The 71485-nt window shown below is 43.4% G+C and overlaps 4 protein-coding genes and 1 long non-coding RNA gene across 6 annotated transcripts; 3 read left to right on the top strand and 2 right to left on the bottom strand.

The window, feature by feature from the left end:
* Positions 1-6229: 6229 nt before the first annotated feature.
* LOC106581478 (extracellular calcium-sensing receptor) lies at positions 6230-10649 on the bottom strand. Its single transcript, XM_014163550.2, has 8 exons — positions 10575-10649; positions 10091-10406; positions 9835-10007; positions 9449-9679; positions 7563-7686; positions 7275-7468; positions 6879-7157; positions 6230-6743 (listed from the first exon to the last, which is right to left on the bottom strand). The coding sequence occupies exons 2-8, from the start codon at positions 10398-10400 to the stop codon at positions 6315-6317; spliced, it is 1740 nt and encodes a 579-aa protein (XP_014019025.2). The 5' UTR covers positions 10401-10406; positions 10575-10649; the 3' UTR covers positions 6230-6314.
* Positions 10650-22300: 11651 nt separating this feature from the next.
* LOC106581468 (extracellular calcium-sensing receptor) lies at positions 22301-39615 on the bottom strand. Its single transcript, XM_014163537.2, has 12 exons — positions 39570-39615; positions 39048-39197; positions 34753-34832; positions 26255-26421; positions 25871-26159; positions 25429-25515; positions 25197-25304; positions 24450-25091; positions 24006-24236; positions 23467-23590; positions 22899-23371; positions 22301-22809 (listed from the first exon to the last, which is right to left on the bottom strand). The coding sequence occupies exons 1-12, from the start codon at positions 39613-39615 to the stop codon at positions 22366-22368; spliced, it is 2841 nt and encodes a 946-aa protein (XP_014019012.2). The 3' UTR covers positions 22301-22365.
* Positions 39616-47021: 7406 nt separating this feature from the next.
* On the top strand, positions 47022-51629 carry LOC106581482 (extracellular calcium-sensing receptor). The gene is made up of 6 exons (XM_014163556.2): positions 47022-47336; positions 47599-47887; positions 47970-48794; positions 49218-49445; positions 49689-49812; positions 50254-51629. The coding sequence occupies exons 1-6, from the start codon at positions 47125-47127 to the stop codon at positions 51162-51164; spliced, it is 2589 nt and encodes an 862-aa protein (XP_014019031.2). The 5' UTR covers positions 47022-47124; the 3' UTR covers positions 51165-51629.
* Positions 51630-54332: 2703 nt separating this feature from the next.
* LOC106581483 (extracellular calcium-sensing receptor) lies at positions 54333-63782 on the top strand. Of its 2 annotated transcripts, XM_045704045.1 has the most exons (8): positions 54333-54916; positions 55133-55421; positions 55504-56328; positions 56876-57103; positions 57329-57452; positions 57906-58194; position 58461; positions 63021-63782. In XM_045704045.1, exons 1-8 carry the CDS (start codon positions 54705-54707, stop codon positions 63591-63593), a joined length of 2541 nt encoding a protein of 846 aa, XP_045560001.1. In that variant the 5' UTR covers positions 54333-54704; the 3' UTR covers positions 63594-63782. The 2 variants fall into 2 exon arrangements, with proteins under 2 accessions (XP_045560001.1, XP_014019032.2); XM_014163557.2 differs by lacking the exon at positions 63021-63782 and having other exon boundaries at positions 57906-59558.
* LOC123729298 (uncharacterized) lies at positions 59754-61036 on the top strand. Its single transcript, XR_006761042.1, has 3 exons — positions 59754-60244; positions 60421-60807; positions 60965-61036. It is a non-coding gene; the product is annotated as an uncharacterized lncRNA (long non-coding RNA).
* Positions 63783-71485: the final 7703 nt, after the last annotated feature.

Genomic DNA, 71485 nt, shown 5'->3' with positions numbered 1-71485 from the left:
GCTCTGCACCCCCCACAACATCTTGCCCAAGCCTCCCCCATTTCTCCTTCATCCAAATCCAGATAGCTGATGTTCTGAAAAAGCAGCAAAATCTGGACCCCTACAAATCAGCAGGGCTAGACAATCTGGACCCTCTGCAACCCCTATTACTAACATGTTCAACCTATCTTTTGTATCGTCTGAAATCCCCAAAGATTGGAAAGCTGCCGCGGTCATCCCCCTCTTCAAAGGGGAGACACTCTAGACCCAAACGTTTCAGACCTATATATATCCTACCCTGCCTTTCTAAGGTCTTCGAAAGCCAAGTTAACAAACAGATCACAGACCATTTCGAATCTCACCGTACCTTCTCCGCTATGAAATCTGGTTTCCGAGCTGATCATGGGTGCACCTCAGCCACGCTCAAGGTCCTAAACGATATCATAACCGCCATCGATAAGAGACAATACTGTGCAGCCATATTCATCGACCTGGCCAAGGCTTTCGACTCTGTCAATCACCACGTTCTTATCGGCAGACTCAACAGCCTTGGTTTCTCAAATGACTGCCTCGCCTGGTTCACCAACTACTTCTCAGACAGAGTTCAGTGTGTCCGGACCTCTGGCAGTCTCTATGGGGGTGCCACAGGGTTCAATTCTGGGGCCGACTCTTTTCTCTGTGTATATCAATGATATTGCTCTTGCTGCTGGTGATTCTCTGATCCACCTCCACGCAGACGACACCATTCTGTATTCTTCTGGCCCATCTTTGGACACTGTATTAACTAACCTCCAGACAAGCTTCAATGACATACAACTCTCCTTCCGTGGCCTCCAACTGCTCTTAAATGCAAGTAAAACTAAATGCATGCTCTTCAACCGATCGCTGCCCGCACCTGCCCGCCCATCCAGCATCACTACTCTGGACGGTTCTGACTTAGAATATGTGGACAACTACAAGTAACTAGGTGTCTGGTTAGACAGTAAACTCTCTTCCAGACTCACATTAAGCATCTCCTATCCAAAATTAAATCTAGAACCGGCTTCCTATTTCGCAACAAAGCATCCTTCACTCATTCTGCCAAACATACCCTCGTAAAACGGACTATCCTACCGATCCTTGACTTCGGCAATGTCATTTACAAAATAGCCTCCAATACCCTACTCAATAAACTGTCAACGGTTTCAGACAAGTCTCCTGGCGCTTGTGGGGGGTCGTAGAGCAAAATGGAGAACACCAACGTGTTCGTGGGAGTCTCCTCTTTCCAAGAAGTTACAGTTTGTAGGTTAAACCGAATGGAAGCTACAGACGTTTACCTGAGAAGACCGATTTTCGGGATGTCTCATGGTCTGACAAAAACCACTCTAGCTCTGCCACCTTTCACCGCAGATGCGGAAGTGTGACAATGGCGGATGTGGTGGACACGCATCCAATGCCACTCCAGCATTGCAACTGTAGATCACCTGGGATGCTTTGTTGAAGACATTGCAAAGAAAAGAATCAATATTCACAGAAAGAAAATGCTTGCAGTTATAGGGCCTGCAGTGCATGAGGTAGTAAGATCGCACCGGAGAGGAAGGCAGACGTTTTACCTGTCCCCGACCTATTGTGTTTTTTTGTTTGTTTATTTGTGTTGTTTGTAACTTAAAAAAAAAACTTATTTTGTATATAATGTTGCCGCTACCGTCTCTTATGACAGAAAATAACATCTAGACATCAGGACTGTGATTACTCACCACGGACTAGCGGAATCCTTTTTTTACTTTCACGACTCTGATGAGCCAAATGCGAAGGTTATGCTGCTTCCTCGGGAACAGGCCCAGATCTCCACGATTTGTGTGAGGAGGAGGCAGAGAAAAATAGGCCAAAGGGCGGACTGACTTCTGAGAATTCGTAGGCGATCGAATAAACAACCACTTCCCTCCATTCTGCTAACAAACGGGCAATCTTTGGAGAACAGCCTTCCCTGTAGCTCAGTTGGTAGAGCATGGTGTTTGCAACGCCAGGGTTGTGGGTTCGATTCCCACGGGGGGCCAGCACAGAAAAAAAAAAAAAAAATGTATGAAATTGTATGAAATGTATGCATTCACTACTGTAAGTCGCTCTGGATAAGAGCGTCTGCTAAATGGCTAAAATGTAAATGTAACAAAATTGACGAGTTACCCGGAAGAATAAACTACCAACGGGACATTAAAAACTGTAACATCCACACACAGAGACGCATACAAAGCTCTCCCTCGCCCTCCATTTGGCAAATCTGACCATAATTCTATCTTCCTAATTCCTGCTTACAAGCAAAAATTAAATCAGGAAGCACCAGTGACTAGATATATAAAAAAGTGATCAGATGAAGCAGATGCTAAGCTACAAGACTGTTTTGCTAGCACAGACTGGAATATGTTCCGGGATTCCTCCTATGGCATTGAGGAGTACACCACATAAGTCATTGACTTCATCAATAAGTACATCGATGACGTCGTCCCTAGAGTGACGGTACATACATACCCCTACCCGAAGACATGGATTACAGGCAGCATCCGCACTGAGCTAAAGGCTAGAGCTCCCGCTTTCAAAGAGCGGGACTCTAACCCGGAAGCTTATAAAAAAAACAGCTATGCCCTCCAACGAACCATCAAACACGCAAAGCTTCAATACAGGACTAAGATCAAATCATACTACACCGGCTCTGATGCTCATTGGATGTGGCAGGGCTTGCAAACCATTACAGACTACAAAGGGAAGCAGAGCCAAGAGCTGCCCAGTGACATGAGCCTATCAGATGAGCTAAACTACTTCTATGCTCGCTTCAAGGCAAATAACACTGACACATGCATCAGAGCACCAGCTGTTCCGGAAGACTGTGTGATCATGCTCTCAGCAGCCGATGTGACTAAGAGCTTTAAACAGGTCAACATTCACAAGGCCGCAGGGCCAGACGGATTACCAGGACGTGTACTGTGAGCATGCGCTGATCAACTGTCAAGTATCTTCACTGACATTTTCAAACTCTCCCTGTCAGAGTCTGTAATACCAACATGTTTTAAGCACACCACCATAGTGCCTGCGCCGTAGAACACTAAGGTAACCTGCCTAAATTACTACCGACCCGTAGCACTCACATCTGCAGCCATGAAGTGCTTTGAAAGGCTGGTCATGGCTCACATCAACACCATTATCTCAGAAACCCTAGACCCACTTAAATTTGTATACTGCCCCAACAGATCCACAGATGGTGCAATCTCTATTGCACTCCACACTGCCCTTTCCCACCAGGACAAAAGGAACACCTGTGTGAGAATGCTATTCATTGACTACAACTCAGCGTTCAACACCATAGTGCCCTCAAAGCTCATCAATAAGCTAAGGACCCTGGGACTAAACACCTCCCTCTGCAACTGGATCCTGGACGTGCTGACGGGCCGCCCCCAGGTGGTAAGGGTAGGTAACAACACATCCGCCACGCTTATCCTCAACACAGGAGCCCCTCAAGGGTGCATGCTCAGTCCCCTCCTGTACTACCTGTTCACTCATGACTGCACGGCCAGGCACGACTCTAACACTATCATGAAATGTGCTGATGACACAACAGTGGTAGGCCTGATCACTGACAACGACGAGACAGCCTATACGGAGGAGGTCAGAGACCTGGCTGTGTGGTGCCAGGACACCGACCTCTCCCTCAACGTGATATAGACAAAGGACATGATTGTGGACTACAGGAAAAAAGGGCCGAGCACGCCCCCATTCTCATTAACGGGGCTGCAGTGGAGCAGGTTGAGAGCTTCAAGGTCCTTGGTGTCCACATCACCAACAAACTAGCATGTTCCATGCACATGAAGACAGCCGTGAGGAGGGCACGACAAAAACTAAACCCCCTCAGGAGACTGAAAAGATTTGGCATGTTCCTCAGATCCTCAAAAAGTTCTACAGCTGCACCATTGAGAGCATCCTGACTGGTTGCATCACTGCCTGGTATGGCAACTGCTCGGCCTCTGACCACAAGGCACTACAGAGGGTAGTGCGAACGCACAGTATATCACTGAGGCGAAGCTTCCTGCCATCCAGGAGCTCTAAACCAGGCGGGGTCAGAGGAAGTCCCTAAAAATTGTCAAAGACTCCAGCCACCCTCTTCACAGACTTGTCTCTCAGCTACCGCACTGCAAGCGGTACCGGAGTGACAAGTCTAGGTTCAAGAGGCTTCTAAACAGCTTCTACCTCCAAGCCATAAGACTCCTGAACATCTAATCAAATGGCTACCCAGACTATTTGCATTGCCCCCCCCCACCCACTCCCCATCTTTACACCACTGCTACTCTCTGTTGTTGTCATCTGTGCATAGTCACTTCAATAACTCTACCTACATGTACTGTACATACTACTTCAACTAACCTGTGCCCGCGCACATTGACTCTGTACCGGTACCCACTGTATATAGTCTCACTATTGTTGTTTTACTGCTGCTCTTTAATTACTTGTTACTTTTATCTCTTATTCTTGTCTGTATTTTTTGGGTTGGGGCCTCGTAAGTAAGCATTCCACTGTAAGGTTGTATTCGACGTATGGGACAATTAAAATTTGATTTGATTTTGTGATTTGATGAGGAACCAATAAAGGACTTTGGGAGTCTTACTTATTGATTACTGATGAAAGTACTGATGTCACGACTGAGAAGCAGGTGGGTGTTCTGATGAAACACCACAGCAATAAACTCTTTCAAATCATAAGCACATTTGGAGGAATAATAATCATTCCAGCTGCTGATTCACTGACCTTTACCAATGCCTTGTTCAAGTTTCTTGATGACAGGAAACTGCATCAGTCTAGCCACAGATGGCTGCACCACAATGTGAGTCAAATACAGCTCCGTCCTGACAAAATTTCAAGAACACAATCCGAATAAGGTCTACATTAAATGTGTTTGTCATTCGCTGCAACTATGTGCCTCCAAAGCAGTTCATGTTCTTCCACAAAAGGCTGAATATATGGTGTCACAAATACATACATGGATTTCCAATGCCATCAGTATCTCTCGAAATATGAGAACATACAGTACATTCGGAAAGTATTCAGACCCCTTGACTTTTTCCACATTTTGTTACGTTCCAGCTTTATTCTAAAAATGACTAAATCATTTTTTCCCCTCGTAAATCTACACACAATACCCCATAATGACAAAGCAAAAATAGGTTTTTAGAAATGTATGCAAATATATTTATAAAAAAAAAAACTGAACAATAAAATGTACATAATTTTCAGACCCTTTACTCAGTACTTTGTTGAAGCAACTTTGGCAGCGATTACAGCCTTGAGTCTTCTTGGGTATGAAGAGGGATTGATGGGGAGTGGAGAGGTTCCCACAGTGGGTAAGCAGACAGTGGAATGTTTCTGTTTTCATTTTGGTATACGATGAGGGACACACACTCATACGCACACACACACACAGACACACACACACACACACACACACACACACACACACACACACACACACACACACACACACACACACACACACACACACACACACACTCACATTGACGCACACACTGACTGGGTGACGAAGGAATCATGTAGGGGGTCTGTAAGTTCTGTCAGACAGACTCAATACTAACTCTTCCAGCATGAGTAGACACTACGTAATCTTTATTGGTATTGTTCATATAGACGTGTTTCATTATGACACATTATAAGAACACATAATAATATTAACAAAGTAATATAGTGAAGGTATAGCAGGAAATGTATGTTTCAAAACAGAATGGACATTCCCCTGTTGAAATGAATATCAACGAACCCTAAATCACGATAGGAGTATGTTTAAGTTATTATTTGTCCATCATGTGTTTCTTGATGGTTTCTAATTGGACATCATGTGTTTCTTGGTGGTTTCTAATTGGACATCATGTGTTTCTTGATGGTTTCTAATTGGACATCATGTGTTTCTTGGTGGTTTCTAATTGGACATCATGTGTTTCTTGATGGTTTCTAATTGGACATCATGTGTTTCTTGGTGGTTTCTAATTGGACATCATGTGTTTCTTGGTGGTTTCTAATTGGACATCATGTGTTTCTTGGTGGTTTCTAATTGGACATCATGTGTTTCTTGGTGGTTTCTAATTGGACATCATGTGTTTCTTGGTGGTTTCTAATTGGACATCATGTGTTTCTTGGTGGTTTCTAATTGGACATCATGTGTTTCTTGGTGGTTTCTAATTGGACATCATGTGTTTCTTGGTGGTTTCTAATTGGACATCATGCGTTTCTTGGTGGTTTCTAATTGGACATCATGTGTTTCTTGGTGGTTTCTAATTGGACATCATGTTTCTTGGTGGTTTCTATTTGGACATCATGTGTTTCTTGGTGTTTCTCTCTGGTCTCAGAAGGATGATGAAACATTTTGGAGCAAACAGACAGAACAGCAGCCCAAAGCTGGAGGCCAGGATGGCAAAGATCTCTACAGCTACTGTGTACTTCCCAGGAGAGCTGACGTAGGCAGGGATGAAGGCCACCCACACAGCACAGAAGATCAGCATGCTGAAGGTGATGAGCTTGGCCTCGTTGAAGTTGTCTGGGAGTTTCCTGGCCAGGAAGGCTAAGAGGAGACAGAGAGAGGCCAGCAGGCCGATGTAGCCCAGCACCAGAGAGAAACCGACCACAGAGCCCACCTCACACTCCAGGACCACCCTCGGCCCCCGACCCTCTCTGTCCCTCCTCTCAGCAGGTCGGGGTGGAGCTAGGGCCAACCACAGTACACAGATCAGCACCTGTGGAAGGGAATTGAGGTGGAAGTAATACGTAAGCACAGTTACCATAATAACGAAGAAAGGAAACAGTGAAGTGAAGGTCAGTGAAGGAAACAATTACATTCCAATAGAATATAGTAAAAACTAGATGTTCACCTGGATGAGTGTGCAGAGTGAGATACCCATCCTCTGCTGGGTGGGGCTGAAGTATCTCATCAGGTTCTCTCCAGGCAGAGTGGCCCTGAAGGCCACCAGCACCACCACAGTCCTGCTGAGCAGACAGGAGATGCAGAACACAAAGCTTATACCAAACAGGGTGTGTCTCAGCATGCACGTCCACAGCTTCGGCCGGCCAATGAAAACCAGCGCACACAGGAAGCAGAGCTTGAGCGACAGCAGTAGCAGGAAGCTGAGCTCAGAGTTGTTGGCTTTCACCTGGAACAAGACATAGAAAGATAAATTACACTGAGGGATGTCAGAAATCACATCCTTAAATGACACAATCTCATCTCTGTCCAGTACCTCTATATATGATCATATGATTCAACTCACCAGGGCCGTGTGACGATGGTAGAGGAAGGTGGCCAAGGCACCTGCTGTGAGTGTTGCCCCGGAAACTGAGATGACAGACAGGATGACACCCATGGTGTCGCTGTAGGAGAGGAAGTCCACCAGCTGGGGGATGCAGGCCGTACGATCAGGGTTGGACCAGAACCGCTCTGGACACCTAATACACTCATCTGACCCTGATAGAGAAGGAAGAAGAATGAGGTGTCCAAATCAGGACCAGTCAGGAGTGAGGAAAAATATGAATTGGAATCAGAACCCTAGATAGACTACCTGTTGTGTTGCTGATCTCTCCCTCAGCACAGGACAGGCAGTCAAAGCAGCACACAGGCCTCCCCTTCTGTACTGCATGCCTGGTACCAGGGGGACAGTCAGCACTGCATACAGACACAGGGACCTACCAGAGGGGGGAGAGGAAGAATTTATCATCATCATTGCTGTTATCATCATTATTACAAAGGCAGACAGGCTCGCTGGGCCCCTCTGGGGACTATGTCAGGAATGTGACCACACAAATATCTCACATTCAGTATAATTTAACCTCTCTAATCTCTCTAATTTAACCTGGCCAACATCCATTAAAATTGCAGAGCGCGAAATTCAAAAATATTAATTTCAAATATTTTACATTCTTGAAAATATATGTGTTATACATCAAAATAAAGCTTAACTTCTCGTTAATCCTGCCGCCATGTCAGATTTCAAAAAGGCTTTGCGATTATCTGATGACAGCGCTCAGCACTCAAAACATTACGTACAGTTACCAGCCAAGTAGATTAGTCACGAAAGTCAGAAATAGCAATAAAATTAATCACTTAACGTTTGATGATCTTCGTATGGTTGCACTCACAAGACTTCATGTTACACAATAAATGTTTGTTTTGTTCGATAAAATCCCTCTTTATATCCAAAAACCTCAATTTTGTTGTCATGTTTTGTTCAGTAATCCAATTGCTCAAATGCGATCACAAGAGGCAGATGAAAATTCCAAGTAGTGTCCGTAAAGTTCATAGAAACATGTCAAACAATGTTTATAATCAATCCTGAGGTTGTTTTTAGCCTAAATAATCGATAATATTTCAACCGGACAAAAGCTTTGTCAACATAAAAGGAAAACAAGAATAGCGTGCTCTCGGTCGTGCGCAGTAACCAGCTCCGAGGACATCCCAGGGTCCACTCACTCAATGTGGTCATTCTCCCTCATTTTTCAGAATAAAAGCCTGAAACAATGTCTAAAGACTGTTCACAACTAGTGGAAGCCATAGGGAACGTAATCTGGGTCCTATCCCTTTAAATGGTGGAAAAGCTTTCATTGGAAAAACAGCCATCTCCAGGTAATGGCACTTCCTGGATGGATTTTCCTCAGGTTTTTGCCTGCCATTTCAGTTCTGTTATACTCACAGACATTATTTTAACAGTTTTAGAAATGTTGGAGTGTTTTCTATCCAAATCTACTAATTATATGCATATCCTAGCTTCTGGGCCTGAGTAGGAGGCAGTTTACTTTGGGAATGCTTTTCATCCGGAGGTGAAAATAGTGCCCCCTACCCTAGTGAGGTTAACTCCATAGTGGCGCTGCGGTCTAAGGCACTGCATATCAGTGTAACTACAGACCCTGGTTCTAATCCAGGCTGTATCACATTCGGCAGTGATTCGGAGTCCCATAGGGCGGTGCACAATTGGCCCAGGTTTGGCCGGGGCAGGCCGTCATTGTAAATAAGATTTGTTCTTAACTGACTTGACCTCAATAAATAAAGGTTCAATTACATTTTTAAATTTTTTCATATAACATGTTGATGGTAAAGTTTTCTGTCTGAGATACCATTTAGTAGCATGTTGATGACAGAGGTTTCTGTCTAAGATAACATTCCCCTGTTATTCATTTGGTCTTCTTTATATCTTTCTCTTTCCTGTATGTCTGCGACAGGGTGATAAACTCAAAAACTCTCTCGCTCACTCACACACACACACACACACACACAACCACATACACACACACAGACACACACACACACACACACACACACACACACACACACACACACACACACACACACACACACACACACACACACACACACACACACACACACACACACACACACACACACACACACACTCCTCTCTGCCTCAGTGAAACTAAACTGAACAGTTCTCACCTCCTCTCCGCTGCCCCCACCCCACACCACTTTATCCATGTCCATGTGAAACTGGTCGTCCGATCCCTCAGAGGACAGAAAATGTCCGACCTGGACAAACTCTGCCGTCCCCTCGGGGGTCACATGCCAGTTGATGATGTCATAAGAGGCAGGCGGATCTCCATTCATGTCGAAGTGGAAAGATTCCCCCACAGGAGTACTGAAGTTCACTCCCCTCAGATAATGAACAATCTCAAAGAGAAAAGGGCATTGGAACAGGATGAAGAGTTAGAACCAGTTGTGGCTTTGGTTCTTTAGAACTCAAACCTTACAAAGTGTTTTCACTGTATCCTGACTGGAAACATTAGTGTTGTTAACTTGAAAACAGATCAACATGTTGTTCTCACCTGGCTGGGCTGAAGCTTCCTGATATCAGGGCACTGTCCACCATTAAAGACTCTGTCCCCTGGTCTACAGGCCACCATATCCTGTATGGCGTAGGCGATGGCGTACACAGCCTTGTACACATTATAGCTGGCTCTCAGCTGAGACACGTCAGCATACTGGCTCTCCCCCTCACCTAGGATTGACACAATATTTAACTGAGATAAAATTGGGAATCTGGACAAAAAAACAGAGATTTAGGTGTAAAGTCTCCCTCACCTATGACCTCTGACCCAGTACACTGTCGCCTGGACGACTGGGTCATGCTGAGGTCAACCCCCAGAGAACACCCAAACATCTCCTCCCACAATTCTCTCAGGAATGGGTCGGACTTCTGGTAGTCCCCATTTGGATGGAGGCGTGTTAGGAAAGGCCCCAGGCCGGGAATGTTGGCTTTCTTCAGGGCAAAACCGATTGTCCCGGCAAGAGAAGGTAGGTTTTTTGGGGTGGCGAGAGCAGAGTAGGTGACCCAGGCCTCTGAGGCAATCCACTGCTTATCTGTAATGTTCTGACGGACAACCTCTTCCATCAGGGCCTGGAGAATGAAATCGTTAAAAAGATCAAGATAGTCAAGCAGAAATGCGTGATTATCAATTAGGAAATGATTGTGTCTATAAAGGGCATCAAGACATGGTAAGACACAAGGACACTGCTATAGCTGTGATACAAATAATTAACAATACTCTGACCGGTAACTGCTCACCCCTGAATGACCCGCGAATCCTACAAATGCTACAACCACTCTGGCAGTAGATCCTCTGATGGTGTCCACGATGTGCCTGATCTTTCTCTTAGACGGTAACTTGGGGATGACCATCAGTGAGAGAGAGGGAAGAGTGTCAGAGAAAATCAGAGAGAGCGTTTCTATTAGATTAGAAGAGAGGGGGAGTCACAGTGAAAGAGAGAGAGAAAGATAGAGAGAGAGTATACTGTCAGATCATCAGAGTGAGGTCGTACCATGGGGAGGACCTGAGAGTAAGCGACACACACCCCAGATCCCTGGAGCTCTTGGAGAAGCAGCTGAACCCCAAACTTGCCATAGTCACCATCCTCTGACACCAGCCCCACCCACACCCATCTTAGCTGACGCAGCAGCCTGGCCATGCCTCGAGCCTGGAAGGCATCGCTGGGTACCGTACGGAAGAACGAGGGATACCTCCAGTCGTCACTCAAACATGCACAAGTGGCAAAGTAACTCACCTGGGAGAGAACACACACAGAGAGAGAGAGAGAGAGAGAGAGAGAGAGAGAGAGAGAGAGAGAGAGAGAGAGAGAGAGGGTGAGACAGTGAGAGAGTGAGACAGTGAGAGACAGAGAGAGAGAGAGCGAGAGTCAAGGATAATTATAATTTGTAAGAGGCAGAGAGCAGAGGGAGAAGGAAAGTAAATGTTAGAGAAGGAAATTTAGAAAGACATTGAAATGTAATGTGAAAAGAGTCATCATCTCATCCCAGCCTGTAATCCAACCCCTGCCTCACCATGGGTAAATCAAACGGCCCGAGGGTTTGTGCCACCACGATGGAAGCTGAGGAGCGGGCATCCCCGATGATGACGGGAACCTCGGGGGTTGTGCCACACTCTGTGCCCACCACAGAGGCCTCCTTGCCGGTCACCATGGCTAGGGCTGCCCCCAGGGTGGTGCCCTCTGACCGGCATGTGTCAGAAGCCAGGAACCCCAGGGTGAGGTTAGGCAGGAGGGCTGGGTCACGGTTAATCTCCTCCACTGCAAAGGTCATAGTCTGGAGCCAGCGGTAAGCACGCTGGTTGAAACTGACAGACGGAAGAAAGGATGAAGCGGACAGATAGGAGGTAACTGAATACACATTACCTTCAAGTGAAAACACAATGACAAAAAGCTGTTATCTCACAAGCTGCGTACATTGTACAGGTAGAATTTCCCTTAATGCTCCTGAACTCCTGCTCTGGTAGTGGGGCTTCCACATGGATGGGGAACAGGCCCCCAATGACCACATCTCCTGCCCGATAAACACTGCCGGAAATGGGCTTAGCTACCAGCCGACAAGCCCCCTCTCCACCTCCATCCAGACCCCAGACACACCCAGGGACATGGAGACAGTAGAGCAGCCACAGCCAGCCCCAGAAGCACATCACCTGGAGAGAGACAAGGCCGAAGACTGGGAGAGTTCCGTCACCTGTTGGAGAGAGACCAAACCAAGACCTTCCAGACAGAACACTCTGTAGACAGAAGGATATCAACAAAAAGTGCTTTCAATGAAGAGATACACCATACACCACAGTCACCTGTAACCAGACATGTGAAAAAACAGCGATTGACAGACAAAACCTTGTTCTACTCTACCTGGCAACAGTAAACCTTATCCTGGTGAGACAGACAGACAGACAGACAGACAGACAGACAGACAGACAGACAGACAGACAGACAGACAGACAGACAGAGAGAGAGAGAGAGGATGAGTGTCTGTCAGTCTGGCATCTCCTGCAGAGAGTCAGAGTGAAAAAGGGAGAGGAAGAGGAGAGAAGGGGAGCTGCTGATATAGGGAGAAATGAGCCCCCGGCTAAAAAACAAGCACACAGCCACCAGGGGGTGCTTGTAGGGAGGAAGGGGCAGGAGGGGGTTAATTGGGACTTGTTATTGGAGGATAACTTGGGGAGCAGGTAATTGGGGGTAATTGGAGAAAGCCTGTGAGGGTGATGTTATTGAAGGTAATGTGTAGTACAGGAGATACAGTATCTGTTCTTCAACAACATCTGATGGACCCATTCAGACAGATATTACATCATACTGTACTATTTTTATTTTACCTTTATTTAACTCGGCAAGTAAGTTCAGAACAAATTTTTATTTTCAATGACGGCCTTCCAGGGAACAACTGCCTTGTTCAGGGGCAGAATGACAGATATTTACCTTGTCAGCTCAGGGATTCCATCTTGCAACCTTTCAGTTACTTGTCTAATGCTCTAACCACTAGGCTACGCTGCCACCCCTATTAAATCCCCACACCAGTAGAAATCCACTTTTTCAAGCTGTATGATGCCTTGAGTTTAACCATGATGTTGCACAATGATGTAAGCTACATCTGAGACGCGGCTTCATCCACCCGACAAAACTCATCTTGTCCTTACAGAAGAGAAAACACACATTTCTCCACCGCCAGGGATGCTCAAAACCAAGACGCAATGGTACGAGTAGACAGATGAAAACCCCCATTATGACTGGCTCAATGTTCAGGAATGCTATCCATGCACTATCACGCAGCCTTTGCCTATGGCTATGATGCTGCCTTCAGCATAAGACAACGATGAGGACATCTCCCTTAAGTGTGTACAAGAAACATTACGAATATGCTGTGTACTGGACTTTGTTAGTATTATTTTACCAGGATATTAACACAGTGATGACGTCACACCAATGAATAAACAACGGACAATAATATTCAGGTACCACAGGGACTAAGGCTGCTTCCTTGTGGGGCTACAATGCATTGAATCCCTACATGGGAAAAATATACCTATATGTGCTCAGTAAACCAAACATTAGGAACACATTCCTAATATTGAGTTGCATCCCACCCTCCCACCCCTCCTTTTGCCCACAAAACAGCTTCAATTCCTCGAGGCATGGACTCTACAAGGTTCCGAAAGCGTTTCACAGGGATGCTGGCCCATGTTGACTCCAATGCTTCCCACCGTTGTGTCATGTGGCTGGATGTTCTTTGGGTGGAGGACCATTCTTGATACGCACGGGAGACAGTTGGGAATGAAAAACCCAGAAACTGTTGCAGTTCTTGACACAAACCGTTGCGCCTGGCACCTACTACCATGCCCTGTTCAAAGGCACTTACATCTTTTGTCTTGCCCACTTACCCTTTGAATGGCACACATACACAATCCATGTCTCAATTGTCTCAAGGCTTGAAAATCATTATTTAACCTGAGCAGGTGTTCTTAATGTTTTGTACACTATGTGTAGGTTGGAAGCTATTCCCCTACAATTTGTTTGTTTGTTGCGACTGCTAAGGAGAGATGACCAGTCCCATATGAGCGAGTACACAATTGCTTTCGTTTATTTTTCTTCCTGTTGACTTCTGTCCCCCTTTTGTTTCCGGCAAGTTTTTGAATTGATCTCCTAGGGAGGACTTGGCCTACAGGCCATGATCAACAATATAGATTATAGACTGAATTTTTTTGCATATGCCACTTTTTTTGTATGTAGTATGGAATACTTAAATGCCTGCAGGTCCTATTTGACTGTTTATCTGTTGTTATGTTCACTTTCTACTTTTTGTTTTATTCTCTTCATTACCCACCCTAAATAATGAATACCTGAAGACTAAAACATGGGGCAGGGAGGTGGGGTTAGGCAAGGGGGGGCTAGGGAGGTGGGGTTAGGGAAGGGGGGCTAGGCATCGTGGAGCTAGGAAGGTGGGGTTAAGGAAGGGGGGGCTAGGGAGGTGGGGCTAGGGATGTGGGGTTAGGGATGTGGGGTTAGGGGAGGGGGGGCTAGGAAGGTGGGGTTAGGGAATGGGGGTTAGGGAGGTGGGGTTAGGGAAGGGGGGCTAGGGTGGTGGGGCTAGATGGGGTTAGGGAGGTGGGGTTAGGGAAGGGGGGACAGGGAAGCGGAGAGAGGGGAGAATGGTTTACAGGGAGGGTTTTCTGTATGGGAAACGACCAATGGGTGAGTTTCCATCTTAGTTCTGCTTTTTGTTACACATCCATGGGCTTATCAACACTAAAGATAACAATTATTTTGTTAATATAACAATGGCAATACTAGCAATTCTCTCTTGGAATTTGAAAGGGCTAAACTGTCCTTCAAGTTGTCTTGATATTCTGGCAAGAAACCATGTTGACATAGCAATGTTCCAAGAAACACACCTAATCAGTAAGGAAGCACATAAAATGAGGGACCATTTGTAGAAAATGGCTACTTTTTCATCAGCCCCAACAAAACTAAAGGTGTAACCATAATATTACATAAGAAACTCAAGCTCAAAGGTGAAGACCAAGAAGGCAAAATCACTTTCCTAAAAATGCATCCATAATGGAAAGAACATTTTCTTTATTAATGTTAATGCTCTGAATTGATATGATCATATGTTTTTTTTGGATTCTCTGAACAGCATATTGCTAGAATTTACTGAATTCCATCTGTTATTAGGACAAACATGAATGCCATTTTGGGCATGTGGGACAAATCTAATATGACCACCTGAAATCCACATGCAACCAAAGCTCTTCTAACATATACTCTCTGATTACAACCTCATTCATACCTGGTGAGTACATCATCCAAATGCAAATGGATACACGTTCTACTGAAACAGGCATAAAACACTTTTCCTGAAACGTTCTTCTGAATCGATTTTGTATTATTATATACACCTCTATTTTCTAAAATTAAGAAAATAGAAATTCAACATATGAACTTGTCTGATCACCACGCCGACCTCTGCCAATTACAAATTGTAGAATCTGCTAAAAGAGCCACAAGATGGCCTTTTAACATTCTGTGATCAATTTCAAATTCAACTAAATTAATGCATAATGCTCAATAACAATTCAGTCAATAACCCCGGATTCTATGGAATACCACCCAAGGTTTAAAAAAAAAAATGTTACAACTGCATTTGCAACTGGTTTGAGTAAATCACAATTAAAGAAGTAGCAGAATTGGAAATGTTGTTAAATGCGTTAGAGCGTTCTCCAGATACACTTTTTTCAGACCCGTTAGCTATTAATATTTCCAAAGTCAAGACAGAACTTAATTTATTGATAAGACAGAAAGCAAAATGTGCAATTCATCGAGTTAGACTCAACCATGGTAATCGTTCCAGTTGTTTAGTGGCCAACAAGCTACGCATTAATGATAAATTAGCTCATATAGCAACTGTTGCATTTGGAAAAGGGGAATTACTATCAGAACCCAGATTTATCAATAAAATATTCTCCCGCTTCTGTAAAGAACTGTACACTTCTGAATGTAAATCCACAACAAGCCAGAAAACAAATAATAATAAAAAAAGTTTTTCCTTGTATAACCTCTGTTGATTATTACATATCTTAAATGCTTCATCAGAAACAAAATTCTCTTTGGGCTGTTTTATCTCTCAATGCAGAAAAGGCTTTTGATAGACTAGAATGGTCATATCTCTGGTCTGTCTTGGAACATATGGGAATTGGCTCCACTACATTCAGAATCCAAAGAAGCAGCAGACAAGGTGATCCAATGTCTTTTTTGCTATTTTTATTATCCATGGAACTCCTGGCCAAGGCAATTTATCAATTGAAGGAACTAACACCACTTTCCCCTAAAATCTACTGATCACTTCCTCTCATTATACACAGACAATATTTTATTATATCTAGTAATGAATCTCAATTACTTCCAAACACATTGAAGATCATAGATGGCAATTAATCAAATGGCCACCTGGACTATTTACATTGCCGTCCCCCCCTCCCCTTTGTTTCTACACTGCTGCTACTCGCTGTTTATTACCTATGCATATTCACGTTACAAATTACCTCGACAAACCTGCACCCCCGCATATGGACTCGGTACCGGTACCCCCTGTATATAGCCTAGTTATTGTTATGTACGTTTCTTGTGTTACTTTTTTTAAATAATGTACTTTACTTTATTTTGTAAATATTTTTTAAACTGCATTGTTGGTTAAGGGCTTGTAAGTAAGCATTTCACAGTTGTATTCGGCATGTGACAAATTTTATTTGATATGAGATGCATTCAGCTTAATCTGAAGTTATAAAATATATCCAAGCAAATCAGCTCAACTGCCTCTCAAGACCTCAATGGAGTACTCCATATATTTATGAAATCCCAATCGTTTCCCATTTTAAATATTTGGGAGTGGATATATTTCCTTCCTTAGATAAAATCATTGCCAGAAACTTGAACAGTATCCTCAAAACAATTAAATCCGACGTCAGTACATGGATTAACATTGCAGTTGCTTTAAAACCTCTTAAGGATCGGCCCCTTTCTTTCAATTTCAATTTTCGCCTAAAATTACATACCCAAATCTAATTTCCTGTAGCTCAGGCCCTGAAGCAAGGATATGCATTTTTCTTGGTACCATTTGAAAGGAAACACTTTGAAGTTTGTGGAAATGTGAAATGAATGTAGGAGATTATAACACATTGGATCTGGTAAAAGGAAATACAAAGAAAAAAACAACCGTTTAAATTTTTTTTTCTTCCATTATCTTTGAAATGCAAGACAAAGGCCATAATGTATTATTACAGCCCAGGTGCAATTTAGATACTGGCCACTAGATGGCAGCAGTGTGTGCGCAAAGCCTACATTAGCTCAACCGTCCCACAAGGGACCCACCAATCCAGAAGAAGTGAATGTCAAAATGAATATATTGCCACGGCTGAATTTCTGTAGTTCAATGCTTCCCATGTTTCCCCTTCTGTCTATAAGGATAAAATGTGCGGTTTCAAAATTCATATGGTATGGTAAGCGATCCCGGATAAAATTAACAAACTTACAAAGATGGAAAGATGTAGGAGGACTATCCGTAACAAACTTTAAATTTAATTTCTAAGCACTAGCATTTCACCCCATCCTAAATTGATTTAGACATGATTCTTCCTCCCTCTAGCTCAGTATATCGAGAAGTATGGTGTCTCCTGTTGCCCTGGAAGAGGTGGTCTTCACTGACATATCCCTTAACCCTAGAACCGCTGGTCCTCGATGGACCCCCCTTCACGCTAATGAGCATCATTCTAACCGTAACATTCTAACAGTGTAAATAATATATTTAATATACGCAATACAAACATAATAATTTGGTTGTGTTTATGAAGGCCTTGGTTAACATCAGAATACAATGATTGAGACCACTGTGTTCTTGGGGACCTTCAATGATGCACAAATGATTTGGTACCCTTCCCCAGATCTGTGCCTCAACGTAATCCTGTCTTGGAGCTCTACAGGCAATTCCTTCAACCTCATGGCTTGGTTTTTGCTCTGACATGTATTGTCAACTGTGGGACCTTATATAGACAGGTGTGTGCCTTTCCAAATCATGTCCAATCAATTGAATTTACCACAGGTGGACTCCAATCAAGTTTAACAACATTTTAAGGATGATCAATGGAAACAGGATGCACCTGGGTTTCATTTTGAGTCTCATAGCAAAGGCTCTGAATGCTTATGTAAATATAGTATTTCTGTTTTTTTTTTTTTATAAATTTGCTAAAATATCTTCATCATTATGGGGTATTGAAATGTCATTATGGTGTATTGTGAGGTCATTATGGGGTATTGTGTGTAGATTGATGAGGAAAATATGTAAATGAATCTATTTTAGAATAAGTCTGTAACATAACAACATGTGGAAAAAGTTAAGAGGTCTGAATGCTATCCGAATGCACTGTATGACCATTTTATAAATGGTATAATTGCATGATGTGATAGTATTTTGCCAACCGCGCTTCCTGTCTCCCCAAGACAAAGGATTTTTACCACTGACGTTTTGCTTCACTACACACTCAACTGCTTTGATTGGTGTCACATTAGCTGGAAACCACAAGTGTCTATCCAGATAATGAAAAGGCACATGAGAAATTCAATTCAAGGAACTTACAGTATAGTTACATAACATTTGCAGAGTGCATGTGTAACAGTATAGCTTCCGTCTCTCTCCTCGCCCCAACCTGGGCTTGAACCAGGGACCCTCTGCGCATATCAACAACTGACACCCCACGAAGCATCGTTACCCATCGCAACACAAAAGCCATGGCCCTTGCAGCGCAAGGGGAACAACTACTTAAGGTCGCAGAGCGAGTGACGTCACCCAATTGAATCGCTATTAGCGCGCACCACCACTAACGAACTAGCCATTTCACATCGGTTACACTCACCCCCCTTTTGACCTCCTCCTTTTGCGCAGCAACCAATGATCCGGGTCACGGCACCAATGTAACAGTAGAGCTTCCGACCCTCTCCTCGCCCCAACCTGGGCTTGAACCAGGGACCCTCTGCGCATATCAACAACTGACACCCCACGAAGCATCGTTGCCCATCGCGCCACAAAAGCCACGGCCCTTGCAACGCAAGGGGAACAACTACTTAAGGTCGCAGAGCGAGAGACGTCACCCGATTCAATTGCTATTAGCGCGCACCACCGCTAACTAACTAGCCATTTCACATCGGTTACACATGATCATAAGCCAAGTCATTGTAGCCTTTCATTTCACTTCCCCTGTGAGAACCATGAGCACGGACTGACTTGGCTTTGCTGTACCGCAGCCGAAGCCTGCCAGCAGTCTACCTACCAAAGGTTGCACCGTGTCTATTACAAAGTAGAAAATACATATCAACTATCTTTCGATAGTTATCCATTTTACCGGAGCTTCATCTTATTCTTTCAAACTATTTTTATGGCAGATTCAAGGCTGCATTTTATGGAAGATGTCAAAACATTGGAGATAACAATAGATGGCAAAATCGAAGATAGGCCAGTTGTAACGTTCGTCGTTAAAGGTAGACCAAGGCGCAGCGTGATTTGGGTTCATCATATTTTATTTTAAAGGTGAACCAGCAACAACAACAACAAAAAACACAACAACCGAAAAGCTTCGTAGTGCAAAAATTCATGCAACCAAACAAAGACAATATCCCGCAACTGACTGTGGGAAAAAGGGCTGCCTAAGTATGATTCCCAAACAGAGACAACGATAGACAGCTGCCTCTGATTGGAAACCATACTAGGCCAATCAAAGGAAAAACCAACATAGAATTACAACACATAGAATGCCCACCCCATGTCACACCCTGACCTAACCAAACAGAGAAAAACGGCTCTCTCAGGTCAGGGTGCAACCTCTCACAATTTCACTCTTCAACTTTCGTCTACAGTCGGCTGCTTTCTCCTTAAAGACACCCATTTTCTTTCTCTAAACTTTCAGTTGTCTCTGAGCTATACCAGTGACAGCGGGTTATGGTGGGGGATAATTAAATGTAATTGAAGAATGACTGTGACACTGAAGTTAATCACTCTAATTTCTACAGGCGCTGAAAATATGAGGTCACACATGTCATCCTATTATCACTCTGGTCTCGCTCATCACTCTGGCCTCACTCATCACTCTGTCCTCTCTCATCACTCTGGTCTCACTCATCACTCTGGTCTCACTCATCACTCTGGTCTCGCTCATCACTCTGGCCTCACTCATCACTCTGTCCTCTCTCATCACTCTGGTCTCACTCATCACTCTGGTCTCACTCATCACTCTGGTCTCACTCATCACTCTCGTCACTCTGGCCCTTTGCACCTCCCATCACTGGCCTGTGTTATTCTGCATGGCTACAGCCTATTCAGCCTGGCCTCCAGTGACCGAGCCTCTCAGATCCTCTCTCCTACCAGAGAGCTGTGTGAAGGTACTTCTATGTTTCTTAAACCCATGAAATTCTATCAAATCAGGGGCCAGGGTCTAGGAGGCAGGCAGGGGTTGCTTTCTGACTGAGCAGTGAAAGAGGAGAATGAAAGTTTGTGGGCCTGCAGTGAAAAAGCACCTTGTATTAGGAAAGCTGTCAAACACTACAAAGATCTGAGAGACGTGTAAGAGGATAAGCTGAGTGAGGATCAATGTAAAGATGAAGGATCTTTCATTACAATAACTGACTCTGAGGTGGGACAACAGCACTCTCCGGTGGTAGATAACTGACTTTGAGGACTTTGAGGCTTAACTGGATAAACAACAGAGACAGAATGCAATATGAAATTGCATTAAATAGTTTCGGCTATGGCCTCCAATGAATGCTTCTCAGAGCTAGGTGCCTTTTGTTGGGCAGCTGGGATTGACCCCCCCCCCACCAAACCTGGGGAAAGGAGTTCCAATGATGTGTCTTTATTAAGGCCATTATAGCTGGTGGTGGTGGGGAGGTGGATGGATGTTGAAAACGGTTACTGAAAAACAGCAGGTGAAAGAGCATGGTTAAACCTCCCAAGATGTACACCCATTGGTTGAGAGAAGAAGGTGATAATTGACAGAGTGAGCTCATTGGTTGAACAGCAAGCGTGAGAATTGTGCATTGTTGTGCCTTGCTTATAGACTATAAGGTCAATAGGTGATTGACATTCAACACATGGCTAACAGGGAAGAGGAGGAGAAACAAGACGCTATGATTATATATATTTTTTAAATGTAACCTTTATTTAACTAGGCAAGTCATTTAGGAACAAATACTTATTTACAATGATGGCCTATCCCAGACGACACTGGGCCCATTGTGCACCGCCCTACTGGACTACCAATCACAACCGGATGTGAGCCAGGGACTGTAGTAACACCTCTTGCACTGAAATGCAGTGGCTTAGACCCCTGCGCCACTCTGGAGAACATCATGATGCTGATACGTTTGTATTCATTCCCACTGTGATGATTATACGTTTGTATTCATTCCCACTGTGATGATGATACGTTTGTATTCATTCCCACTGTGATGATGATACGTTTGTATTCATTCCCACTGTGATGATGATACGTTTGTATTCATTCCCACTGTGATGATGATACGTTTGTATTCATTCCCACTGTGATGATGATACGTTTGTATTCATTCCCACTGTGATGATGATACGTTTGTATTCATTCCCACTGTGATGCTGATACGTTTGTATTCATTCCCACTGTGATGATGATACGTTTGTATTCATTCCCACTGTGATGATGATACGTTTGTATTCATTCCCACTGTGATGATGATACATTTGTATTCATTCCCACTGTGATGATGATACATTTCTATTCATTCCCACTATGCCCCTAGAATAGGAAACAAAGGGTATTATGTTACGCTTACGAGATATAGTTAAATGACCATTCAGACTTCCTGATTGAACTTCCTGAAACTACATTATAATTTCCACACAATCTAAATCAGGGAGGGGCCACAAAGGTGCAGTAGTCTTTTTGAGGGCCCTAAATTACATTTTGTTGGGAGGCCACCCCACCTTATGAGACTATTTTTTTTTTTTCGACAGCAGAGAAGAAGTTTTATATATCTACACAGTTTGCCATTGGGCGTAGAGAAATTGCTGCAGTTTTAAAGCAAGTTTGTTGCAACATTTTCCCATGTGGCAGAGAGAAGATTTAGCAATTTTACAGCTATTTTCCTGCAATTCCACAAATTTTGCCATAGGTTGTAGAGAAGTGTTTGCGGTTTTCAATCTGATATCTGAATGAGAGTGGTAATTTGACCATGATTACTATAATTTTAGTAATGTTAGCTGACATGGACTAATTGAGAGACTGTCAGTGACTGACACAACAACAGCAAAATGCTGACGCAGAACCACATTTCTAAATTTCACCTTGTGTATTCTACTATTCTTAATATTCAATATTAAGTTGATAACCTGACCGAGTTCCTAAAAAACCCCAAATTGATCAGTTTTGTAAATTGATCGCGGGCCTACAAAAGGGGGGGCGGGCCGTCAGTTGCCCGGTCCCTGATATAAATGATAGACGTTGTAAGATCCACTAGAATGTCTTGTCAGCTGCAGACTTGGCCATGAGGTGTTTCCTGTTGTTCTTCTCAGGCTTCAGCAGAATTATGTAACATTTGGGCAGGAAGAGGCAGGTCAGCAGGCCGAAACTGGAGCCCAGGATGGCGAACACCTCCGTGGCCGTGGAGTACTTCCCAGGAGAGCTGACGTAGGCAGGGATGAAGGCCACCCACACAGCACAGAAGATCAGCATGCTGAAGGTGATGAACTTGGCCTCATTGAAGTTGTCTGGGAGTTTCCTGGCCAGGAAGGCTAAGAGGAGACAGAGGGAGGCCAGAAGGCCGATGTAGCCCAGCACCAGGCAGAAGCCCAGAGTTGAGCCCTCATCACATAGGAGGATGACACAGGCACTCTCACGTGTCATCAGTCTGCGTGGGCTGGGAGGGGAAACAGCCAGCCACACAGCACAGATCACCACCTGGAGGAGGAAAATAATTGTCATGTTGATACGTAACAGTCCAACAAGGGTGCATGATACGAAGAGAACAGCTGGGTCAATGTTCCTACCTGGACCAGAGTACAGAGTGAGATGAAGGCTCTCTGCTGTAGAGGCCCAAACCATTTCATGACATTACTGGCTGGAAGTGTAGCCCTGAAGGCCATCAACACCACTATTGTTTTCCCCAGAACACAAGAGATGCAGAGGACGAAGGTGATCCCAAACGCTGTGTGACGCAGCATACAGGACCACTCAGAGGGCCGGCCAATGAAAGTAAGAGAACACAGAAAACACAGAGTCAAGGAGAAGAGCAGCAGGAAGCTCAGCTCAGAGTTGTTGGCCCTGACGATGGGGGTGGCGTGGTGACAGGAGAATATGAGGATGACTGTGGCAGTGCAGAAGGACCCCAGGAGGGCCACGGAGAGCAGAGCGATACCCATTGTGTCACTGTAGGACAGGAAGTCAACCAGCTTGGGGATGCAGGCTGTACACTCCTCATTGGACCAGAACTCAGGTAGGCATCGGACACATTCTGTAGCATCTGGGGAACATGGAGAAGTCAAGACATATTTCTCTAGTGAGGCTGGGTTATGACAACACATTCTCACATCCATACTGGCTGTAGACTGGCCTCACCTGTCTGATTGCTAATCTCTCCTGCTGTACAGACCACACAGTCAAAGCAGCAGATAGGGAGGTGAGGCCTGATGGCCCTCCGAGTGCCTGGTGGACAGCTGCTACTGCATACTGACAGAGGGACCTAGGGGGGAGGAAGATCACACACTACTTCAGTCAGAATTAAACATGAATGCACAGGAACACACATGAGAGCAACAGAGATACAAAAATAAATACAAATAAAACTTAATTAATGTATTATATGACCATATTCTATGACCATGAAATTCAAAAGAACACATCTGAAAAGGAAAACTAAACTGCTAAATGCAATTTCTTACAACAACAACAAAACGATTAACAGACATCGTAGATGGATGCAGTTTAATGAAATGAATATTCTCTGTTGCATCCATCTCCTCCAGCTACTCTTTGCGTTACCATTTTCGAAGAAATTAAATCATATTTTTCCAAAGAAATCTAACTAGGAGAGCTTTTTTTAAAAAGAATATTAAGAGATTAAAATGTAAAAGTTCAGACATTTATTAGAGCCTTACTGTTGTCTGGTTTCCATTCCAGATGATGTCCGTTTTCTGGATGTATAGTTTCTTCCTGCCCAGGCTGGTAGTCTCGTCAAACCTCCCCACTGTGACAAACTCCACCTGACCGTCTGCCTCTAACTGCCAGTTCACCAGGTCATACACAGCCACTGGGTCCCCGTTCACATCAAACTTAGTCTCATCACCAAACGAGTTAGAGAACTCCACCTGCTTCAGGTAGTGCAGGAGCTGAGGAGAGAAAGACAATCGGGCATACATTCAGAATGTTTAAAATGTAACCATTTGTCTTGTTTAAAACTATTTTTAAAAGTAACTACTTTTCTTACTTAAAACTATATATGAAAGTTAAAGAAAATGTTTTGTCTAAAACGGTATTTAAAAGTAACTATTTTTCTTGTTTAAAACATCAGTACATTTATCTGACCAGTACCAGTCCAGTACCTGCCATGGCTGTACACTGTCAGTATTTGGGCAGGCATGCAGATGGAAAGGTCCTCTTCCTGTCTCGCAGCTCCTCATAGCATGCAGTGCATGGGCAATGGCGTACACAGCCTTGTACACATTATAGGATATCCTCAACTGAGACACGTCAGAGTAGATGTTCCTGACACTGCCCAGGTCCTCAGACCCAGAGCACAGAGGTTTACCCCTCTGACTATCTCCACCCCCATCACCCTGCAGGCTACACCTAAACACCTCCTCCCAGAAAGGGCGTAGGAACGGGTCCTTGGAGGCATCTGGGCCTGAGGGGTGCAGACGCAGCAGGAACTCCTGTAGTCCAGGGATGTGCACAGCTCGGCGGATGGCAAAGCCCATAGAGCCCTGGAGGATAGGGAGGAAGCGGGGAGGGGTGGAGAGAACTGAGGCTGTACTCCAGGCTTCGCTGGCCAGCCACTGCACCCCTGTCAGACCTTGCCGCAGGGCCTCGTCAAACAAAGCTCCAGCATCCTGCTCCAGGGCAAACACCAGAACCACCCCAGCCCCGGAGGACCGAATACGGGCAACGATGGAGGCCATGGCCCCCTCCGCGTGGTTTTTGGGGATGATTTCATGGAGGGCCACGCAGGCACCGAGCTTCTGCACCTATAATGGTATACTATGGTCATTTAGCAGACACTTTAAGCCATAACACATTCACATTGTGTATTTTTCCACACAGGAGAAAATTATACAGTATATCCCACAAACCTTCTCAGAAAATATTTGGGCTCCCCCACGACCATATGCATCGTCCCCGGCAACCACACCCACCCATTTCCAGCTGAAGTGCTGGACGAGCTGCACCAGGGCATCCACCTGGAATCAGACACGGATTAACCTTTTCCCAACACTCAATTGCTACTAGAGTAGAGATTCGATAGGAATTAGATTAGAGAGAGAAAGTGGATAAGTTAGAGAGTTACATGGAATGAGAAGTCACCTGGAAGAAGTCACTGGGCATGGTCCTGAGGAAGGCTGGGAACTCTGCCTTGTTACTGAGACATGCACAGCTAGAGAAATAACTGACCTGAGAGAGAGAGACAGAGAGAGAGAGAGCGAGAGAGACAGGGAGAGAGGGAGAGAGAAAGAGACAGACAAGGAGAGAGGGAGAGAGAGAGGGAGAGAGAGACAGGGAGAGAGGGAGAGAGAGAGACAGGGAGAGAGACAGGGAGAGAGAGAGACAGGGAGAGAGACAGGGAGAGAGAGAGACAGGGAGAGAGAGAGAGAGAGAGAGAGAGAGAGAGAGAGAGAGAGAGAGAGAGAGAGAGAGAGAGAGAGAGAAGAAAAAAAGTAACTCTTCAGCCAATGTACTTCTGTTAGTAACACCCTTAAACTGTGAAGAGTAGTATATACTGTTCATTGTAAGTGGTCAGTCTGCCTACCTGAGGTACTCTGAAGACTCCCAGGAAGCGAGCCACCACCAGAGACAGAGTGGAGCCTCCATCCCCGATGACCACCGGAACCAGGCCATGACAGGATCCCCCCTCCACCTCTCCCTCCCCTTCTCCCCCCATCAGTTCCACAGAAGCCCTCAGGGCGTGATAAGGAGTACTGCACGAATCATATATCTTATATCCCAGAGTGAAGTTGGGGAGCAGATGATCATCTCTGTTGATCTCCTCGATGGCAAACCTCATGGTCTGCATCCAGCGGAATGTCCGGAAGTTAAACCTGCGTGGGAGAGGAGAGGACAGAGGGATGAGTCTATTACACTGAATCCTTTTATGGTGACGGCCATAGTCTGGAGAACTAACTCAGACCCTCACCCGGTGCAGCGTGTGGGGGCTGGCTTGGAGGTGAAGGAGAGGTCAGGCTGCAGCATCATGTCATGGAGGGAGAAGAGGCCCCCCAGCATTACATCCCCCTCCCTCTGTAGCACAGGCAGGGCAGAGGGACCCGCCATCAGTCTACACTGCTGAGGCTTGGACTGAGGCTGGGAGGAGATTAGACAGAAGAACTCCAAGCACAGCACTGTCACACAAAGGAACCCTGATCTCTTCATTGTCTCAGCACTGCCACAATTTGCTCACATAAGTCAAAAATCTATATACCAGTTTATAACTTGTACATCCAACAAAGTCACACCGAGACTTTGACAGTTCCTACTGTACTACAATCCATAAGGAGACATAAAATCAAGCCATGCAGTAAAGAGAGTTGTTAACTCACTACAACAGCCTGCGTTCCCATGAAGAGAGATTCCTCCAGTTTTAGAAAACACACCCTACTAAACCGTAACATATTGCATATCCTCATAAAGTCCTAGAATACACCTGCCCAACTGCCAAAGAGATACATCCATGCTGAACCCTCACAGACAGTACAGCACACAGACCCAAACACATCCTCACCCACTCATTGTGGGGTCACGGCAAGAGCCCTCTTTATATGTTGCCTACCCGACTGCCCCCCCTCCTCTCAGATCACCTCCTGTCTGATTGCTCTTATCTCCCCAGGGATACCGGTCAATGGAAAGACGAGAGCATCTGCCAGTTTCACTGCAAGACAGTGAGAATAACAAACAACTGCCATGCACATTGGACCATAATGGAGTGAGACAGGAGACAAACACCATTTACCATTCTGCCTGAGTGAACCAGCTGATCTTACAGCAATGTGAGGAGGCAGAGGGCTCACCTCACCTCCCTGCAGACAGGTACCTCCCAGAGTGCTAAGAACCTTGGCGTGATCCTGGACAACACCCTGTCGTTCTCCACTAACATCAAGGCGGTGACCCGATCCTGTAGGTTCATGCTCTACAACATTCGCAGAGTACGACCCTGCCTCACACAGGAAGTGGCGCAGGTCCTAATCCAGGCACTTGTCATCTCTCCACTGGCTTCCAGTTGAAGCTCGCATCCGCTACAAGACCATGGTGATTGCCTACGGAGCTGTGAAGGGAACGGCACCTCCATACCTTCAGGCTCTGATCAGGCCCTACACCCAAACAAGGGCACTGCGTTCATCCACCTCTGGCCTGCTGGCCCCCCTACCTCTGAGGAAGCACAGTTCCCGCTCAGCCCAGTCAAAACTGTTCGCTGCTCTGGCACCCCAATGGTGGAACAAGCTCCCTCACGACGCCAGGACAGCGGAGTCAATCACCACCTTCCGGAGACACCTGAAACCCCACCTCTTTAAGGAATACCTAGGATAGGATAAAGTAATCCTTCTAACCCCCCCTTAAAAGATTTAGATGCACTATTGTAAAGTGGTTGTTCCACTGGATATCATAAGGTGAATGCACCAATTTGTAAGTCGCTCTGGATAAGAGCGTCTGCTAAATGACTTAAATGTAAATGTAATGTAAATATAAGTCTCAGACTTCTAATTTACACACTCCTCAATGAAGAATGTGTGTCTCGGTGGAGTTATGACAAAATAATTATATAACACTGCTTTTGTCATGGCAGAATAGGAGCAAAACAGTAAGTATTGTGGAAAGTCTTGCATGTGATGTACAGTACGTATATGTTAATAAACAGTACCAGTCAAAAGTTTGGACACACCTACTCATTCAAGGGTTTTTCTTTATTTTTACTATTTTCTACATTGTAGAATAATAGTGAAGACATCAAAACTATGAAATAACACATATGGAATCATGTAGTAACCAAAAAAGTGTTAAACAAATTCTTCAAAGTAGCCACCATTTGCCTTGATGACAGTTTTACACACTCTTGGCATTCTCTCAACTAGCTTCATGAGGTAGTCACCTGGAATGCATTTCAATTAACAGGTGTGCCTTGTTATAAGTCAATTTGTGGAATTTATTTCCTTCTTAATGCGTTTCACCCAATCAGTTGTGTTGTGACAAGGTAAGGGTGGTATACAGAAGATAGCCCTATTTGGTAAAAGACCAAGTCCATATTATTATGCCGCTCAAATAAGCAAAGAGCAATGACAGTCCATCATTAGATTAAGACATGAAGGTCAATCAATCCGGAAAATTTCAAGAACCGAAAGTTTCTTCAAGTGATGCCGCAAAAACCATCATGTGCTTTGATGTAACTGGCTCTCATGGGGACTGACACAGGAAAGGAAGACCCAGAGTTACCTCTGCTGCAGAGGAGAAGTTCATTAGAGATACCAGCCTCAGACATCGGCAAATAAATGCACCTCAGAATGCAGCCCAAATAAATGCTTCATAGAGTTCAAGTAACAGACACATCTCAACATCAACTGGTCCCGTGTGGCTCATTTGGTAGAGCATGGTGTTTGCAGCGTTGTGGGTTCGTTTCCCACAGGGGACCAGTACGGGAAAAAAATGTTTTATGAAATGTATGCATTCACTACGGTGAGTTGCTCTGGATAAGAGCGTCTGCTAAATGACTATAATGTGAATCAGGCCTTCATGATCGAATTGCTACAATGAAACCGCTACTCAAGGACACCAATAATAAGAAGATACTTTGTTGGGCCAAGAAACCTGAGCAATGGACATTAGACCAGTGGAAATCTGTTCTTTGGTCTGATGAGTCCAAATTTGAGATTTTTGGTTCCAATCGCCGTGTCTTCGTGAGACACAGAGTAGGTGAATGAATGATCTCCAGATGTGTGGTTCCCACCATGAAGCATGGAGGAGGAGGTGTGATGGTGTGGGTGTGCTTTGCTGGTGACACTGCCTGTGATTTATTTTCATTTCAAGGTACACTTAACCAGCATTGCTACCACAGCATTCTGCAGCGATAAGCCATCACTTCTGGTTTGCACTATCATTTGTTTTTCAACAGGACAATGACCCAAAATACATATCTAGGCGGTGTAAGGGCTATTTGACCAAGAAGGAGAGTGATGGGGTGCTGCATCATATGGCTTGGCCTCCACAATCACCCAACACAACCCAATTGAGATAGCTTGGGATGAGTTGGACTGCAGAGTGAAGGAAAAGCAGTCAACAAGTGCTCAGCATATGTGGGAACTCCTTCAAGACTGTTGGAAAATAATTCCAGGTGACTACCTCATGAAGCTAGTGCCAAGAGCTGTCATCAAGGCAAATGGTCCTTTGAAACACTTTTTTGGTTACTACATGATTCCATATGTGTTATTTCATAGTTGTGATATCTTTACTGTTCTACAATGTAGAAAATAGTGAAAATAAAGAAAAACCCTGGAATGAGTAGGTGTGTCCAAACTTTTGACTGGTACTGTATACAGTGCATTTGGAAAGTATTCAGACCCTTTGACTTTATCCACATGTTGTTACGTTACAGCCTTATTCTAAAATGGATTCAATCATTTTTTCCCCTCATCAATCTACACACAATACCCCATAATGACAATGCAAAAAAAAAAAATGTTTTTTTGCAAATGTATATTTGAAGAAAAAAACGGAAATATTTCATTTACATAAGTATTCAGAACCTTTACTCAGTACTTTGTTGATGCACCTTTGGCAACGATTACAGCCTTGAGTCTTCTTTGGTATGACGCTACAAGCTTGGCACACCTGTATTTCGGGAGTTTGTCCCATTCTTCTCCGCAGATCCTCTCAAACTCTGTCAGGTTGGATGGGGAGCGTCGCTGCACAGCTATTTTCAAGTCTCTCCAGAGATGTTGGATCGGGTTCACGTTTGGGATCTGGCTGGGCCACTCAAGGACATTCAGAGACTTGTCCCAAAACAACTCCTGCATTGTCTTGGCTGTGTACTTAGGGTCATTGTCCTGTTGGAAGGTGAACCTTCGCTCAAGTCTGAGGTCCTGAGAGCTCTGGAGCAGGTTTTCATCAAGGAACTCTCTGTACATTACTCCATTCATCTTTGCATTGATCCTGACTAGTCTCCCACAACAAAACATACCCACAGCATGATGCTGCCACCACCATGCTTCACTGTAGGGAATGTTGCATGTTCCTCCAGATGTGACATTTGGTTTTCAGGCCAAAGACTTCAATCTTGGTTTCATCAGACCAGAGAATCTTGTTTCTCATGGTCTCAGTGTCATTTAGGTGCCGTTTGGCAAACTCCAAGCGGGCTGTCATGTGCCTTTTACTGAGCCTTCCGTCTGGCCACTCTACCATAAAGGCCTGATTGGTGGAGTGCTGCAGAGATGGTTGTCCTTCTGGAAGGTTCACCCATCTCCACAGAGGAACTCTGGAGCTCTGTCAGAGTGACCATTGGGTTCTTAGTCACCTCCCTGACCAAGGTCCTTCTCCCTCGATTGCTCGGTTTAGCCGGGCGGCCAGCTCTAGGAAGAGTCTTGGTGGTTCCAAACTTCTTCCATTTAAGAATGATGTAGGCCACTGTGTTCTCGGGGACCTTCATCGCTTCAGAATTTTTTTGGTACCATTCCCCAGATCTGTGCCTTGACGCAATGCTGTCTCTGAGCTCTACGGACAATTCCTTCAACTTCATGGCTTGGTTTTTGCTCTGACATGCACTGTCAACTGTGGGACCTTATATAGACAGGTGTGTGCCTTTCCAAATCATGTCCATTCAATTGAATTTACTACAGGTGGACTCAAATCAAGTTGTGGAAACATCTCAAGAATGATCAATGGAGAGGGTCTAAATTCTTATGTAAATAAGGTATTCCTTATTTTATTTTTTAATTAGCAAAAATGTCTAAAAACCTGTTTTCGCTTTGTCAATGAGGGGTATTGTGTGTAGATTGATGCGACCATTTTTTATTCAATCCATTTTAGAACAAGGCTGTAACTTATCAAAATGTGGAAAAAGTCAAGGGGTCTGAAAACTTTCCTAATGCGCTGTACTGTACATGTGTAGCTGATTCATTCAGGACACAGTATTGCTCTTTTCCCTTCATGCCAGCTCTGAGTCTCTTAGTGGAGTAAAGCATACATACATAGTATTTAGAGAGTTGGCACAACTTTTAGAATTTTAAATATTGTTCTAATTCTAGATATTCAGTTCAATTGTATTGTTTAAATATTCCCCGTGTCATGTTAATGGGGCGCTAACATGTCTGCCATAGAATGTTGTAGTGTCATGTAAATGCATCATAATGCAAAAAAACTCAATGTCTCAACTCTCTAAATCCAAATCTCTGCTGTAAACCTGTGGAGTAATGACTCATTAAGTCCCACTTTGTGTAATAATGTGCTCTGGTGTTGGGGAACAGATCATTAAGACTAGCGCTGCAGGCTATGTGAGACAGAGAGGAGGGCAGAGAGAGAAAGATGTAAACAGATAGAATGAGTGTTATGTCGCCTCAGGCTATAGTTTGGCTCCTCTTAACTAATACCCTCCCTTTGTGAGAACGAGAGAGGAGGATGGAGAGAGAGGGAGGAGGGAGGGGGGGAGGGGGAGTGATTGAGAGGTGGAGAGGTGTGTTGTGGTGCTCCAGGTAACAGGTTCCCCTCCTCTCCTCTAATATCTCCCTGAGACTACTTCTGCTTAGTAAGTAGGGTCATAACAAGATGTCCCAGGTTGCACCTCTCTCAGAGGAGGACCTGTTCAGATGATAATGAAAACAACATGGTGAGAGAGAGAACAACACTGAGAAAGTTACTGTATCACTGAGCTCCTCCAGGGAATAGGCAGGAGGCACAGAGCAGTGATTAGTTAATCAGGCAGAAAAAACATAACATGATGGTCCATTGAACTCCATTGTAAAGTTAAAGGGTGACAATATAGTAGCATATGTAGGCTATGTCTGAATCCAGGACACTAATAAAAGGTTTGGTAGCTAACTCAGAACTTAAATTGATCAGCTGACATTACTGTTGATGACTTCTGTCATATCATCAATTTAACACTGATATGGACTAGGCATATGAACACATAAAAACACCTTGAAAAGATGTCTAACTGGCCTCTTTATATCCTTAACAGACAGCACCAAATATTCTGTAAACACCAGCCCGAGAGTCTTTGTAGGAAGTCAAAACAAATGTTCTGTAAACACTAGCCTGGGAGGCATCTAGGAAGTCAAAACAAATATTCTGTAAACACCAGCCTGAGAGGCTTGTAGGAAGTCAAAACAAATGTTCTGTAAACACTAGCCTGAGAGGCTTGTAGGAAGTCAAAACAAATGTTCTGTAAAAACCAGCCTGAGAGGCTTGTAGGAGGTGAAAACAAATATTCTGTAAACACCAGCCCGAGAGGCTGGTTGGAAGTGAAAACAGATGTTATGTAAACACCGGCACGAGAGGCCTGTAGGAAGTGAAAACAAATGTCCTGTAAACACCAGCCTGAAAGGCCTGTAGGAAGTGAAAACAAATGTCCTGTAAACACCAGAGTGGGAGGCTTGTAAGAAGTCAAAACAAATGTTCTGTAAACACTAGCCTGAGAGGCTTGTAGGAAGTCAAAACAAATATTCTGTAAACACCAGCCCGAGAGGCTTGTAGGAAGTGAAAACAAATATTCTATAAACACCAGCCTGAGAGGCTGGTAATAAGTGAAACAGATGTTATGTAAACACCAGCCTGAGAGGCTTGTAGGAAGTGAAAACAAATGTCCTGTAAACATCAGCCTGAGAGGTTTGTAGGAAGTGAAAACAAATATTCTGTAAACACCAGCCCGAGAGGCTTGTAGGAAGTCAAAACAAATGTTATGTAAACACCAGCCTAAGAGGTTTGTAGGAAGTGAAAACAAATGTCCTGTAAACACCAGCCCGAGAGGCTGATAGGAAGTGAAAACAGATGTCTTGTAAACACCAGCCCGAGAGGCTTGTAGGAATGTGAAAACAAAAAGAAAGTTACTTTTAGCTGCTACAGAATCCCACAGTATTTAGTGACAGTTCTTTATGGAAATATTCTCAAATCTGCATATATATATTTTTTGAATCCCTCCAGATTTATGTTTCCAGCAAACGTACCTGTTGTGGATAAAAGGCTGTGCTTGATGATGTAGTGCACATAAAAATCACTTTTTGTACCGAATAAAATACATAAGGTAAATGGTTTCCCATAGCATTTTCAACTCTGCCAATGGTTTTGTCACAAAATCTGTTGCAATGGACAGCAAACTTGCCCAATCTGGTTTTGGCCCATGCTCTCCAGACAGGAGTCCGCTGATAAAGTGTGATGAGATATGGATAAGAGCAAAAGCTCCTATCATCATGTCACCAGCTTTCAAATAATAGCCTACCCTCGATATTTAGCCTATTGGAGATCTGCATGATCACTTTACACTAACCACCATGGGTTGTTCATCATAGCTTACTTCATCTGCCTATAAACTTTTCATGCTATTCTGAGTCGTGGTGGTAGGCCTACAACGTAACGTATCATCGCGTGACTTTAAGTTCTTTGATCTGATGGTTATTTTATCAATACTTGCTCATAAAGATGTTTCCACCGACATCTCACACGTAATTAATTTTACTGACAAAAACAAATCCCATGTCGACATTTATGAAATTGTAACTGGGATTTCCTGTTTCTTTCAGCCCTGTCATTGCTTTTTTAATGCGTAAGTAAAGTTATCCGCATGAAATGGTTGGATGGAAACCTGGTTAGTGTTCACAGAATGTCATCAGTACAATATAACAGTGAATAATCATTGTGTTGATCACTCTAAACTAAATTAAACAGGGATCTTACATTTCCCTATTACAAATGGAAAATGTTTACATTTGTTCTACTCAGTTATTGCAATTGCACTGGGTCCACTGAGAGCACTAGTTGCCCTGTGACAGAGATGGGGTTCTGAGAGATATTCATATATTATATGAAAGGTGAGGCCTGGCAGAAAAAGAGAGAGGGGGGGTGTTCTTTCAGACTGTTGTAACACTGTACGTTCACTTAAGTAAAGTATATAGTATATATACAGCTGTATACCACACGTTAGTTCTAGAGTATAGGTAAACAAACAGCCCCCAACTTATTTTAAGGATGAGCTGTTATTCTTTTTGACATTCAAAATCCCCCCTACCCTTTAATGAAAAGCATGTGGGTGGAGACGCCAACCACAAGATTTTCTCTCCCTGAGCTGCCACGGTTTCAGCTGAGGGCCTCTAAGTGGGAAAAAACACTAACTGTAGCAGACTGGCGAAGGAAAACAATTACAGAGAGACTTCCCCGGAGAGAGACAAGGAGGGTTGTTGTGAACTTAGAGAACCGGAAAATCACCTGTGTGCCTCTGCAACACCCCAGCCTTGCCCGGAGCGCTGTTTTAACAAGCCGCGTTAGGCCAGATGTAACGAAGCATGACAAAGACTCGCTGAAGCGGTTAAACGTGGCGCTTAGGGATGGGCACCGGTGAGGACACCTTGCCCCAGACCTGCCAATTTACGGTAAACCCAGGGGGTACAGGAGGAACGGAGAGGCCGGGCGGGCAGGCGAGGGCAGGTAGGTGTTTCATACACAGGTGATGACATCAGGGCCGGGGGCGATGAATCGAGGGTTCACCAGGTGTGGCGCAGAACCATAATCAGTCTCCAGGTCTGGCAGAGTAATGGGGGAAGTGATTAGGAGATGCATTAGGAGATGCAACAAGCTGGCAAGAGGCATTCAGAGGGGTAACTGTTGCTCTATTCAATGATCAACACACTTATTAGCTATGGGCTGGAGCAGACCTATTTTATTTATACAATAAACAATGTTCTATGTGCTATAGAAATGGAGAGATGAAGTAACATTTTCTGAAGACATTGAAATATTCACATCCTTACATGTTGCATGTTAATAGAACAATACTGTGAGGATGACAGTCGGATGTGTAATGATAGATCACAATGACTGTGCTAGGCTGATGTACAGATGGGCCTGTGTAACAGATAGGGTCTTTCCAGGAACCAGGTCACCAATATGGGCTGAGGTAGCCTGCTGTATGAGCACATATCTCAAAGTTTAAAATAAATCTACCATTGACATCACTACAGGATTTACTCACACATTTTTTCTAGTTAGGAATTGACCCTCTCTATCTTAAAAGGCCAATCTGCAGGTGACACAATAGCAAAGTGCTTACACCGCCACTGTTTAGGTAAAAAGCTGAGGGATAGGCCTGGAGAAGTGTAACCACTCTCAGATTAATAGACAGAGAGATGGAGGCAAAGACTGACCATCCATGATATTAAAAAGATAGTTTTAACCATGTTGTGAGGCTATACAGTGTTTCTTTACATTTACATTGTTTACAAATATTGGAGTAAAACAAGTTCATATTTTTTCAGATGTGATAAGACTATATTCTTCAAGAATCAATTGGAATATATCATTACTTTATCACTCCAAAAATGGATGTAGCAATTGCAGATTTCCCCTAACCTTTTACTGCCGTGGGTTAAATCAGGGTCACAAAAGTCTACCCCTCACACACATGGTTATGGGCTTAAAGAAAATACACCTGCACCATGTCAGATATAGAGTTGAAATGTATTACATTTTGAGTTTGCATCCCATTATTACACTTTATATACATCACAGAAGACTGAAATATAACACAACTGTTTGACATAGAAAAAAACGAACTTCTGCAGTTTTTGTTTTTATAATAATGTTTATTAATTATGGAATTATGAAAAATATGAATAATATTCCACCCATGATGCCACTAGAGGGCGATTTGGTCAGTTGACTGCAGGAAAGGGTTTTAACCGAGACTTGGCAAATAATGATGAGAATGTTAATGCACCAATGAGAGTCCATCCAGAGTAGGCTTAGCTACAATACTGGGAGAACATCATAATTTCTTGTAATAATCAAGTTAATAATGGTGATAAAAAAAAACATGTATTTCCCACCTTATTAGGAAACTACAACCCCTGCTAAATAACATGCCAGATAGTATAACCTGCAGTCAACGTCAGATTGATAGAGTGGATGCTTCTGCATGTTGTCATTGACTAACAGTGATCTAGAGAGGCTGCTCTCAGTCAACACAGTCAGTGGAGGGAGACAGAGTCCATGATAAGGCCCTCTATGCCTCTCTGTCACACTGAGATAGTTGTCAACCCCTGTGTCTGGGCAGAGAGGCTCATACTCTGAAACCAACACCTAACCCCTAGCCCATGCCAGAATGGACATATGAAAGGATTGGATAGGTTGTGTTTAAGTAATATGGTGGAAACTCCATCTGGCCTGCTGAGGTGTATTTCATGTTGCTTACATTCAATCTCTTTTCCTTTCATAGAGTCTAGGGATAGTGGTAAGAAGTGTAAGACTGTCCCATTGTCTTACAACAGTCCAAGACTGTTCCCATTGTCTTACAACAGTCCAAGACTGTTCCCATTGTCTTACAGCAGTCCAAGACTGTCCCATTGTATTACAACAGTCCAAGACTGTTCCATTGTCTTACAACAGTCCAAGACTGTCTCATTGTATTACAACAGTCCAAGAATGTCCCATTGTATTACAACAGTCCAAGACTGTTCCATTGTCTTACAACAGTCCAAGACTGTCCCATTGTCTTACAGCAGTCCAAGACTGTCCCATTGTCTTACAACAGTCCAAGACTGTTCCATTGTCTTACAACAGTCCAAGACTGTCCCATTGTCTTACAGCAGTCCAAGACTGTCCCATTGTCTTACAACAGTCCAAAATTGTTCCATTGTCTTACAGCAGTCCAAGACTGTTCCATTGTCTTACAGCAGTCCAAGACTGTCCCATTGTCTTACAACAGTCCAAGACTGTTCCATTGTCTTACAGCAGTCCAAGACTGTCCCATTGTCTTACAGCAGTCCAAGACTGTCCCATTGTCTTACAGCAGTCCAAGACTGTTCCCATTGTCTTACAGCAGTCCAAGACTGTCCCATTGTATTACAGCAGTCCAAGACTGTGTCATTGGTATATCTGTTCACTATCCCACATGAACCATAATGTAATCAATCAGATAGCTACAGCACCCGATGACACAGGAAGGCCAGATCATCAAGAATATCAACCACCACTATCATCCAGAAGGTGAGGTCAGTACAGGTGCACCAAAGCTGGGACCGAGAGACTGAAAAACAGAGTCTATCGCAAGGCTATCAGACTGTTAAATAGCCATCACTAGCCAGCTACCACCCGGTTAATCAACCCTGCACCTTAGAGGCTGCTGCCCTATATACATAGACTTGGAATCACTGGCCACTGTAATAATGGAACACTAGTCACTTTAATAATGTTTACATACTGCTTTACTCATTTCAAATGTATATACTGTATTCTACTGTATTTTAGTCAATGCCACTCTGACATTGCTCATCCTAATATTTATATATTTCTTATTTCCATTATTTTACTTTTAGATGTGTGGGTATTGTTGTAAATTGTTAGATACTACTGCACTGTTGGATCTAGGAACACAAGCATTTTGCTACACTTGCAATAACATCTGCTAAATATGTGTATGTGACCAATACAAATGGATTTGATTTGATTTGATTTAGCTACATGGTTGAGGATAGCATTCTGGAAAATGTTAATTACTTGAAAAGGTATTGCAACTCAATGTATTGCAACTCTATGTATTGCAACTCTATGTATTCCAATTCTATGTATTGCAACTCTATGTATTACAACTCTATGTATTCCAACTCCATGAATTGCAACTCCATGTACTACAACTCTATGTATTCCAACTCTATGTATTCCAATTCTATGTTTTGCAACTCTACGTATTGAAAAGCCATGTATTGAAACTCCATGTTTTGCAACTCTATGTATTGCAACTCTATGTATTCCAACTCTATGTATTCCAACTCTATGTATTGCAACTCTATGTATTGCAACTCTATGCATTGCAACTCTATGTATTACAACTCTATGTATTGCAACTCTATGTATTACAACTCTATGTATTGAAACTCTATGTTTTACAACTCTATGTATTCCAACTCTCTGTATTGCATCTCTATGTATTGCAAATCTATGTATTCCAACTCTATGAATTGCAACTCTATGTATTCCACTCTATGTATTCCAACTCTATGTATTCCAACTCTATGTTTTCCATCTCTATGTATTGCATCTCTATGTATTCCAACTCTATGTATTGAAACTCCATGAATTGAAACTCTATGTATTGCAACTTTATGTATTCCAACTCTATGTATTCCAACTCTGTGTATTGCAATTATGTGTATTGCAACTCTATGTATTGCAACTCTATGTGAGCCTTACAATGGGCTCAGTGTCATTTAGTAGGGATGCTGAAAGCTCTGTGTTATTTAGCAGGGAGGCTGAAAGCTCAGTGTTATTTAGCAGGGAGGCTGAAAGCTCCGTGTTATTTAGCAGGGAGGCTGAAAGCTCAGTGTCATTTAGTAGGGATGCTGAAAGCTCAGTGTTATTTAGTAGGGAGGCTGAAAGCTCAGTGTTATTTAGCAGGGAGGCTGAAAGCTCAGTGTCATTTAGTAGGGATGCTGAAAGCTCAGTGTTATTTAGTAGGGATGCTGAAAGCTCAGTGTTATTTAGCAGGGAGGCTGAAAGCGCTGTGTTATTTAGTAGGGAGGCTGTATGTTTGAAAGTTAGCATTGCATTTGTGACTAGAAAGTGCTGTTTCTCTGTCCAGTCTGTATTGGCCACATAGTGTTGACCACTGTCAATGCCACAATGGTCCAGGAACAGGCCATGACTTCCTCTGATGGAGCCAGGTGGGAGGCAGTGAAGGGGAACTGAGAGTCAAGGGGGAGTTCTGTCAGTAAGTCAGGGGCTTGTCAGAAGGCGACGCCTACCTAGGTTCTGAGGGGAACCAGAAGAAACCACGGGGGGGGGGCAGGCCTCAGGCTCCTCCACCTCAACACATGTGTTCTTGAGCTCAGATCTAACTCCCCGACCGACGGCTCTCAGAAGAGCACTCGCCTGGAAAACGATCTGACAGGCATCTGCACAAACACAAACAACCCAGGTTTTTAATTGAACCTGGGCTAAGAGCCATATCATAAGATCATTAAACAACCACAGGGCTGGAAAAAAACTATTACAACAAATTGAACAGAGCACACTTCAATGCCTCTCTAAATCAGGCACGCTGAATTAACTGGTAATTTAGTGTGACTGTCAAAAGTATTATTTTAATTATTATTTTATCCTTATCTAGATGATTATGATGGGCCTAAATTGCAAAGGAATGAGGTGATGTGAAGATTAATAATGTAAGTGAATACATCAAATGAAATTACTGCAATCTGCCAAAATTACACAAACATAAACAAACTGTCTGCCAGACGTGTACACACATGCAATGACTCACTCACGGACGCAGTGGCTCTGTTTGAGAGCATCAAAACTGTGATGTATCATGGGTAAATTGTGACTGCCTGCCTGATCTACAAATACTATTCAATAGTTATTTATGATGCAAGTTGATTTGTAGATCAGTCAGTCTAGACTCACCTTTAAAGTCGTCTTCAATGCCAAACGACCATTATTATTGCATGGATTACCTCGTAAATGGATCATGTGCCTTTGAAGGCCTACCGGTCAATTCACAATGTAATGTAGTCCTACACTATGACTTATGTATGGATTAAGCGCATGTTATACAGTGGGGGAAAAAAGTATTTGATCCCCTGCTGATTTTGTACGTTTGCCCACTTACAAAGAAATGATCAGTCTATAATTTTAATGGTAGGTTTATTTGAACAGTGAGAGACAGAATAACAACAACAAAAAATCCAGAAAAACGCATGTCAAAAATGTTATAAAATGATTTGCATTTTAATGAGGGAAATAAGTATTTGACCCCTCTGCAAAACATGACTTAGTACTTGGTGGCAAAACCCTTGTTGGCAATCACAGAGGTCAGACATTTCTTGTAGTTGGCCACCAGGTTTGCACACATCTCAGGAGGGATTTTGTCCCACTCCTCTTTGCAGATCTTCTCCAAGTCATTAAGGTTTCGAGGCTGACGTTTGGCAACTCGAACCTTCAGCTCCCTCCACAGATTTTCTATGGGATTAAGGTCTGGAGACTGGCTAGGCCACTCCAGAACCTTATTGTGCTTCTTCTTGAGCCACTCCTTTGTTGCCTTGGCCGTGTGTTTTGGGTCATTGTCATGCTGGAATACCCATCCACGACCCATTTTCAATACCCTGGCTGAGGGAAGGAGGTTCTCACCCAAGATTTGATGGTACATGGCCCTGTCCATTGTCCCTTTGATGTGGTGAAGTTATCCTGTCCCCTTAGCAAAAAAACACCCCCAAAACTCCATGTTTGACGGTGAAGATTGTGTTCTTGGGGTCATAGGCAGCATTCCTCCTCCTCCAAACACGGCGAGTTGAGTTCATGTCAAAGAGCTACATTTTGGTCTCATCTGACCACAACACTTTCACCAGTTGTCCTCTGAGTCATTCAGATGTTCATTGGCAAACTTCAGACGGGCATGTATGTGTATTCTTGAGCAGGGGGACCTTGCTGGCGCTGCAGGATTTCAGTCCTTCACAGCGTAGTGTGTTACCAATTGTTTTCTTGGTGACTATGGTCCCAGCTGCCTTGAGATCATTGACAAGATCCTCCCGTGTAGTTCTGGGCTGATTCCTCACCGTTCTCATGATCATTGCAACTCCACGGGGTGAGACCTTGCATGGAGCCCCAGGCCGAGGGATATTGACAGTTCTTTTGTGTTTCTTCCATTTGCGAATAATCACACCAAATGTAGTCACCTTCTCACCAAGCTGCTTGGCGATGGTCTTGTAGCCCATTCCAGCCTTGTGGAGGTCTACATTCTTGTCCCTGACATCCTTGGAGAGCTCTTTGCTCTTGGCCATGGTGGAGAGTTTGGAATCTGATTGATTGATTGATTGCTTCTGTGGACAGGTGTCTTTTTTACAGGTAACAAGCTGCGGTTAGGAGCACTCCCTTTAAGAGTGTGCTCCTAATCTCAGCTTGTTACCTGCATAAAAGACACCTGGGAGCCAGAAATCTTTCTGATTGAGAGGGGGTCAAATACTTATTTCCCTCATTAAAATGCAAATCAATTTATAACATTTTTGACATGGGTTTTGCTGGATATTTTTGCTGTTATTGTCTCGCACTGTTCAAATAAACCTACTATTAAAATTATAGACTGATCATTACTTTGTAAGTGGGCAAACGTACAAAATCAGCAGGGGATCAAATACTTTTTTCCCCCACTGTACATACAAGAAAGGGGGAGTTACCACAGCATAGGGAAGAACAGAAATCGTTCCACAGTCTCTGTGATATACACAAACACACGCATACTCACTCCAACATGGTTGAGGATTGAGGAGAAATGTGCTACTTCTCTTCTCGTCTTTAAGAATCATTTGTGTGTTGAAAATGCCTAACCACTTGTACAAACTAGTTTCATAGACTTCAAACAAACGGACATACCCCACCAGAAACGCCACTGTGGGTTTCTTCAAAGTACACAAAACCAAAAACAGTTGTGTAAAGAGCCATGTCATCAGAGGTTACTCAGGCAAAAAGCAAGTTTAGCTTATCAAAAAAATATAAAAAATGATTATATTATTATAAACTGGGTGGTTCGAACCCTGAATGCTGATTGGCTGACAGCAGTGGTATATCAGACCACATAACACAGGTATGACAAAACCTTTATTTTTACTGCTCTAATTATGTTGGTAACCAGTTTATAATAGCAATAAGGCACCTCAGGGGGTTGTGGTATATGGCCAATATACCACGGCTAAGGGCTGTATCCAGAACAGCCCTTTTCCATGGTATATTGGCCATATACCACACCCCCGCGGAACTTATTGCTTAAATATATCACAGCCCCTCTTTCTAAAGATCTAATTTAACAGTACTGTATATACGAATATGAATATGTACTGTACTGTATATAAGAATATGAACTGTACTGTATATAGGAATAGGAATATGTACTGTACATAAGAATATGAATGTGTACTGTACTCTGTATAAGAATAGGAACTATACTGTATTAAGGAATAGGAATATGTACCGTATATACGAATATGAATATGTACTGTATATACGAATATGAATGTGTACTGTACATAAGAATATGAATATGTACTGTACATAGGAATATGAATATGTACTGTATATAATAATATTAATGTGTATGGACTATAGGAATATGAACATGTACTGTATATAATAATATGAATGTGTACTGTACATAAGAATTTTTATATGTACTGTACTGTTTATAAGAATATGAAAATGTACTGTACTGTATATAAGAATATGACAATGTACTGTATATGTGAATAGTGTGTGAACTGTATTCTGTTGTCTCTTGGTGTCTTTCCTTTATATAACTCTTATTTTATATTTACGTTCAATTTAATGTCTTATCTTATGTTGTTCTTGTCTAGTACTATTGTGTACTTTGTCATGTATTTGTTTGTTTTATGTGAAACCCAGGAAGAGGATCTGCCGCATATGCAGTAGCTAATGGAGATCATACTAAACTTAACTCCTGAGCAGCACATTAGTGCATAAAGCATTCTAATCAGGAATCTCACTCAGTAATCGCTAACGAGGACACCATCTCAGCAGTCACAGGTATAGACAAATGTTACTGAAATACAGCCCCTGAACTTCACATCAAATTTGACAGCAAAACAAAATGTATAGCCCAAAGCCATCTAACATCACAGTTATTCAACCATCAGCTCTGAAAATCAGCTTTGAGACTCTGACCTGGCCCATCCCGAGCCTCAGGGCCCAAGGTCCCATGAGCCCTGACCCCACACTCTAGGCCTAAGGTACACCACCCACTCAGCTCCACAGCAGACACCACAGACTCTAGGCCTAGGACAGACCACCCACTCAGCTCCACAGCTCCAACCACTCAGCTCCACAGCTGACCCTACGCTATTGTCACTAGATGCATCTGCTTGCCTTATCCTTTCCCTCTTTGACGTCTTTCATTCATCGGTCCGGTGTTTTTTTAATCAGTGCAGATGAAAGAGGAGTAGACGAGGAGACATGGTCATGTCAGAGTATTGAGATGTATTAAATCCGCCCTGAAGCCCTGGAGCTCTACGACACAGCTGATGCCCTGGAGCTCTACGATACAGCTGAAGCCCTGGAACACTACGATACAGCTGAAGTCCTGGAGCTCTACCACACATCTGAAGCCCTGGAGCTCTACCACACAGCTGAAGCCCTGGATCTTTACCACACAGCTGAAGCCCTGGATCTTTGCCACACAGCTGAAGCCTTGGAGCTCTACCACACAGCTGAAGCCCTGGATCTTTACCACACAGCTGAAGCCCTGGATCTTTACCACACAGCTGAAGCCCTGGAGCTCTACCGCACAGCTGAAGTCTTGGAGCTCCACCACACAGCTGAAGCCCTGGAGCTTCACCACACAGCACCACACAGCTGAAGCCCTGGATCTTTACCACACAGCTGAAGCCCTGGAGCTCTACCGCACAGCTGAAGTCTTGGAGCTCCACCACACAGCTGAAGCCCTGGAGCTCTACCACACAGCTGAAGCCCTGGAGCTTCACCACACAGCACCACACAGCTGAAGCCCTGGAGCTCTACCGCAGAGCTATGGCCAAACTGGGAAGGAGGACATTCCCCTTCAATATGCTATTGACCTACAGCAGAGTGTAATTGAATGTAATAGACAGTACCCCCCCCCGTCCCCCCCGTGACCCCCGTCCCCCCACCCCCAGAATATTGATGATCACTGATGATGTCCCCCATGGACTAAAAAGCCATCTTGATTTTAAAGCAGCACAGTGATGATAAATTCTTTCAATATAAGCAATAATATCCACAGTCCCATCACGCCTGTCTCTGATTGGATAACTCTAGTCCACCAAACCCTGCAGCTGATTCACCACTCCAGAACATGTTTCCACTGCTCCAGTCCAATGGCGGTGAGCTTTACACCCCTCCAGAACATGTTTCCACTGCTCCAGTCCAATGGAGGTGAGCTTTACACCCCTCCAGAACATGTTTCCACTGCTCCAGTCCAATGGCGGTGAGCTTTACACCCCTCCAGAACATGTTTCCACTGCTCCAGTCCAATGGAGGTGAGCTTTACACCCCTCCAGAACGTGTTTCCACTGCTCCAGTCCAATGGAGGTGAGCTTTACACCACTCCAGAACGTGTTTCCACTGCTCCAGTCCAATGGAGGTGAGCTTTACACCCCTCCAGAACGTGTTTCCACTGCTCCAGTCCAATGGAGGTGAGCTTTACACCCCTCCAGAACGTGTTTCCACTGCTCCAGTCCAATGGAGGTGAGCTTTACACCACTCCAGAACGTGTTTCCACTGCTCCAATCCAATGGCAGTGAGCTTTACACCACTCCAGCTGACACTTGGCATTCCACATGGTGAACTTAGGCTTGTGTGAAACTGCTCAGCCATAGAAACCCATTTCATGAAGCTCCCGACGAACAGTTATTGTGCTGACGTTGCTTCCAAAGGCAGTTTGGAACTAGGTAGTGAGTGTTGCAACCGAGGACAGATGATTTTTACGCGCTACGCTCTTCAGCACTGGGCGGTACCTTTCTGTGAGCTTGTGTGGCCTAACACTTCGTGGCTGAGCTGTTGTTGCTCCTTGATGTTTCCACTTCACAATAATAGCATTTAAAGTTGACTGGGGCAGATCTAGCAGGGTAAAGATTTGACGAACTGACTTGTTGGAAAGGTGGTATCCTGTGACGGTGCCACGTTGAAAGTCACTGAGCTCGTCAGTAAAGCCATTCTACAGCCAATGTCTGTCTATGGAGATTGTATGTCTTTTATACACCTATCAGCAACGGGTGTGGCTGAAATAGCCGAATCCAGTCATTTGAAGGGCTGTCCACATATTTTTTATATATATAGTGTACATCACAGAAAACTGAAGTATAACAAAACTGTTTGACATAGAAACACTGGATTTTATTAATTATGAAATTATGAAAAATATTTGTAACATTCCACCCATGAGGCCAAAGAGGGTGATTTGGCCATTGACTGCAGGAAAGGGCTACCCCTAATTTGCTCCATGGGCACCGTACTACCATGGCTGGCCCTGTAAAACAACACCTTTCACCACACCTATTTGGTGTATGTGACAATAAAACATCCTTTCCATCCTTAATGTGTGGCTCAATATTGCAATTGAAAACATTTATGTAACAAACCCTGCTGAAGTAAAACCTGTAACATTTAGAGTAAACCATGTCTACTCTCTGTCCCCTAAAGATAAGTGTGTCAGTGTGCAGTGGGAAGAGGCTGTACATAATGGAAAGCCCGTATGCTGTTATGACTGTGTCCCATGTGCAGAGGGAAAGATTAGCAATCCAACAGGTACCACAAACCCAACAACCAACCTACACAGAACTAAAATTGCTCTCTGTGTGTCCTAATCCAGTTTTTTTCAGGATTCTATTCCTGGTTAATGTAATGTCTAGATTATGACATCATGTCTTCTACTTCTACTACTAATCATAGTAATCATGATTTCCGATTGAGCTGATAAATAAAGTGTTTACCATGAACGCAGTCTCTGCGAACACAGGAATATTGCCCTTAAATATCAATTGCTTTATAAACAGAACTTCCACGATATTTCTGCAATACAGATTGAATCCAGCCCTACGAATTCTAGCTTTAAGAGTCAAATAAAGTAACATGGTTGACCGTAACAGGAATGATGACTTCATCGTAAATCAGCCATGAGAGTCCTTCTGACAGGGGGAATGGAAACTTATAGTGTACAACAGGGAGGGGCAATTTAATGCTAACTTCACAAAATAAATGCAATTGTTAAAACATTTATAGCCTATCTATCTATGGGTAACAGGGTCGATGTGTAATGATTGACCCACTCAGTTTTCCACCACAAAACACCAGAAAATGGCAAAACAACAATAGTTTCCCCATATTAAAACGAGAGTCCAGTTCATGTAACAGGGTTGACCTTACAATGAGGAAGTTTTCTTTTTCATTAAAATAATAATTCACTAATCACATGAAATAAATAATAGTAATCAACAAAATAACAGGGGCTTTAAAATGATGGCGAAAACTTGGAGACATTTTGGGGTTAAGTTGGTTGAAATCTTCTGAGAAGCCACAGTGTGCACAGAGGGACGTGTGAAAATGCTGAATTTTTACACTTAAACAAGTCTTACACATATATAAAAAATATATATTTTCATTTAATACAACAGGCTTTTCAAATGTGATATTAGTGCTCAATTTCTACTTAAAATATTAAAGGGATGCAAAAGGGGCTCATTTCGTGGAACGACCCTACTGCTCATCAGAGACACAACCTAAATTAAACTAGTAAGACAACATCAGACATATTTCAGTTTTAAGTTTGTTAGGAATGTCCCCCATATCCCATAAAAACTTGTGAGCAAGGTGTATGAACATCTGTTTTCTAATAAGATTCGGTGATTAGGGTGTACACTGAGAGATTACATCTGGAGGCTAAGGTTTAGGGAAACATGCAGAGTTGAGAGGGAAGCACAACTAAACACACAAAGGACTTGAATCTGACACCTTCATCCACCTGTATATGCTGGCATTAGTGGTACTCAAATACACACAACCTGTATTCATTATCACTCACTAGGAAAATGTGTATAACAACATTTGTCAAACTTAAATAGGCAGGAGTTTGAATATATAATACAGGGTATTTGTTATAAAACAGCTGTGTTGTGTATTTTGGCAGTAGCACAGCCAAAACACAGCCCTTATGACCTCATCCTTCTCTGATTTGCTTAGAAGAAAGCGTCACAGTCTCCAGCATGTATTAAACACAGACATTTTAGGGGGTGGAGGTCAGGTCTTCCCTGACTCAGTTAGGACGCCTCTTACAGAGTGTGTGTGATGCAGCTGCTTTGGGTGGTAGTGATGGGGTTGTTAGGAGCCTTTGGGGCAGAGGGAGAGGAGGCTCTCTGTCAGATACTGGGGAGCCCAGAGTTCCCTATGCTGTCCAAGAAAGGAGACGTGACTATCGGAGGAGCATTCACCATCCACACCAAAATCTCAGTGCCCCCGCTCTCTTTCACAGACACACCACCTCCTCTCACCTGCTCCAGGTAAGCTCCTCTTCACAGACACACCACCTCCTCCACCTGCTCCAGGTAAGCTCTTTCACAGTCACACAGTCTCTCTGATAGATTTATGTGTCATTGACGTGACAAAAATAATTTTGACAAATGGAAAAGAAGATTGGAATCATAAGATTCAAAGAAGAACTAAACCTGACAATGAAATCAGACCATGGTCACTTCTGCAGTTTCACATCTTCTACCAGACAAACCTAATACAATGGTATTTTTTCCCCTTTTGTTTCCGCAGCATGAACCTCATAGATTTTCATTTAGCTCAGACCATGATCTTCGCCATCGAAGAGATCAATAACAGCAGTTCTCTGCTCCCCAACATCTCTATTGGCTACAGGATATATGATAGTTGTGGCTCGACTCTGTCCTCCATGCGTGCGGTTATGGCTCTGATGAACGGTCAGGAGAGGACGGTGGGAAAGACCTGCTCTGGCCAATCAGCAGTCCACGCCATCATCGGTGCCTCTGATTCTTCCTCCACTATTGTGATGTCACGATCCACAGGAGCTTTTCAAATACCAGTGGTAATGAATTCACACATACAGTTGAACAATACTGGCTGATGAAAAATGATTACTATTGTCTTATTCCTCCTGTTCTATCTAGATCAGTTACTTCGCCACCTGTGCATGTCTGAGTAACAGAAAGGAGTTCCCCTCCTTCTTCAGAACCATCCCCAGTGACTTCTACCAGAGTAGAGCCCTGGCCCAACTGGTCAAATACTTTGGTTGGACCTGGGTGGGGGCTGTTAGGAGTGACAACGCCTACGGCAACAACGGCATGGCGACCTTCGTGGAGGCTGCAGGTCTTGAGGGTGTGTGTATAGAGTACTCTGAGGCTATCTTATGGAACAACCCCAGGGAGCAGATAGCCAGGGTGGTTGAGGTGATCAGCAGGGCCAGCTCCAAGGTTGTTGTGGCCTTTCTGTCCCAGTGGGAGATGGATGTTCTGCTGGAGGAGGCACTAGCCCAGAACCTGACCGGGCTGCAGTGGGTGGGCAGTGAGTCCTGGATAACTATTGATCGCCTGGCCACTAGGAGGAGCTCTGCTGTCCTCGGCGGCACTCTGGGATTCACCCTCAGTAAGTCTAAGATCCCAGGCCTCAGAGAGTTCCTTCTCCGGGTCGGTCCAGCCCAGGATCCAAACAACACCCTGCTCAGAGAGTTCTGGGAGACCACGTTCAGTTGCAGGTTTTCCCCTCAGCAGGAGAAAGACGGTGGGCCTAGGCAGAGTCAGTGCTCTGGGTCTGAGAGATTGGAGGAAATCAGTAACCCCTTTACTGACACATCCGAGCTGAGATTCTCTAATAATGTGTATAAGGCAGTGTATGCTGTGGCCCACTCCATACACGACCTGCTGACCTGCAGGCACGGTGAAGGCCAAGGTGTAAATAGGAACTGTACACACAGAGACAGCATCGAGCCAGGACAGGTGAGCGGCTACCTCTATCGGCCACCAATAGTTCATTTTGTTCAACCGATTTGATAATTGACTGACAGGTTTTATGAAAATGTCAAATATTTACAATCACACAATGTTATTTCTAAAGTACTTGAATTCTACGCTCTTAGAAAAAAGGTGCTATCTAGAACCTAAAGGGATCTTCAGCTGTCCCCATAGGAGAACCCTTTGAGGAACCCTTTTTGGTTCCAAGTAGAACACTTTGGGTTCCAGGTAGAACCATTTTGGGTTCCAAATAAAACCTTTTCCATAGAGGGTTCTACATGGAACCCAAAGGGTTCTACCTGGAACCAAAAATGATTCTACCTTGAACCAAAAAGCATTCTCCTATGGGGACAGTGTTGTGTATGTATTTTACACTATAAGTACATGTTGATATTTTAACTTATGCAGGTGTTGAGATACCTGCGAGACGTAAACTTCCCCATGAAGTCTGGGGAGAGAGTTTATTTTGATGAGAACGGAGATCCCACAGCCATCTATGAGCTGGTGAACTGGCAGAGAGACCAGGCAGGAGAGACTGTGTTTGTCACCGTGGGGAATTACAATGCCTCTCTCCCTAATGGAGACCAGTTTGCCATGAATGGGATACAGATAGTATGGGCTGGCAATCCCTTAAAGGTACACAGTTACACAGAAAACACATGGTAGCAGTTAGAGGTACTTAAAAAAAATACAGATAATTACATTAAATATATTTTAATTGATGGGAGAAATCTGTTGACACATACTGTGAGAATTAATAAAATGATTGTGTAACCAATGGGTTCAATAATGTGAGTGAAGGATTAAAGAGAGAGAGAGAGAGAGAGAGAGAGAGAGAGAGAGAGACAGGGAGTGAGCAGGTGTTGTATTGTGTTTCAGAGGCCTCGGTCTGTGTGTAGTGACAGCTGCCTCCCAGGGTTCCGCCAAGCACAAATCAAAGGAATGCAAGTCTGCTGTTTTTCCTGTATCCCCTGTGCTGCTGGAGAGATCAGCAACCTAACAGGTGAGACAACTGATACCACCGCCGGCTCTATACTCTTAGAAAAAAGGGTTCCAAAATGGTTCTTCGGGTGTCCTCATAGGATATCCCTTTTTGGTTCCAAGAAGAACTCTTTTGTGTTCCATGTAGAACCCTCTATGGAAAAGGTTTTATATGGAACCCAAAATGGTTCTACCTGGAACCAAAAAGGGTTCTCCTATGGGGACCGTCGAAGAATCCCTTTAGGTTCTAGATTGCACATTTTTCTAAGAGTGTAGCCTTCTGGGAGCCCTAAGCAACATTTATTTTTGTTCTGGGACCACTAGTGGCCTCTGATGTCGCTCTGACTGATACTAACCAAATCCACTGACCAGAAAGATACATCAAATGTAGAATGTGTTAAATTCTAGAGTATAATACACGACTTGAATATAGATCAGATTGACTATAGCGTTTTCCTTGTAGATTCAGCTAAATGCACACAGTGTTCCCTGGAATACTGGTCCAACGGAGACAAGAGTCGCTGTGTCCCAAAGGTGGTGGAATTTCTCTCATTTGACGAAACCATGGGAATCCTCCTGGCTGCAATCTCATTGGTTGGAGCGTGTTTAACCACAGTGGTGTCATTGGTCTTCTTTTGCTTCAGAGAGACTCCGATCGTCAAGGCCAGCAACTCTGAGCTGAGCTTCCTGCTGCTCTTCTCCTTGACTCTGTGTTTTCTGTGTTCTCTTACTTTCATTGGCCGGCCCTCTGAGTGGTCCTGTATGCTGCGCCACACAGCGTTTGGGATCACCTTTGCTCTGTGTATGTCCTGTGTCCTGGCGAAGACCATAGCGGTGGTGATAGCTTTCCAGGCCACAATGCCAGGCAATACAGTTCCCCAGTGCTCTATTCCTCTCCAGAGAATCAGTGTGTTCAGCTGTACCCTCCTACAGGTGGTTATATGTGTTCTCTGGTTAGCTCTCGCCCCTTCAGTTCCATTCAAAAACACAGCCCATGCCACTGAAAAGGTCATTCTAGAGTGTGATGTGGGTTCAGCTGTTGGTTTCTGGGCTGTGTTGGGGTATATAGGACTCCTGGCTCTCTTGTGCTTTGTGCTGGCTTTTCTGGCTCGAAAGCTGCCTGATAACTTCAGTGAGGCCAAATTCATCACCTTCAGCATGCTCATATTCTGTGCAGTCTGGATCACCTTTATCCCAGCTTATGTCAGCTCTCCTGGGAAGTTCACTGTAGCTGTGGAGATATTTGCCATTTTGGCCTCCAGTTTTGGGTTGCTTTTCTGCATATTTGGTCCAAAGTGTTATATCATATTACTTAAACCAGAGAAAAATACAAAAAAACACATAATGGTGAAAAGTCATGCAAAATCACAATAATGTAATTTACGGAACGGGGACCAGGAGAAAAAAGTTTCAGTTTAATTCAGGGGGAGGTTTTAGTATTTTTTATATCTAGTCCAGAGGAGGGTCATGTCATTTGTAATTGTTGATATTTCAATATTTTTATTGTTTTAGAATGAGTTGCTTATTAGGCTATATATCCATATGTGCCTGATGCCGCCCCTCATCTCTGATTCTCCACACTGGGCGCAACATCAAGTGCGTCTATAGGCTGTTTAGTGTGGTCTCAATCAAATGATCCATACCGTCGGCTGTAGTCCTAGACTATACGAAGTGCATGCTCGGAGAAGCACAGTTATAGATTTTTATATAGAAGCACCGTGGCTATGAACAACTCCTTAGAAAGGCAGGATCCTAGTAAACCTAGAGAGGAACCAGGCTCTAAGGGGTGGCCAGTCCTCTTCTGGCTGTGCTGGATTGAGATTATAAGAGTACATGGCCATTAAGGCCAGATGGTTCTTCAAGATGTTGAAATGTTCATAGATGACCAGCAGGGTCAAATAATAATCAGTGGTTGTAGAGGGTGCAACAGGTCAGCACCTCAGGAGTAAATGTCAGATTGCTTTTCATAGCCGAGATTTCAGAGGTTGAGACAGCAGGTGCGGTAGAGAAAGAGAGAGAGAGAGAGTCCAAAACAACAGGTCCGGGACAAGGTAGAACGTCCGGTGAACAGGTTAGGGTTCCATATCCGCAGGCAGAACAGTTGAAACTGGAGCAGCAGCACGACCAGGTGGACTAGGGACAGCAGGAGTCATCAGGCCAGGTAGTCCTGAGCCATGGTCCAAGGGCTCAGGTCCTCCGGGAGGGGAGGGGAGAGAGAGAGAGAGAGAGAGAGAGAGAGAGAGAGAGAGAGAGAGAGAGAGAGATGGGAGAATTAGACACCAGATAAGACAGGAGAATTTCACCAGACAGGACAGACTGAACCTAGCCCCCCGGCACATAGACTATTGCAGCGTAGATACTAGAGGCTGAGACAGGCGGGGTGAGGGGAACACTGTGGCCCTGTCCTACGATACCCCTGGACAGGGCAAACTAGGCAGGATTTAACCCCACCCGCTTTGCCAAAGCACAGCCCCCACACCACGAGAGGGATAAGCTCCTATAGTATCACACACATCATTAACGGTAACATATAAAGGAGTCCAGATGGAGTGCTGTCAGGACCCTGACAAGTGAGACACCGCAGCTGGAAGACCTCCTGGTGATCACTCCGCTAACAGTCACAGCTAAGGCTGGGGAGCCTGTGTGGAGACCTTACGGATCAAAATAACTGTCACAGTTCTCAAAGGAGGGAGACATCAACTTAGGAGACATTTTCTCCTTTTACCAAAACCCAGTCAGTGTGAACCCAACTCTGCAGGTCAACCCAGGAAGCATCCAGTGTGAAGGGTAAGAAAAAACAAAAACATTATTAATTATGAAAAATATTTGTAACATTCCACCCATGAGGCCAAAGAGTGTGATTTGGCCGTTGACTGCAGGAAAGGGCTACCCCTAATTTGCTCCATGGGCACCGTACTACCATGGCTGGCCCTGTAAAACAACACCTTTCACCACACCTATTTGGTGTATGTGACAATTAAACATCCTTTCCATCCTTAATGTGTGGCTCAATATTGCAATTGAAAACATTTATGTAACAAACCCTGCTGAAGTAAAACCTGTAACATTTAGAGTAAACCATGTCTACTCTCTGTCCCCTAAAGATAAGTGTGTCAGTGTGCAGTGGGAAGAGGCTGTACATAATGGAAAGCCCGTATGCTGTTATGACTGTGTCCCATGTGCAGAGGGAAAGATTAGCAATCCAACAGGTACCACAAACCCAACAACCAACCTACACAGAACTAAAATTGCTCTCTGTGTGTCCTAATCCAGTTTTTTTCAGGATTCAATTCCTGGTTGATGTAATGTCTAGATTATGACATCATGTCTTCTACTTCTACTACTAATCATAGTAATCATGATTTCCGATTGAGCTGATAAATAAAGTGTTTACCATGAACGCAGTCTCCTTGAACACAGGAATATTGCCCTTAAATATCAATTGCTTTATAATACAGATCGTCCACGATACTTCTGCGATACAGATTGAATCCAGCCCTACGAATTCTAGCTTTAAGGGCAAAATAAAGTAACATGGTTGACCGTAACAGGAATGATGACTTCATCGTAAATCAGCCATGAGAGTCCTTCTGACAGGGGGAATGGAAGCTTATATTGTACAACAGGGAGGGGCAATTGAATGCAAACTTCACAAAATAAATGCAATTGTTAGAACATTTATAGCCTATCTATCTATGGGTAATAGGGTCGATGTGTAATGATTGACCCACTCAGTATTCCACCACAAAACACCAGAAAATGGCAAAAAAACTATAGTTTCCACATATTAAAACTAGAGTCCAGTTCATGTAACAGGGTTGACCTTACAATTACATTTTTAGTCATTTAGCAGACTCTCTTATCCAGAGAGACATACAGTAGTGAATGCATACATTTCTTTGTTTTCCGTACTGGTACCCCGTGGGAATCGAACACACAACCCTGGCATTGCAAACAACATGTTCTACCAACTGAGCCACACGGGACCAATGAGGAAGTTTTCTTTTTCATTAAAATAACAATTTACTAATCACCTGAAATAAATAATAGTAATCAACAAAATAACAGGGGCTTTAAAATGATGGTGAAAACTTGGAGACATTTTGGGGTTAAGTTGGTTGAAATCTTCTGAGAAGCCATAGTGTGCACAGAGGGACGTGTGAAAATGCTGAATTTTTACACTTTAACAAATCTTACACATATAAAAAAAATATATATTTTCATTTAATACAACAGGCTTTTGAAATGTGATATTGGTGCTCAATTTCTACTTAAAATATTAAAGGGATGCAAAAGGGGCTCATTTCGTGGAACGACCCTACTGCTCATCAGAGACACAACCTAAATTAAACTAGTAAGACAACATCAGACATATTTCAGTTTTAAGTTTGTTAGGAATGTCCCCCACATCCCATAAAAACCTGTGAGCAAGGTGTATGAACATCTGTTTTCTAATAAGGTTTGGTGATTAGGGTGTACACTGAGAGATTACATCTGGAGGCTAAGGTTTAGGGAAACATGCAGAGTTGAGAGGGAAGCACAACTAAACACACAAAGGACTTGAATCTGACACCTTCATCCACCTGTATATGCTGGCATTAGCGGTACTCAAATACACACAACCTGTATTCATTATTACTCACCAGGAAAATGTGTATAACAACATTGGTCAAACTTAAATATGCAGGAGTTTGAATATATAATACAGGGTATTTGTTATAAAACAGTTGTGTTGTGTATTTTGACACTAGCACAGCCAAAACACAGCCCTTATGACCTCATCCTTCTCTGATTTGCTTAGAAGAAAGCGTCACAGTCTCCAGCATGTATTAAACACAGACATTTTAGGGGGTGGAGGTCAGGTCTTCCCTGACTCAGTTAGGACGCCTCTTACAGAGTGTGTGAGAGAGTGTGATGCAGCTGCTGTGGGTGGTAGTGATGGGGGTGTTAGGAGCCTTTGGGGCAGAGGGAGAGGAGGCTCTCTGTCGGATACTGGGGAGCCCAGAGTTCCCTATGTTGTCCAAGGAAGGACACGTGACCATAGGAGGAGCCTTCACCATCCACACCGAAATCTCAGTGCCCCGGCACTCCTTCACAGACACACCACCTCCTCTCACCTGCTCCAGGTAAGCTCTTTCAAAGTCACCCAGTCTCTGTGATGGATATATGTGTCATTGACGTGACAATTTTTTTTTTTAAAATACAAAAGAAGATTGGAATCATAAGATTCAAAGAAGAACTAAACCTGACAATGAAATCAGACCATGGTCACTTCTGCAGTTTCAGATCTTCTACCAGGCGAAGCTAATGCAATGCTATTTTTTCCCCTTTTGTTTCCGCAGCATGAACCTCATAGATTTTCATTTAGCTCAGACCATGATCTTCGCCATCGAAGAGATCAATAACAGCAGTTCTCTGCTCCCCAACATCTCTATTGGCTACAGGATATATGATAGTTGTGGCTCAACACTGTCCTCCATGCGTGCGGTTATGGCTCTGATGAACGGTCAGGAGAGGACGGTGGGAAAGACCTGCGCTGGCCAATCAGCAGTCCACGCCATCATCGGTGCCTCTGATTCTTCTTCCACTATTGTGATGTCACGATCCACAGGAGCTTTTCAAATACCAGTGGTAATGAATTCACACATACAGTTGAACAATACTGGCTGATGAAAAATGATTACTATTGTCTTATTCCTCCTGTTCTATCTAGATCAGTCACTTAGCCACCTGTGCATGTCTGAGTAACAGAAAGGAGTTCCCCTCCTTCTTCAGAACCATCCCCAGTGACTTCTACCAGAGTAGAGCCCTGGCCCAACTGGTCAAATACTTTGGTTGGACCTGGGTGGGGGCTGTTAGAAGTGACAACGCCTACGGCAACAACGGCATGGCGACCTTCGTGGAGGCTGCAGGTCTTGAGGGTGTGTGTATAGAGTACTCTGAGGCTATCTTATGGAACAACCCCAGGGAGCAGATAGCCAGGGTGGTTGAGGTGATCAGCAGGGCCAGCTCCAAGGTTGTTGTGGCCTTTCTGTCCCAGTTGGAGATGGATATTCTGCTGGAGGAGGCACTGGCCCAGAACCTGACCGGGCTGCAGTGGGTGGGCAGTGAGTCCTGGATATCTATTGATCGCCTGGCCACCAGGAGGAACTCTGCTGTCCTCGGCGGCACTCTGGGATTCACCATCAGTAAGTCTAAGATCCCAGGCCTCAGAGAGTTCCTTCTCCAGGTTGGTCCAGCCCAGGATCCAAACAACACCCTGCTCAGAGAGTTCTGGGAGACCACGTTCAGTTGCAGGTTTTCCCCTCAGCAGGAGAAAGACGGTGGGCCTAGGCAGAGTCAGTGCTCTGGGTCTGAGAGATTGGAGGAAATCAGTAACCCCTTTACTGACACATCCGAGCTGAGATTCTCTAATAATGTGTATAAGGCAGTGTATGCTGTGGCCCACTCCATACATGACCTGCTGACCTGCAGGCACAGTGAAGGCCAAGGTGTAAATAGGAACTGTACACACAGAGACAGCATCGAGCCAGGACAGGTGAGCGGCCACCAATTGTTCATTTGGTTCAACTGATTTGATAATTGACTGACAGGTTTTATGAAAATGCCAAATATTTACAATCACACAATGTTATTTCTAAAGTACTTGAAGTAATCCTTCTAACCCCCCCCTAACAGATTTAGATGCAATATTGTAAAGTGGTTGTTCCACTGGATATCATAAGGTGAATGCACCAATTTGTAAGTCGCTCTGGATAAGAGCGTCTGCTAAATGACTTAAATGTAAATTCTACACTCTTAGAAAAAAGGGGCTATCTAGAACGTAAATGGTTCTTCAGCTGTCCCCATAGGAGAACCCTTTGAGGAACCCTTTTTGGTTCCAAGTAAAACACTTTGCTTTCCAGGTAGAACCATTTTGGGTTCCATATAAAACCTTTTCCATACAGGGTTCTACATGGAACCCAAAGGGTTCTACCTGGAACCAAAAATGATTCTACCTTGAACCAAAAAGCATTCTCCTATGGGGACAGTGTTGTGTATGTATTTTACACTATAAGTACATGTTGATATTTTAACTTATGCAGGTGTTGAGATACCTGCGAGACGTAAACTTCCCCATGAAGTCTGGGGAGAGAGTTTCTTTTGATGAGAACGGAGATCCCACAGCCATCTATGAGCTGGTGAACTGGCAGAGAGACCAGGCAGGAGAGACTGTGTTTGTCACCGTGGGGAATTACAATGCCTCTCTCCCTAATGGAGACCAGTTTGCCATGAATGGGATACAGATAGTATGGGCTGGCAATCCCTTAAAGGTACACAGTTACACAGAAAACACATGGTAGCAGTTAGAGGTACTTAAAAAAAATACAGATAATTACATTAAATATATTTTAATTGATGGGAGAAATCTGTTGACACATACTGTGAGAATTAATAAAATGATTGTGTAACCAATGGGTTCAATAATGTGAGTGAAGGATTAAAGAGAGAGAGAGAGAGAGAGACAGGGAGTGAGCAGGTGTTGTATTGTGTTTCAGAGGCCTCGGTCTGTGTGTAGTGACAGCTGCCTCCCAGGGTTCCGCCAAGCAGAGATCAAAGGAATGCCAGTCTGCTGTTTTTCCTGTATCCCCTGTGCTGCTGGAGAGATCAGCAACCTAACAGGTGAGACAACTGATACCACCGCCGGCTCTATACTCTTAGAAAAAAGGGTTCCAAAATGGTTCTTCGGGTGTCCTCATAGGATAACCCTTTTTGGTTCCAGGTAGAACTCTTTTGTGTTCCATGTAGAACCCTCTATGGAAAAGGTTTAATATGGTACCCAAAATTGTTCTACCTGGAACCAAAAAGGGTTCTTGAAAGGGTTCTCCTATGGGGACCGTCGAAGAATCCCTTTAGGTTCTAGATTGCACATTTTTCTAAGAGTGTAGCCTTCTGGGAGCCCTAAGCAACATTTATTTTTGTTCTGGGACAACTAGTGGCCTCTGATGTCGCTCTGACTGATACTAACCAAATCCACTGACCAGAAAGATACATCAAATGTAGAATGTGTTAAATTCTAGAGTATAATACACGACTTGAATATAGATCAGATTGACTATAGCGTTTTCCTTGTAGATTCAACTAAATGCACACAGTGTTCCCTGGAATACTGGTCCAACGGAGACAAGAGTCGCTGTGTCCCAAAGGTGGTGGAATTTCTCTCATTTGACGAAACCATGGGAATCCTCCTGGCTGCAATCTCATTGGTTGGAGCGTGTTTAACCACAGTGGTGTCATTGGTCTTCTTTTGCTTCAGAGAGACTCCGATCGTCAAGGCCAGCAACTCTGAGCTGAGCTTCCTGCTGCTCTTCTCCTTGACTCTGTGTTTTCTGTGTTCTCTTACTTTCATTGGCCGGCCCTCTGAGTGGTCCTGTATGCTGCGCCACACAGCGTTTGGGATCACCTTTGCTCTGTGTATGTCCTGTGTCCTGGCGAAGACCATAGCGGTGGTGATAGCTTTCCAGGCCACAATGCCAGGCAATACAGTTCCCCAGTGCTCTATTCCTCTCCAGAGAATCAGTGTGTTCAGCTGTACCCTCCTACAGGTGGTTATATGTGTTCTCTGGTTAGCTCTCGCCCCTTCAGTCCCATTCAAAAACACAGCCCATGCCACTGAAAAGGTCATTCTAGAGTGTGATGTAGGTTCAGCTGTTGGTTTCTGGGCTGTGTTGGGGTATATAGGACTCCTGGCTCTCTTGTGCTTTGTGCTGGCTTTTCTGGCTCGAAAGCTGCCTGATAACTTCAGTGAGGCCAAATTCATCACCTTCAGCATGCTCATATTCTGTGCAGTCTGGATCACCTTTATCCCAGCTTATGTCAGCTCTCCTGGGAAGTTCACTGTAGCTGTGGAGATATTTGCCATTTTGGCCTCCAGTTTTGGGTTGCTTTTCTGTATATTTGGTCCAAAGTGTTATATCATATTACTTAAACCAGAGAAAAATACAAAAAAACACATAATGGGGAAAAGTCATGCAAAATCACAATAATGTAAGTTACGGAACGGGGACCTGGAGGAAAAAGGTTTCAGTTTAATTCAGGGGGAGGTTTTAGTATTTTTTTATATCTAGTCCAGAGGAGGGTCATGTAATTTGTAATTGTTGACATTTCAATATTTTTATTGTTTTTGAATGAGTTGCTAATTAGGCTATATTTCCATGTGTGCCTGATGCCGCCCCTCATCTCTGATTCTCCGCACTGGGCGCAACATCAAGTGGGATTATAGGCTGTTTAGTGTGGTCTCAATCAAATGATCCATACCGTAGGCTGTAGTCCTAAGCTATACGAAGTGCATGCTCAGAGAAGCACAGTTATAGATTTTTATATAGAAGCACCGTGGCTATGAACAACTCCTTAGAAAGGCAGGATCCTAGTAAACCTAGAGAGGAACCAGGCTCTAAGGGGTGGCCAGTCCTCTTCTGGCTGTGCTGGATTGAGATTATAAGAGTACATGGCCATTAAGGCCAGATGGTTCTTCAAGATGTTGAAATGTTCATAGATGACCAGCAGGGTCAAATAATAATCGGTGGTTGTAGAGGGTGCAACAGGTCAGCACCTCAGGAGTAAATGTCAGATTGCTTTTCATAGCCGAGATTTCAGAGGTTGAGACAGCAGGTGCGTTAGAGAAAGAGAGTCCAAAACTGCAGTTCCGGGACACGGTAGAACGTCCGGTGAACAGGTTAGGGTTCCATAGCCGCAGGCAGAACAGTTGAAACTGGAGCAGCAGCACGACCAGGTGGACTAGGGACAGCCAGCAGTCATCAGGCCAGGTAGTCCTGAGCCATGGTCCAAGGGCTCAGGTCCTCCGGGAGGGGAGGGGAGAGAGAGCGAGAGAGAGCGAGAGAGAGAGAGAGAGAGAGAGAGAGAGAGAGAGAGAGAGAGAGAGAGAGAGAGATGGGAGAATTAGACACCAGATAAGACAGGAGAATTTCACCAGATAGGACAGACTGAACCTAGCCCCCCAGCACATAGACTATTGCAGCATAGATACTAGAGGCTGAGACAGGCGGGGTGAGGGGAACACTGTGGCCCTGTCCTACGATACCCCTGGACAGGGCAAACCAGGCAGGATTTAACCCCACCCGCTTTGCCAAAGCACAGCCCTCACACCACGAGAGGGATAAGCTCCTATAGTATCACACACATCATTAACGGTAACATATAAAGGAGTCCAGATGGAGTGCTGTCAGGACCCTGACAAGTGAGACACCGCAGCTGGAAGACCTCCTGGTGATCACTCCGCTAACAGTCACAGCTAAGGCTGGGGAGCCTGTGTGGAGACCTTATGGATCAAAATAACTGTCACAGTTCTCAAAGGAGGGAGACATCAACTTAGGAGACATTTTCTCCTTTCACCAAAACCCAGTCAGTGTGAACCCAACTCTGCAGGTCAACCCAGGAAGCATCCAGTGTGAAGGGTAAGAAAATGGTGAAAAACACTTAATGCGTTTATGTCTCTTTTTCACATATACAAACATGTATGATCACAGGGTAAGACTAATCATATTTTAAAAAAGTGTTGAAAACCATCTGTATCTGCCTGGGATTTCACTGCCTAAAACTGAAGTGACAGTACTAGATCTCCTCTTTGCAGGCTGGACCCAGGTGAGCTCCAGTACAACCAGAACATGATCTTTGCCATAGTGGAGATCAGTAACAGCTCTGAGCTGCTGCCAGGGCTGTCTCTGGGCTACAGGATCCTTTTAACTCGTGCATAACCCTCTGTGCGGGCGTCCCTGGCTCTGATAAACGGATATGAGGAGGGGCCACAGAGCTGGCATGCACCATGGAGCCCTTCCACATACCAGTCGTGAGTCAGGGAGTGTCTGGTATGGTGCGTACCATGGAGCCCTTCCACATACCAGTCGTGAGTCAGGGAGTGTCTGGCAAGGCTCGTACCATGGAGCCCTTCCACATACCAGTGGTGAGTCAGGGAGTGTCTGGCATGATGCGTACCATGGAGCCCTTCCACATACCAGTGGTGAGTCAGGGAGTGTCTGTCTGTATGCATTAATAAGAGAGAAATGCAGAGATGATACTATGTGAAAATACTGTCTTGCTTATGTGCTACTTTTAACAGAATGGCAACATTGGAGCAGTGTGTTAAAAAGAACTGTCTTGTTTTTTTTGTCTTCCAGCTCAGTCATTCAGCCAGCTGTGCTTGTCTGAGTAACAGAAGGCAATACCCTTCATTCTTCAGCACCATTTCTAGTGACCTCTACAAGAGCAGAGCCATGGCTCAGCTGGACAAACACTTTAGCTGGACTTGGGTGGGGGCCTTCAGAACCAACAGTGACTATGGTAACAAGGCCAAAAAATAACACCTTTAGCCTGAAACTCTGTGGCTGTCACACCCTGATCTGTTTCACCTGTCTTTGTGATTGTCTCCACCCACCTCCATGTGTCGCCCATCTTCCCCATTATCCCCTGTGTATTTATACCTGTGTTCTCTGTTTGTCTGTTGCCAGTTCGTCTTGTTTGTCAAGTCAACCAGTGATTTAGGTCTCAGCTCCTGCTTTTCCCAGTCTCTCTTTTTCTCGCCCTCCAGGTTCTGACCATTGCCTGTCCTTACTCTGATCCAGCCTGCCTGACCACTCTGCCTGCCCCTGACCCTGAGCCTGCCTGTCGACCTGTACCTTTGCCCCACCGCTGGTTTATTGACCTCTGCCTACCCTGACCCTGAGCCTGCCTGCCGTTAGGTACCGTTGCCCCACCTCTGGTTTACTGACCCCTGCCTGCTTGACCTGTCTATTGCCCCTGTTGGATTATTAAACCTTTGTTAATTCGGCGTGTCTGCATCTGGGTCTTACCTTCATACCTGAGAGTGGATTTACTAAGCCAACAAATAACATCTTTAGCCTGTGACACTGTGGCTTTACTAAACCAACAAATAATGTATGTAGCCTGTAACTCTGTGGCTTTACTAAGCCAACAAATAACGTATGTAGCCTGTAACACTGTGGCTTTACTAAACCAACAAATAACACCTTTAGTCTGTAAATCTGTGGCTATACTAAGCCAACAAATAATGTCTGTAGCCTGTAAATGTATGGCTTTACTAAGCCAACAAATAATGTCTTTAGCCTGTAACACTGTGGCTTTACTAAGATAATAAATAACACCTGTAGCCTGTAACACTGTGGCTTTACTAAGACAACAAATAACACCTGTAGCCTGTAACACTGTGGCGTTACTAAGCCAACAAATAACACCTGTAGTCTGTGACACTGTGGCTTTCCTAAACCAACAAATAACACCTGTAGCCTGTGACACTGTGGCTTTACTCAGCATGCTGAGAGGGTGTTATTGATGGCTAAGGCCTGGTCAGCATGGTGAGAGGGTGTTATTTGATGGGCAGGGGGACCCATTGGAGGTCTACGGCCTGGTCAACTGGCAGATGGATAACACAGAGTACATCTTGTTTGAGACCATTGGCTACTATGACGCTTCACAACCAGAGGGCCAACAGTTTGAGTGCTGTCTGGGCAGGCCATTGGCCTGAGGTAAGGACCTGTTAGGGAGATGGTCTGTGTGACTGTTCTGAATTGCTTTGTGTGACTGTGCTACTTTAGGCCAAGTCTATTTACAGTGAACGTTTTGTATTAAAGAATAATGTATGGTTGTGTGTGATTGTGACTAAATATGAGGGATCCCTTGGTTTAAAGTGTGAATGTGTGTTCCATTTACCCAGGTTTATCTGCAGTGAGAGCTGTCTGCCAGGGACCAGCAGGGCCTTCGTTAAGAAGAAATCTGTCTGCTGCATGAACAGCATCGCCTGTGCAGACGGGTCAGCAACACCACAAGTGAGAGCTCAGGACTCGTAGCCTTTACACTAGCCTTCATTATGTTCATGCTGGGAAAAATCTCAGCCAGCACTTTACTGGTCTATCTAAAGATGTACATAATACAATTGTTAATGCTTTCAGAGACAGTAACATGTACAACAAGTCAAACGAAGAGGGGGATAACTGCAATTTGAAAGGGATCGAATGCATCACCTGGGAACTCATGGGTATACTTTTGGTAACCTCTGTGTTTGGTAGGTGTCTGACAATGACAATAGTACTGATATTCTTCCACTACAGACAGACTCGCATCGTCAGAGCCAACACCTCTGAGCTGAGCTTCCTGATGCTCTTCTCCTTGACTCTGTGTTTTCTGTGTTCTCTTACTTTCATTGGCCGGCCCTCTGAGTGGTCCTGTATGCTGCGTCACACAGCGTTTGGGATCACCTTCGTCCTCTGCATCTCTTGTGTTCTGGGGAAAACAATAGTGGTGTTGATGGCCTTCAGGGCTACACTTCCAGCCAGTAATGTCATGAAATGGTTTGGTCCTCCACAGCAGAGACTCAGTGTTCTGGCTTTCACTCTCATACAGGTCCTGATCTGTGTTCTTTGGTTAACAGTCTCCCCTCCTTTCCCCTACAAGAACATGAAGACCTATAAGGAAAAGATCATTCTAGAGTGTGATGTGGGTTCAGCTGTTGGTTTCTGGGCTGTGTTGGGGTATATAGGACTTCTGGCTTTCTTGTGCTTTGTGCTGGCTTTTCTGGCTCGAAAGCTGCCTGATAACTTCAATGAGGCCAAATTCATCACTTTTAGCATGCTCATATTCTGTGCAGTCTGGATCACCTTTATCCCAGCTTATGTCAGCTCTCCTGGGAAGTTTACTTTAGCTGTGAAGATATTTGCCATTCTAGCTTCTAGTTATGGAATGCTATTTTGTATATTTCTCCCCAAATGCTACATAATTGTGTATAAACCATAGGAAAAAACATCTCATATCTTTTTATGTCCTGATCTGTGCAATATTTAAAAAATTGTGGCTGATAATGGTTCCTCTGCTAATTTCTCAAAGATCTCTTCACAAAGGTGAATATTTGTTTTTCTCACTCAGTAGAGATAATAAAATTGTGAAATCACATCTGCAAATTCTATTAAAAGGTAAAATCACAACCACAAAACAATGAACTCATCATGCTGTCTATTTCTTGCAACACTTCATTTTAAGGGGTCCTTATTACAGACTGCAAATGTGTAATTACACTGTAACAAGTATTGTAGTTTATTGTAACAACTCATAGTTACACTGTAATAACAACATGCAACTGGTTGTAATTGCAGTCTGTAATTACAGAGGGGTAACATCAAATGATTGTTTCCATGCAATGTTACAAACGGGCAAGTTTCCACTAAATTCACCAATTTATTGTTTAGTTCCTTCTCAGTTCTTCTTCTCATCCAATTCAGTCATTGTCTCAATCTTCTGATGTCATGTGAACAGATGCGCTGGGTGTCCGAGATTAAACATGTTGGCAGATCAATAGTCTTCTAATTACCTACCTCGTGAATTCACACTCTTCAAAATCTTCACTCATTGCTGTTGCTAGCACTTGCCCCCAAAAATTGTACCATCTGGGTTTTAACATGGTTGAGTTTACAAAACCTGATCAGATATAGGTCAAAGTCACTAACTGGGGTCTACCATACGGGTGTCATCCCAGATTATAATATATATATATATGTTATGTATAATTATTGTCTTTCATATTTTATGACAATCTGAACCTCCTAACCCCACAAACACACCACAGAGTACATTTCCCAGGACATAGACATATCTGATATTGGCAGAAAGCTTAAATTCTTGTTAATCTAACTGCACTGTGCAATTTACAGTAGCTATTACAGTGAAATAATACCATGCTATTGTTGGAGGAGAGTTATGAACTCAATAACATAAATATGTAGCCTACAGAATGGTGAGTAGCCTACGTCCGTGATTCCCAAACTGTGGGCCAGGACAAACTTGTGGTTACAGGATGATCATTATATATATTTTAAGAATGGAAAACACTTTCAGTGTAAACTTAAATGACTAAAACCAAATAGAAAGCATGTAAAATAGATAATGAACCTATATATTTGTTCAACAATAGCCTATAATCTTAGAAAATTTACAATCAACAAAATACAAGCTAGATATTTAGGCCACCATTGAAGTTGCTATAATGTTTGAGCATACGAACACAGCATTAGACATGGCAAAAATGTATAGAATTGCAGAAAATATGGCTTTAAAACTGTAACATTTTATTTCAGCTCCATGGCAAAATGTGTAGAATTGCAGGATATTAGCTAATGTTATATCTGCTGCCAAGATTACATTTTGTACTTATTCTTTGGTCTGTGTACAGTATGTTTTTTCACTGCTCAACCCATATGGTGTGTCCCGACTCAAGACAACTCAATTGGTGGGTCATGAAGCAAAAAAGTTTGGGAACCCCTGGGCTTGATCAATGTTTCCCAACTCCAGTCCAGGAGTACCCCCAACTGTACACATGTTTGTTGTAGCCCCGGACACACATACCTGATTGAAGATTAGTTAACAAGTTGAATCAGGTGTGTTTGTGTGTACTGTCGGGGGTACTTGAGGACAGGAGGTGGGAAACATTGGCCTAGATACCTAATTTAGAAAAGCAGGGTTGTCTTTTTCTATCCTTTTTCAATGTCTTAGTCTGTTTCTTTCTTGTAAGCATTTTCCCATCTTGGAGTCTGAGATCTTATGTGGTAGAGAAGAACAATGTATTATAATTTAGCATAGACATTCTTCCTTATCCCTAGATTTGGGGAATTTCTCCACTCTTCTCTGCAGATCCTCCCAAGCTCTGTCAGGTTGGATGGGGAGCGTCGCTGCACAGCTATTTTCAGGTCTCTCCAGAGATGTTCGATCGGGTTCGAATCCGGGCTCAAGCAGGGCCACTCAAGGAAATTCAGAGACTTGTCCCGAAGCTACTCCTGCCTTGTCTTGGCTGTGTGCTTAGGGTCATTGTCCTGTTGGAATGTGAACCTTCACCCCAGATGGAGATCCTGAGCGCTCTGGAGCATGTTTTCAACAAGTAATGACATACTTCAAGAGTAATGGGACATACTTCAATCTCTCTACTCCTGAGAGAATAGGAGAAATGAAGGCTTGAAAACAAGAGTGCTATACAGGATTACCTGTCCTCCACATAGACCTCTTCACACTCAGATACTTCTGCCAGAGATATTTAGAGAAGTGGTGTTGAAGTCACTACACAATGACTCAGGTCATCTGGGATTTGACAAGATTTATGGATTAGTAAGAGACTGTTTCTACTGGAAACGTATGAAACATACAGTGGTTCCTCCTTTAAAAGCTGTGAGTTTACACAGCGGGACTTGGAGGTACCCAGCGTCCTGGCTTCATTGCTCCAGACCACCACAAGGGTGAGTTAGAGCACTCATTATGCATTTGGGTCGCAAGGTTTTTATATGACTAATCATATCGAGTGGTTCCAATGACGAATTTGATGCGCACCATCTGTCGCTGGTGACTTTCTTCAGCAAAGATGGCTGACAAATCATAACGGTGGAAGCAAATGTAAGTAATTATAACATCATAATGAGTCAAACAAAAAATGAACATTTGAGAGGAATATGTTAGTTTATGTAGAGACAAACGGTTGTGCATATTTTTTTCGCTATTTGGAATGTTAGCTGACTAGCTAACATTAGCCAGCTAGCTAGCTAGTGTTATAACATGAGTATGAAATTGTAATTCGTGTTGTGTAATGTTTTAGGGACTGTATTTTTACGGCCGGATAAAAAAAGTACCCGATTTAATCAGGTTACTACTCCTGCCCAGAAACTAGAATATGCATATAATTAGTAGATTTGGATAGAAAACACTCTAAAGTTTCTAAAACTTTTTGAATGCTGTCTGTGAGTATAACAGAACTCATATGGCAGGCAAAAACCTGAGAAGATTCCATACAGGAAGTGCCCTGTTTGACAATTTGTTCTCCTTCTAGGGCATCTCTATCAAAAATATAGCATCTCTGCTGTAACGTGACATTTTCTAAGGCTTACGTTGGCTCTCAGAAGGCGCCAGAAAGTGGAATGAGAGCTCTCCAGTCTCTGGGCGAAACACAGCAGGAGTTTTTGAGAGTCGTCTCGTGGTCTTTCAGTGTTTGAACGAATACAACGTCGCCCGGTTGGAATATTATCGCTATTTTACGAGAAAAATAGCATTAAAAAATGATTTTAACCTGTTAGGGCTAGGGGGCAGTATTGACACGGCTGGATAAAAAACGTACCTGATTTAATCTGGTTACTACTCCTGCCCAGTAACTAGAATATGCATATAATTATTGGCTTTGGATAGAAAACACTCCAAAGTTTCTAAAACTGTTTGAATGGTGTCTGTGAGTATAACAGAACTCAAATGGCAGGTCAAAACCTGAGAAGATTCTGTACAGGAAGTACCCTGTCTGACCATTTCTTGGCCTTCTTTGTCATCTCTATCCAAAACAAAGGATCTCTGCTGTTACGTGACACTTCCTACGGCTCCAATGAGCTCTCAGAAGGCGGCAAAAAGCTGAATCGTGGCTTTGCAGGCTCTGGCAGAAAATAAGTAGCGCGTTTGGGTAGTGGCTGGTTACAGTACTGTGAGACTCAGGCTCGTGCCCGCGTCGACCGAATGCTTTGTTTTCTTTCCTCTGTTTACCTAAACGCAGATTCCCGGTCGGAATATTATCGCTTTTTTTACGAGAAAAATGGCATAAAAATGGATTTTAAACAGCGGTTGACATGCTTCGAAGTACGGTAATGGAATATTTCGAATTTTTTTGTCACGAATTGCGCCATGCTCGTGACCCTTATTTACACTTCGGATAGTGTCTTGGAACGCACGAACAAAACGCCGCTATTTGGATATAACGATGGATTATTTTGGACCAAACCAACATTTGTTATTGAAGTAGCAGTCCTGGGAGTGCATTCTGACGAAGACAACAAAGGTAATCAAACTTTTGTAATAGTAAATCGGAGTTTGGTCAGGGCTAAACTTGGTCGGTGTCTAAATGGCTAGCCGTGATGGCTGGGCTATCTACTGAGAATATTGCAAAATGTGCTTTCACCGAAAAGCTATTTTAAAATCGGACACCTCGATTGCACAAAGGAGTGCTGTATCTATAATTCTTAAAATAATTGTTATGTTTTTTGTGAACGTTTATCGTGAGTAATTTAGTAAATTCACCGGAAGTTTGCGGGGGGAATGCTAGTTCTGAACGTCACATGCTAATGTAAAAAGCTGGTTTTTGATATAAATATGAACTTGATTGAACAAAACATGCATGTATTGTATAACATAATGTCCTAGGGTTGTCATCTGATGAAGATCATCAAAGGTTAGTGCTGCATTTAGCTGTGGTTTGGGTTTATGTGACATTATATGCTTGCTTGAAAAATGGGTGTCTGATTATTTCTGGCTGGGTACTTTGCTGACATAATCTGGTTTGCTTTCGTTGTAAAGCCTTTTTGAAATCGGACAGTGTGGTTAGATTAACGAGAGTCTTGTCTTTAAAATGCTGTAAAATAGTCATATGTTTGAGAAATTGAAGTAATAGCATTTCTAAGGTATTTGAATAACGCGCCACGGGATTCAACTGGCTGTTGAGTAGGTGGGACGATTTTGTCCCGCCGACCCTAGAGAGGTTAAAGAGATAGATCCTAGTAAACCAACTCTAGGGATAATATCTTGACCTCATATTTTAGCTACCATAATCATGTCCACCAAGTAAGTTGGTAACGCTTCTACCCATTTGCTATACTTATCTATTATTGTTAAACACCCCTTCTTCCTCTCACTTCGGAATATTTCAATAAGTCCATTTTCAAATGTTGGAATGGATATTCTACAAAAAATGTGGTTTAAGTAATTATCCTAACCTGTTCTATCACCTGCTCGACCATTCTTCCCCCCTATTGATACATGGCTCAGCCCATGTATCAATATTGCTGCATATCTAAACAATGTCTTTGGTAAGATTAGTAAATTATCCTTATGTCAGACCTTCTCTTGTAGGATGCCCCCTTTCATTTTCCACATGTCCAATTCTCCCTGGGGCCTTCATCCTTGGCTATCCTGTATAAATTCTCTGTCAATTCTCTGTCAAGTGTCTTATCTTTAGATCTATCTGTGCTGCTTTGTATGGTTTTAAACAGCGTTTGACATGCTTCGAAGTACAGTAATGGAATATTTAGACATTTTTTGACACGAAATGCGCCGGCGCGTTACCCTTCGGATAGTGACTTGAACGCACGAAGAAAACGGAGCTATTTGGATATAACTATGGATTATTTAGAACCAAAACAACATTTGTTGTTGAAGTAGAAGTCCTGGGAGTGCATTCTGACGAAGAACAGCAAAGGTAATCCAATTTTTCTAATAGTAATTCTGAGTTTAGTGAGCCCCAAACTTGGTGGGTGTCAAATAAGCTAGCCTGTGATGGCCGAGCTATGTACTCAGAATATTGCAAAATGTGCTTTCGCCGAAAAGCTGTATTAAAATCTGACATAGCATTTGCATAAAGGAGTTTTGTATCTATAATTCTTAAAATAATTGTTTTGTATTTTGTCAACGTTTATCATGAGTAATTTAGTCAATTCACCGGAAGTTTTCGGTGGGTATGCTAGTTCTGAACATCACATGCTAATGTAAAAAGCTGGGTTTTGATATCAATATGAACTTGATTGAACAAAACATGCATGTATTGTATAACATAATGTCTTAGGAGTGTCATCTGATGAAGATCAAAGGTTAGTGCTGCATTTAGCTGTGTTTTGGGTTTTTGTGACATATATGCTTTCTTGAAAATTGGCTGTGTGGTTATTTGTGTCTATGTACTCTCCTAAAATAATCTAATGTTTTGCTTTTGCTGTAAAGCCTTTTTGAAATCGGACAATGTGGTTAGATTAACGAGAGTCTTATCTTTCAAATGGTGTAAAATAGTCGTATGTTTGAAATATTGAAATTATAGCATTTTTGAGGCTTTTGTATTTCGCGCCACGCTCTTCCATTGGCTATTGAATAGAGTGGGACGCTAACGTCCCACCTAGCCCATAGAGGTTAAAATAAAACGTTAAAATGAGCACTCAACCCGCTGTGCCTTGGTCTACTATATACTATGACCGTTACAATAGTAAGAGAATTTGGTTCACTTAGCTTTAGGATATTAATTCATGGAGAGACTATCGGCTCCATTGGCATGTATTTTGGTTTTGATTTTAAGTTATGTTTGGTAAATTCGCTAGGAAAAGATATGAGGATTTTGTTGAAAGTAGTTGTTATCCTAACTAAAAGGGGAATGAAAGCGATTTCAGGAACTAAGGTGTTAGACACTGAACCATTGCCCAGACACTATTCTGTATAGCAGGCCGAAATAGTAGCATTGATTAGAGATAAGAAAGGAGAGAAAAGTTACTATTTACACAGACAAGCACATAGGCATTTAACCTCTATGGGCTAGGTGGGACGCTAGCGTGCCACCTGTGGTGCACTCCATCAACAGCAGGTGCATTTCAAGAGCGGCAAATTTGAATCCAAATAAATGTCAAAATTCAAATTTTTCAAACATACAACTATTTTACACCCTTTGAAAGATAAACATCTCCTTAATCTAACCACGTTTTACGATTTCAAAAAGGTTTTACGGCGAAAGCATAAATTTAGAGTATGTTAGGACAGTACATTTACAAGAGTTGTGTGTAATGTTTTGTCAAGTCAAAGACAGGGTCACCAAAACCATAAAACCAGCTAAAATGATGCACTAACCTTTTACAATCTCCATCAGATGACACTCCTAGGACATTATGTTAGACAATGCATGCATTTTTAGTTCTATCAAGTTCATATTTATATCCAAAAACAGCGTTTTACTATGGCATTGATGTTGAGGAAATCGTTTCCCTCCAATAACCGGCAGTCAAGTCAGCGTCACAAATTAAATAATTAAAATTAGAAAACATTGGTAAAATATTATATTGTCATTTAAAGAATTATAGATTTACATCTCTTGAACGCAATCAACTTGCCAGATTTAAAAATAACCTTACTGGGAAATCACACTTTGCAATAATCTGAGCACTGCGCCCAGAAAAATACGCATTGCGATACAGACTAGACGTCATGTTGGGGAGATCTAAAATCGAAAATACTATGTAAATAATCCATTACCTTTGATTCTCTTCATCAGATGTCACTTCCAGGTATCACAGGTCCATAACGAATGTAGTTTTGTTCAAAAAAGCTCATCATTTATGTCCAAAAATCTCCGTCTTGTTAGCACATGATCTAAGTCAGCCGGACTTCTCGTCATGAACGAGGGGAAAAAATATATTTCCGTTCGTTCAAACATGTCAAACGTTGTATAGCATAAATCATTAGGGCCTTTTTAACCAGAACATGAATAATATTCAAGGTGGACGAATGCATACTCTTTTATAACGTATTGGAACGAGGGTACCCAACATGAACTCGCGCCAGGTGTCTAATGGAACATCATCGTTCCATGGCTCTTGTTCGGTCAGATCTCCCTCCAGAAGACTCAAAACACTTTGTAAAGGCTGGTGACATCTAGTGGAAGCAATAGGAAGTGCCAAAATATTCCTAAGCCCCTGTGTTTTTCAATGGGATAGGTTTAAAGTCAATACAACACATCAGGTATCCACTTCCTGTCAGAAAATGTCTCAGGGTTTTGCCTGCCAAATGAGTTCTGTTATACTCACAGACACCATTCAAACAGTTTTAGAAACTTTAGAGTGTTTTCTATCCATATATAATAAGTATATGCATAT

The sequence above is a fragment of the Salmo salar genome, chromosome ssa20 (assembly GCF_905237065.1).
Source record: "Salmo salar chromosome ssa20, Ssal_v3.1, whole genome shotgun sequence".
NCBI lineage: Eukaryota > Metazoa > Chordata > Actinopteri > Salmoniformes > Salmonidae > Salmo > Salmo salar.
The sequence above is the reverse complement of the archived record's forward strand: the minus strand, read 5'-3'. Positions and strand labels throughout refer to the sequence as shown.

Excerpts from the sequence above, each read along its gene's own strand:
- LOC106581478 (XM_014163550.2), bottom strand. The coding sequence starts at position 10,400 with ATGGAAGAGGTTGTCCGTCAGAACATTACAGATAAGCAGTGGATTGCC. Across the intron at positions 7,687-9,448 it reads GTGGGGGCAGCGGAGAGGAG|GTCCCTGTGTCTGTATGCAG; the intron begins GTGAGAACTGTT and ends CCCCTCTGGTAG. Across the intron at positions 7,158-7,274 it reads ACCATCGTCACACGGCCCTG|GTGAAAGCCAACAACTCTGA; the intron begins GTGAGTTGAATC and ends GTCTTGTTCCAG.
- LOC106581468 (XM_014163537.2), bottom strand. The coding sequence starts at position 39,615 with ATGATACATCACAGTTTTGATGCTCTCAAACAGAGCCACTGCGTCC. Across the intron at positions 25,305-25,428 it reads TGCCCAGTGACTTCTTCCAG|GTGGATGCCCTGGTGCAGCT; the intron begins GTGACTTCTCAT and ends GTCTGATTCCAG. Across the intron at positions 25,092-25,196 it reads CCCAAATATTTTCTGAGAAG|GTGCAGAAGCTCGGTGCCTG; the intron begins GTTTGTGGGATA and ends ATACCATTATAG.
- LOC106581482 (XM_014163556.2), top strand. The coding sequence starts at position 47,125 with ATGCAGCTGCTTTGGGTGGTAGTGATGGGGTTGTTAGGAGCCTTTGGG. Across the intron at positions 47,337-47,598 it reads CCTCCTCTCACCTGCTCCAG|CATGAACCTCATAGATTTTC; the intron begins GTAAGCTCCTCT and ends TTGTTTCCGCAG. Across the intron at positions 47,888-47,969 it reads GAGCTTTTCAAATACCAGTG|ATCAGTTACTTCGCCACCTG; the intron begins GTAATGAATTCA and ends TGTTCTATCTAG.
- LOC106581483 (XM_014163557.2), top strand. The coding sequence starts at position 54,705 with ATGCAGCTGCTGTGGGTGGTAGTGATGGGGGTGTTAGGAGCCTTTGGG. Across the intron at positions 55,422-55,503 it reads GAGCTTTTCAAATACCAGTG|ATCAGTCACTTAGCCACCTG; the intron begins GTAATGAATTCA and ends TGTTCTATCTAG. Across the intron at positions 57,104-57,328 it reads GGGCTGGCAATCCCTTAAAG|AGGCCTCGGTCTGTGTGTAG; the intron begins GTACACAGTTAC and ends ATTGTGTTTCAG.